At 38.2% G+C, this 72,089-nt stretch overlaps 1 protein-coding gene across 2 annotated transcripts; it reads left to right on the forward strand.

Annotated features, from left to right (window-relative positions):
* The first annotated feature begins 2,226 nt into the window (after window positions 1–2,226).
* LOC136835119 (fucose mutarotase-like) lies at window positions 2,227–57,832 on the forward strand. Of its 2 annotated transcripts, none has more exons than XM_067098283.1 (4): window positions 2,227–2,475; window positions 44,402–44,547; window positions 56,917–57,092; window positions 57,540–57,832. In XM_067098283.1, the coding sequence occupies exons 1-4, from the start codon at window positions 2,433–2,435 to the stop codon at window positions 57,586–57,588; spliced, it is 414 nt and encodes a 137-aa protein (XP_066954384.1). In that variant the 5' UTR covers window positions 2,227–2,432; the 3' UTR covers window positions 57,589–57,832. The 2 variants fall into 2 exon arrangements, with proteins under 2 accessions (XP_066954384.1, XP_066954385.1); XM_067098284.1 differs by lacking the exon at window positions 2,227–2,475 and adding an exon at window positions 44,282–44,309.
* Window positions 57,833–72,089: the final 14,257 nt, after the last annotated feature.

Genomic DNA, 72,089 nt, shown 5'->3' on the forward strand with positions numbered 1-72,089 from the left:
TCATGGTTTCTTCATGTAATTAGAAGCGTTTGGAATAATTTTCATTGTAGTTACTGAATCCAATTACAGTTACCCAGAGGAACTCCAGCATCTAGATCAAACTGGAAATAGCAACTTCTGAGTTGTCAGTAGCTGCTGCTTCATTCGTATCGTTTAGTTAATATTTTTAAAAAGAAAATTGTGGTATGACCGCGCATCGCGAGGCCCCAGACTTTTGGTAATTGTGTGGTGGTTGACGGAGCATTTGCCGTAACATGGATATTGTACTTTTTAGTTTTCTGTAAAAGAAAACTATTGAGATGGCTTTGTCTGTCCGTCCGCACTTTTTTTTCCACCCTCAGATCTTAAAACCTACTAAAGCTAGAGGGCTGCAAATTGTTATGTTGATCATCCATCCTCCAATCATCAAACATACCAAATTGCAGCCCTCTGGCATCAGTAGTTTTTATTTTATTTATGGTTAAAGTTATTCATGATCGTGCCTCTGGCACCACAACAACACAGGCCACCACGTCCGGCTGAGAGTTTCATGGGCGCGGCTCATACAGTATTATACGATGTACAGAAAACTCGATTTCGCCGAAGAAACTTCGGCGCATTTTTTACTACTTTTATGTTAGTTTTTGGTAGGTATTTTATGTTAGTTTGTGATAAGTAACACCAATATACTGGTGAATCCTCGAGATTTACCGTGTACGAAAGCCTTGAACCCCGATAAGCATATATCTCACGTTCACGTGTGTGCTTACTTAAAGTAGAAAGCCGTTTACAGAATGTGACTGTTCGTTTTTTACCCTTTCCTAAAGTCATTTAAATCTGTCTTCTTTTTTTCTAAGTTATAACACTTGAAGATTTTGAGGCCTTTTCTTAGCCCACTAACCTTGGTTGGTTTCTGTCCTCAGAGCTCAGACCCTTAAGGTTTATTTATTTTGTTATAATGGCCCGAAGTGCTCAGTCATCCCTTCGTGTGAATCAGATCAATCTCTTCATCTCTTGCAAAGCTAAGTACCACCTCCAGGTCCGAGGTTTCCTAATTTGGGAAATTTGCTATGCCATAATTCCGTGTATTTTAGCATAAGAGAGGCAAAATCCAAAGCAATATTATGTTGCAAACTGTTAGGCCTACGATCTGCAATCTACAGAGTTTACAATACTTACCGATAGGCGTACAGTCTTGAGTCTATATATTTAAAAAAAAAAAATGCTGTCTCATTCTTACGTGATCGGGATGTAAAGGCCATTTTCTCTCCTGTAATAACCTGAGAACTGCATTAGCCTTTCCCTGAGAGCTAAATTAGTCATAACTTCACTTTTAATGGAAAGTTACACTTCGTCAGGTTACTGTTTATCGATTTTACAAATTAGTCTTCTGATTGCTTTGTCGCGTAAAACTAGTATACTCAAAGTTGTGTTACAATTATTCATAACAAACATTTTTTTGCCGTTGGTGACCCCAGAAATTGAGGCGCCACTATATGGAAACCAATTAAAGAATGGCTTGGGTCTAAGAGTCATCAGTCAGCAGGTAGCAGGCAAAAGCAGACAAGATGACGGTGACACTTTTCTTCAGAAAGAAAAATCCTTTCAGAGGAATAAGCAGAGGAAGCACAAGTGAACTAGTCGGTTTGCTTACGTTGCAAAGGAGCCTGAATTTATGGCAGTCAGTAAGCTGGTCCAGTAGAATTAAATCGTCAGGGTTTTGGTAAATATGGACAATCTCTTAAGAGTCCCTAGAAGAGGGACCAAGCTCCCTAGGCCTAGTCGGGTTGCCATAGGTTAGGTTAATTCATATATTCTATGGTAGTCACATAGAACTGCTGCAGATTAGGATTCTTATTTTTTTTTACTTTTATGGCAAAACAACCCTTAATAAGAAGTGTACCATATGGACCCATGCATATATATATATATATATATATATATATATATATATATATATATATATATATATATATATATATATATATATATGTATATATGCATGTGTATATATATGAAAGATAGATATATATTTGCACGTGCAAACGCCTACCATTTTAACCGGTAGTACCCAGTACTCTCTTATACATTGTTTGCAATCCTAACAAAGAGCGGGCCAACTCTAAAAGGTGGTGCGTCTTTGGGTGTCCATGCATGCAAAGCATTGTAGAAGTTTCCAGCCGCGTTTCCACGGTCCTTGTTCCCTCTGTTCTACCGCCGGTAAACATCAGTCTGTGCGATGAAACAGACAACGGAAGACGTAAAGGCAAAGTGAATTTTCTTTGGTGTTGCGTCGCAAAAGTGATTGTATCAATTTTAAACTTGACTTTGTACTGTGTTATTGCGAATAAGGTGATACGTTAGGATACGTGTTCGCGGACGCTCACTGAAGGTAATTACCAGTTCGCGTATGAAAAAGTCGCCTAATTTGTAGAGCGTGATGACGTTTCTCTATGGCGTCAGAGGCGTCTGGAAATTTCCGGGAAATATCATCAGGTAAGTTCTGATTAGTGTTGGTGGAGTATTTACGTCATAAGATCTTCATTGTTGGCAATCAGCAGTGCAGGGATACTTAATGTTATGTTACATGTCTAGGGACCGTGCGAGCTAGATCGGGGAGATCAATAGAGGTTTGTGTGGTGCATTAGTTTGTATATGTATATATATATATATATACATAAATATATATATATATATATATATATATATATACATATATACATATATATATATAAATAATGTATAAAATATATATGTATATATAAATATACATATACATATATATACATATATTTTATATATATATATTATATATAATATATAACATATATAATATATATTTGCATATATAATATATATATATATATATATATATATATATATATATATATATATAATTATATATATATATATATATAATTTATGTATGTGTATAATAATTATATAATATATAACATATGTAATATATATATATATATGTATATATGTATAATAATATACATTTATATTGTGTGTATATATATATATATATATATATATATATATATATATATATATATATATATATATATATATATATATATATATATATATATATATATATATATATATAAATTTATATATATACTACTGCTCAATGTGCTGCAGACCTTGATATTTTGTGTTTTTAATGTGATTTCTGTTATGTAAATTTTGGTTTTAGTTTTTATTAGATTACAGTTTATAGCCATCTTTTGGAATTTTTTTATTTTTTACAGTAAATTCCTACCAAGTTTGTTGTATCATTAAGAAGTGTATTGTTAATATCTTGTGAACTGTAGGTTGATAACGAGTGATACTGTTACGCGAAACACGTCTCAGTGAAACATAAATATATAAATATATACATATATATTGTCCTAATAAATTGTAAAACACACAAAACATATATACAATATATATATATATATATATATATATATATATATATATATATATATATATATATATATATATATATATATATATATATAAATCCCAGTGTCCTCAATAGAGATATTTTAATTATACATACATATACATATATACACATAGTGTGTGTGTGGGGTGTGCGTATGGTAATATATGTAATGTAGACATATGTATGCAAAAATAATGCATATATGTTTATATAAAAATGTATATTTAAATATATATATACATATATGTATGTGTATATGTATACATGTATTTATGTGCGTATGTAAATATGTGTATTGTAAATATATACACATATATGAATTTGTCTCACATATACATGCGTGCCTTTTCTCGTTTACATTTATTAAGCCACTAATATCGTTTAATATCCAGTTCACTACACCAAAGGGGAACATTATGATATATAAATTCAACTCCGGGCGGATTCCAACGGTTGCCTTATTTAGAAGCAACAACAGACAGTGACTTTGACCACCCGGCTATCAAAGTCATTGTCTGTCGCTTCTAAATAGGCAACGGTCCATATATCCTGTCAGAGACGAAGCACTCATCAATTTCATTTCCTCCTTGGATGTAAGTTGTTACCTAGATATAGTAAGTAGAATATTAAACGATATTCTTGGCTTAATATTCTTGTGTGTGTATATATATATATATATATATATATATATATATATATATATATATATATATATATATATATATATATATATATATATATATATATAATACATATATAATACATATAGTGTATATAGTATATATATAATATATACTATATATATATTTAGTATATATATAGTATATATATGTGTATGTATATGTATGTATATGTATATAATGTATATGTATACATATGTGTATGTATGTATCTTATTTTATATTATATATATGTATATGTATAATGTATTTATATTACTTTTTTATTGGGTTTAAATCATCTTAATATGCAAAATACGAAAATCATAATAAAACCTTGAGCAAATTTATTGTCATCGAGATAATTCCCGATGAATCCTATCCACTTAAAGACTTGGTACAAATTCTGTATGGATTCGTTGGTCACGCAAGTTTTGCTCCCGATCGTAATTTGCTTGTCATTTTGTATAGCGAGGATATCTAGCGTATTTGGAACGCCTTTATTATGTTGGATTTGGTAATTAAGGCATTCCTTGAAAATATTTGTCATGGTTTCTTTAGTGCAGAAGTGTAATTCTTGTTACTTAAAATGCTTTGGCATATTTGTTTTTGCGGTGTGTATGTGTGTTTGTATGTTTGTGTTTTGAACGTTTTGAACGTTTCAAACGGTTGTTTGAGTGATAAACTAGTACTTGAAGGACATTCAAACCCCTTTATTGTGGGGTACCACAGCTTTTAAACTCGGGTTCTGGGTGGGGGAAATTACCGTGTGTTGAATGGCAAGGATGTATTCCAACAACCCAATGATGACCTACTTGTTCAAGTTCTGGTTCTGTTGAAAATATGATATTCTTTGGTTTTAGGGTGTCTTCTGAACGTGTCTGGTATTTTAGTAGCAAATTAGGTGGTCTAGTTTTACATATACTGGACCCCTCTTGTATTATGCAATTATGGGGTGGCCAGAGTGGAAAACCAGGGTTTTAGGAAGGGAGAATATGCAAGAGAGTGAAATAACAAAGCTAAATTCTAACATCCCCTGATAACCTTAAAAGTTTTGATTGTGAGTAAGGTAAGGTTTATTGAAAGTTTCTCAAGTGGCATCACACACTCGAATAAGGAGCCGGTGGCATAGGTTGTATTGGTGGGGGCCAGGTAAGGACGTGGCACCCCAGGTTAGGTTAGGTCACAACCATATTTTAATTTACAGTCTCCTGGGTTATGTTATGGGGTCAGTGATGGTGAGTCACCCCAGCTAGTTAAGGTTATGTTAAATAATTCCTTGAATCTCATTTATTGCGTTTTCCTTCAAAAACCCACTTTCCCACTGTGGTCCCCATAGTTATAGGATATAAGGGCGGGAGGTCCAGTATCTCTGAAACCACTCATTTGCAAGTGAAATTATTTTCAGAAACACTCAAAGCGCACATTAAAATAGGGAATTTTGTTCAACTCTGACATGCAGTTTTGGCTTTAAAGAAAAGTTTACCGTGTAATTTTAAATACAGTGTGTATATATGTATATATATATATATAAATAACAGATTAATAAAATTATTTTGCAATAGAAAAGAAGCTTGTGCTAGAGTTTGTGTAAAAATGGGTTTGAGGAAATGTAGCGTTGTATTATCATTGCTGTTGAATATATATACTTATATATGTAGTGTTGCGATACTTCAGCGAAGAAAGGACTGTAGATGCAGATGCCAAACTGAAAGAGGTTGGTCGTAAATGAAGTATAGAGTACTCGTTTGTTTGCAGATGATTATGTATAGCGAAGAGAAACTGCAGAGATTAATGAATTAGTTTTACAGTGTCTGCAAGAAGAGGACGTTAAAAGCAGTCCTGTGTGAAAAGTAAGGTTATGAGTGTAAAAGGAAACGAGAGAAGTGAATGTTGTTAAGGACGATGAGAGAACGGAAGCTGATCATTAAGTTCTTGGGATTAAGTATTTTGGATGATTGTTTTAGTGGCGAGTTGAATTGGTGAGTAGGTAAAGTAGGAAAGGTAGCAGAATGCCTGCACAAGAAACTTGGAGGGTCTGTGAAAGCAAAGGTTGAAATGTATGAAGGGATTGTTGAACCAGTTTTCCTTTTTGGAAGTGGAGTTTGGATGCTGAATGCAAATGAAAGAATATAAGTGAAATCAGTTGAGAGGAAGTACCTACATAGTATTTGTGAATATACATAGAGGGGATGATAAAGTTTTAGCATAGGTGAATGGTTGGATCAGTGTATTTTGAGATGGTTAGTCATGTAGAGGATGAATGGTCTGTGAAAAGAGTATACAGTAATTCAGAAGTGTAAGGAGGAAAGGAGAGAGGAAGACTATAAAGGCAGGAATAGATGAAGTAAAAGATACAGAAGGCAGCTCGATACCAAAGACGTGTGTGTGTGTGTATGTGTTTGTGTATGTGTGTTCAAGATAGAGTTGAATGTTGCAGTCTGTGAAAGGGAGTTCAGCAGGCTGCTGGTGAGCCTTCTAAGTAGGTGTTTGGTAACCCAAAGTTAACAGAACATATAGAATCCAGTGAAATAAGAAGTACATGTCATTGCAGTATACAGTTCATGAAATAAACTCACTTTACACAGAACTTCATCAAGGACAGCCCAACAAATTTTGTTTCTTTATAAAGATACAAACCGTCGTCATTTAATGAATGTCCTTCCTGCAAGCTGGCCTGGTCATTGAAGTCGGAAACAAGGTTTAAAAATTGGCAGTATTTGTGGTAATTGCTTGTGCACGCGTCTGTGCAGCTTCAGTTTTCCTTTGACTGGCGTTCTGTGGAGACATACTTGTCATTCACTACTATGGCTATTGTTGAAGCTTTCCTGTGAAGTGTTCCTGTGCGTGATTGGTTATTGATTGGGAAATGTATTTTTGCTATCGCTTATTGTGTTTGTGTGTGAAATGATGGTGCTTGATCATTTTTCTTCTTCTTAGAGTGATCAACATAGATGACCGGGACATGATAGCGTGCATGTGTCATGGGTATATCCACCATTGACCTTCATCCTTTGTATAAGCTGGGTAGAGACCAGCAGTTCTAGCTTGTGCTGAGAGTGCACCTGGATCTCCTTCCCAGTGGTAGAGATATGGGTTGAAGAGGAAGGTACTGCCAGTGTCTTCTGGGTGAATTCACCATCATTATTTCCTTTATATGTGCCTACCCCATCCCATACCCCTCCTCACAGATTTGGCATCTACCCTAACCCCCTCCACAGCAGAAGGTGAAGTGATAAGTCTGACGACCAAGTTGCTCTTTCTGTGTATAGCACTGAGATGGGCAGTCTTCCCCACTTGCCTTAGTACCCACTTCCCAGTCCTCAGTGTATCGCCAAGACAATCCTAAGAGAAAAGCTATATGTGGCCTTCCATTGGCATTCCAGGTAAACCCCTTTTACTTTTATAGTGCTCTTTATGAAGGCCAGAGTCTTGAATCAAATTGTCAAGTCACTGGCTATGGCTTTTCAGCGAGATGCAATTACTGAATCCACTGATGCTGCTGCTGTAGTCTCTGTGGTTGTTGCCTTCTCCATGAACATTGGTGAGGGTGAGGTGGAGACAATCCAGGTTCCTCCTCCTCCTCCTCCTCCTCAGCATCCTTTTCCTAGTCTTTCTCCTCTTCACCTTCTTCATTTTCTTCTCTCACAACTGCAGGAAGCATAAGAAGAAAGTTCAAAAAGCAGCCCTCTGCAAAAAGGCTAAGAAGTCTTCTCAAGGCCATGACTCCCCTATTGGGCATGCTTGTGATATCACAAATCATTTATGAGTTGGGTGCTTCAGTGCAAGGGGCTGTTAGTGACCGTTCTCCACTCATTCACCAATAGACGACTCTGGTCACTCCTTGTCACCTTCATTGCCTTATAGAGAAGTGAGACTGATTCTTTAATATGTAGACCAGAGAAATCATGTGCCTCTAGTCCCTTTTCCAAGTTGCTCCCCTGCCTTTGACATGGTAGTAGAGGTGGCTGAGACCTGCCCTTTACAGGTGGACCATTAGTCTGCAGTGTGATGAACAACCTAAGGTTGAAGGTACGTAGGGTGGAGGATATTTAAGTCATCTGGAGAAGTAGCCATAGAGTCAGTTGCCATGGCATCATTCCAGGCTACAACGTGGTAAAACTTATGACTAAGCATGATGTTGAACTTAATTTTTCTGGTGTTGCTTTAGAGGAAGAAAATGTGAAGTTCTGGATGGTGATTTTTCAAGCAAGTTTTCCATGTGAGTGTTCTGACACTACAAAATGGTTTAATCCAGCAGATCTTACTCTTTTATGAGGAGTTAGTTGCTCACACCAGTTTGCTAACAAGTAGACTAACATAATCCTAAAAAGATGAGCCGTGTTCCTGTCCTTTATTTGAGGCAGGTTTCCCATGAGACTGGTCTCACGCTATGCAGCGGTTAGATCTGGGTTACTTCTTTACTCTTTCCAAGAATAAGAACAAGCTGGCATTGAAGAGGAGAACTGACACTCAGAACTTCTTTATTCACCGTGGAGTGGCCTTTAAGGTTTCTTAAAGCCACTGCAGCCAAGCCTTCAGTGGTGCCTTTGTCATTTACATGATGATATGTAGGGCCAGTCCTCTATCAAAGCCAGGCTAAGTCCCCTGTATTGCTCTTACTCCAGAAGAGGTCAGGACTCTTCCTGGCTGTCAGCCACTCCCTTACAGTCTGTCATTAAACAGGAAGGGAAGGAAGTGGAAGAAAAAGGGTGGTCACTGAGCTCGGTGTTCGTTACTCATTGGCACAAGTTGGTGAATACTTGCAACAGTATTAGGCAATATGGGAATCACAAGGGGTTGATTTTGGGTCATCTACAGCCTTCAGGATAGTTACCCTCCCCTCACTAACTGATCAGTTTCATTTCCAGCTTCCTCTCCAGACTCTTCAGAATCTTTTGCTCTGCCAATGGAAGTACAAATAATTCTCGAGAAGGATACACTAGAAGTCATCGGTAACTAATCTCAAAGTTGTAGTCACACCTCTCATAAAAAAGGCTACCAGCGGCTGGAGGCCAGTCATCGATCTCTCTCCAATGAACAAGCTCATGTGTAGGACCCCTTTTAAGATGGAACCCGGAACCCAAATTGCACCAGAGATAATTACCCCTGTGGCCCTCTCGGCTTTATCAAATACAACTGGTCTGTCCATGTAGGCTCACGCACTTCACAGCTTGAGACTAACCAGCATTTCCTGCAAGAGAAGGGCTTTTCTTTAAGGTTGTGGAAGATATGGCCAGATCCATCAGTGTCTCTACGGCAGGTATTAACCAGCCAAAGTGTGCCACAGTTGAAGCAAACAAAAAGTTAATTTTGCTTAACTACACTAGAGCCATAACATTATGTGTAAACAGTCAATATCAGTAGCATATGTAATTCTGTTTAATATATAAAATTGGTTACAACCACAGAATAATCAATAAGTAAAATCGCAATATTCCCAGTGAACTTGGAAAAAATTATATCAATAAAATTAAATAATGTGTAACAAGCCCTATTTGCCTGTTGCATTGGTCAACTAACTGTAGGTCCGTGGTTCAGAACAGCTTGGGTCCATGGAATTATCTAAGTCTTTCCGACAGTTACAATACTGGTGAATTGTGTGCTGCATTTATGTAGCACCAGGGTGTAAATAAGTAGTGACTGTAGCCTGGGAAGTTTATCAGTGTTTATTAAACTTCCACCTAGACAGGTGTAAATATATTGTACCATAATTAAATTACCTCCTCTCTCTCTCTCTCTCTCTCTCTCTCTCTCTCTCTCTCTCTCTCTCTCTCTCTCTCTCTCTCTCTCTCTCTCTCTCTCTGTGCCAGTGGTGAGTTAATTATTGCAGAAAGGAAATATCTCACCAGAAGGTGTCCTGACGATGGGACAACCATTACCCAGTGCATTCTCCAATTATACAAATTTTGTTCGCGATGAATGAAGACGGAGGTGAGATTATATTCCTTTTCACTGTTGAAAAGGGAAATTCTGTGCCATTTGAAGGAATGCTGCTGTAAGGGTTTGCTGTGGTTTTACATATGAGGTACAGGCCCTAATTATCTAGTTAAAGAAACAAAACCTAAGAAGAGAGGGAATAGGAAAACTGTCAGTTTTCTGTAAGAAAGAAAGAGAATTGATCTGCACTGCAATTTGACGACTACCATTTATCTGGTGATGATACAGCAGACTTGTTCTTTCAGTCATGGAATTTTAAGTTCGTGCTTGTGTAGCATGTGTCGTGGGATCACGAAATGTTTCAGAATGTTACAGGTTTTATTTCATAGTACTGCTATTAACAAGTCGAGTGCGTAATCGAGGGTGCATTTTTCCATCTTTTAATGTTTCCGTCTTTCTTATGTTTTTTACATTTATTTCTGGCCATAACATTTAAAGCTTTGACTGTCACGTCTGTCAGTCTCAAAGTTCTTGAATAGGTTTCTAGGCAACTTCGAAAATTGCTGAATTGAAGTAACTTATTGTCATCTGAAAGGTGTCTGTGATGTTTTACTATGCTTTGATGGACTCTTTACTACGTAAAGAAATAGTGTACCTTATGTGATTGCGGTTAGTTTGGTCTTACAATAGAAAATCAATGTTTCATAAGGAAGAAATCATTTTTGTTGGATTTCAGACCCGTTTGTCCAGAGTATAAGGGTATATCCACACTACAGTAAAACATTTCATAAATGCTTGTCAGAAACTTACAAGCACACACATCACAAACAAGTTGAAAGGAAGTCAGAGACCGTGATTGGAGAACGAGTCTTTGGCAAGTGCTGGATAATCATAAGAGGCAGTTGTGATGAGTATGCGATAAGTTGCCAATTTGTGTCTTGAGTCGTTTTACTACAAATCGGATGCACCCTTGTACAAATTGTTTCCAGCAGGCGAAAATGACTTAGTTGTTAAGGGCCGTACACACGATCAGTATTACTGTCATTAAAAATACTGTCATCATTTTGGTACTGTCAGTACACTCAACACACGTTCAAAGACTGGCTTACAAAACGTAAGAATTACTCTCATTTAAACCTGCTAAATGAGATAAAAACTACAGATATGGAAGACTTTGTACATTATTTTCGGATAGACGAAATAAGTTACAACAAACTTTTAGAGATTTTGAGACCATATATAACCAAGAAGAATACAGTTATGAGGGAATGCATATCTGCCAATGAAAGACTGGCTATTACTCTCCGTTATCTGCCAACTGGACGAAGCTTTTCCGACCTACGTTATTCAGGAGTCATGGGAAAGTCAACAATCAGCGGAATAGTACATGAAACATGTGACGCTATAATTACTGTTCTCAAGGAATACATCAACGTAAAGTAAACATGAATAGGGTATTGATTCAGCATATTGTAGATATTTATTTAATGGTAATACATTTCATTATCATTGTCCCATTCACCTAGAAAGTCATGGAAATATTGAGTCAGTGGTTGTAATTGCGTCATGGAATTGTATTCTGCCATTGTAATTACCACAGCAGCTTGGATAATATAAGGCCCGCCCAAATACTGATGACTGGATTTTGAAGTCAGTAACCACCATTTTGTGGTACTGATGGTACTTCAGCATGACGCGCACACCGTCAGTATTACTGACAGTACACAGAATGATGACAGTTATACTGATCGTGTGTACGGCCCTTTAGACTACTATTGCTTGTATCACGGATGGGGAGAGAAAAGGGTGGCCCCCAAGAGAGGAATTCGCCCATTTTGTCAAGTAGCTTTGCCGTACGCATGGAATGTTACCTAGGCCTATTAACACACTCGCTGATAGAAGTATGTGACACTTTTCACTGCTTTGGCAGAGCCCTTCTTGCAACATTTGTGCACTAATCATTTATTGTGGTGGTTGCACTTTTTTTTTGGGGTGGGGGCCGGGTGGGGATGATGTTGATGTAAGCATTTCCTCCAGAGTTTAAAACCTGCTGTAGTTCCCATATTGATGAATCATATAGGACCCTTGAAACATTAGATTCCTCACTCTGCGATGAAAGCTGATTAAAACGCAGTTTAGAATTCCATGATAAGTGAAAACTCAGTTTTAATGCTTAAGTGTAGCGTGTCACAAGTACGTAAGCAAATGCCGCTCTCAAGTTACATCTCCCATAGGGGGGGTTGTGCTATCAGTGCACCTCATGAGGTGTACTGTAAGCATAGCTTAAGGTTCTTTGTAGCTTACCTTCTGCCCCTAGTTGCAGCCCCTTTCATTACTTTTACTGTACCTCCTCCATACTCCCTGCCTTCCATCAAACTTTCCACTCTCCAAGCAACTGGTTCTTAGTGGAACTGCGAGGTTTTCCTCTTTGTTACTCCTTTCAAACCTTTACTATCAATTTCCTTTTCAGCGCTGAATTACTCATAGGTTCTAGCTCTTGTCCTCTGGCCTAAATTCTACGTTCTGTTGTATCCTGCCAAGTTCCATCTGTTAACTGTTTAACCATTTTTTCAACGCGTGCGTTAAGTACGTACCAAACCTAATTTTTAGGCCTATGTTGACTGAATGAGATTAAAGGCCAACCTTTTCTGCCGACATGATTCTGTGCTGATTATTATAGGCCTTCCCGCGGGCCTACCTTTCACGCCTTCTTTCTCGGAATTCGCAGAGCAGCATCCGGTCCTTCTTCGTTTCGCAGGTGTCTTTGGCGTGCCTTTAAGAAGTTCATTGGCGTTTCCTTCGTAGCTTTTCACGCTGTTTTCCTGGATTTCAGTTAATTGCTGTCTTTTTATTATATCCTGTTCGTAACTTACTATAGGATTAGAACCTCCTCGCACATATATATATAGTATTATATACATATATATAAACATTATATATATATATACACAGATATTTATATATACGTATGTATATGTAAAATATATATTCACATACATACATATATATATATATATATATATATATATATATATATATATATATATATATATATATGTAATGTGTGTGTGTGTGTGTGCAAAACTCCTAAATGTTGTTACTTAACTTTTTGGGTTGAAAATCTTTGCTCTCAAACAGCAAGTGAACTAAGTTTTCCAGCATTTGAGTGGTTTAGGCACAATTTTTTTTATTTTACTATTAGATTTGAGACTTAAAGTTTTATTTATACATTGCCGTAGTTCAATTTCTCTCTATGCCATTTTCTTTATTGTCAAGGATAAGGAACAGTGCTGAAAAAGGAGAGCGTTGTCCCAGGATAAAGAGTAAATAATGGAAGGCGGTGAAAGTAAGGTACACATTAGAATAGTTAAAATCTTGAACGCCATAAATATGAAGTACCGGTAGCCGAGAGTTAGGCTTTTTTTTTTTAAGTCTTGGGGGCGGGGGTGGGATGGGGGAACCAGGGAACCCCTGCTGGAATAGAGAAATTAGAGGAATTTTGATGAATGTGAGTTAGTCAGTTTTCCATAGGATAGTTAAAGTGCACTCAGTCTTTTTTCTTTTTAAGTCAGTTTTCCATAGGATAGTTAAAGTGCACTCAGTCTTTTTTCTTTTTAACAACTTTTTGACGAAAATAAATTATGAAAGTCGGGGAAAATGCTGAAAGAGTTCAGTTGTAAAAAGATTAACGTTTGGGGCTGTAAAAAATTGGCTTAGATTAGAAAGTCATGCGTGACGGAGAAGAATGCATATTAATACGTGATCCTTTTAGAGTAAAATATGAGAAAAATCCTAAATGAGGAACCCTAGTTTATGAGGACGGAAAGGGGAGGAGAAACGGTTGTTGGGTACAGGGTATTGGACGGCGGGGTATGGGTGGGGTACCGAGAGACCACGGCATGAATAAACCATTATCGGCGAGCACTCCAGATAATCGCAACAGGTGCCTTTTGGAAATATAGCCTGAGCCACCGCTCACCGCCCCCCTCCCCCACCTCCGCCCCGTTGGTGCCTTTTCAACCTCCTTTCTCCTTGTCTCGGTTCGTCCTTTGCCTTTTTTAACTCCTTTGTTTTATTTTTCTTCATCAGTTTGTCTTCATTTGCACATTCTCTGCCTCTCTCTCTCTCTCTCTCTCCTTCCCCGTTTACCCCCAAAACTCTTCCCCATCTCCAACCCCCTTCTTCACAGATGTTCAAGCTTAATTACCAGGCATTTCCGAAGTCGCCTTTTATAACGGCGGAGTTCCTCTCTCTCTCTCTCTCTCTCTTCCATTTCCACGTGACCTGCAAAACAAGTCTGGCTCAAGCGCATTCTCTGGCGACTATAAACGCATGGGGTTGGGGGGAGGGGGCGTTAGTCTTTTCGGCCTATTGGCGGCGACATCTGATGGTCTCTTTTGCATGGCCTCTGGCTGTGCATTGCAGTTTCTTGACCCTAGTGGAACAGTGGGTATCCCTCGTCACCAAGGTTTTCTAAAAACTGACAGAGAAAATGTATATAAAAAAAATGCTGAATCCGGAGTGACATGCTTTGAAATTGACAAAATGACTCTCGTCAGTTAACAAAATATCATCAGCTTCTCCTCTACGTAAGCGGAACCAAGCGAAAATTAGTGGAAATTTAAGTCAGTTTCAAAGCATGTGACTGAATTCAGCGTGTTTCATACACATTTTCTTCGGCAGCTTTTCGAAAACAAACCAAGACGACATTTTTGTAAATGAAAAATAACAACTGAATGATTTCAGGTCGAGGTGGAAATTGGAAAGAGGTCCTAACCGCAATTGGAAATTAGCAGACGAAGATGCTCGATAGACTTATAAAGAAGAGAAAATTTATACCTTTATGCCGGCATCTCTGGGATTTTTTTTTTTTTTGCACACTTTAGTGTGACCGCGCGCACGCACACGCGTAATATTCAGAAAACTAGTGTTAGTTTTGTTGTTATAAAGAGTAACCATTTTCACAGAATGCTCCGTAAGTGATTTGAAGAAGTGGGGATCCCAAGAACTGGTAGTTTGTGGTTTAATAACCCTGGTCAATATTGCGATAAATTAGAAAATAAATAGATCCAACCCCATGTTTTTATCTGAAGTTATTTATCGCTTTAAGGCCATATCGGGTCGCGTTTCGTCTGGTGTAAAATCCATTAGGGTTTAATACCTAACTGTCAGTTTCCCTAAATGGGTACCGCAATTCCTCACCCTCCCCTTACTACTCCTAACCCCTTCCCCTCCTCCCACTACCACTCCCCCGCCCCACCTTCCCCTTCTTTCTGAGTCTCATGTTATGAGTCTGCTCCTGTTACCGTTGCCAAGACTATCCACAGGCTAATCGCTCTGGGCAAATTAGGCAGACGAGTACAGATGAAAGTGTCGCTTCACCAAATGGTTCTTAAGGGTTTTTGAAGCATTTTAAACCTTACCGACCCTTCATTTCATTTAGATTTGGATCCAGATAACCTTCGTGCGAATCTCTCTCTCTCTCTCAGTAAATTTTTTCTGCGATTCTGCTTTCTGTTAAACAAACCCACTCCCCAAAAAGGCATATAAAACCTAATCATTTATAGTTGAATTATAAGAGAACCATTATGCTTAGAAGTTTTTTTCAAATGTTACGAATTCCCTTATAGCCGGAGTTGGGGTACATACCGAGATTGGCCGATGTTATTCAAGACTACGTAAGTAAACTTAGTCTTCAGAGAAGGTACAAAACAAGAGGCTGTATCATGCAATCCAACCGAATTAATTACCGCACTTTGAATCAAGAACAAAATTGCGCTCAAGAAGACAGCGTCATGGGGTCACTTTGTAACGAGTCCCGAATTACAGTGCTGTTAGACGGTAAGAAGTTCCGATCGTTCAGCCTCGTTTACCGCTCTGGTAGGTCGACAGGAAGCATCAAACCACCCAGAGCTCTAATTTGTCACGTTGACTTGTTCGTTGTGGTGGAGACGCTGACTTCAGTCATAGTCTGTTTCTCTGTCAGTCGTCTTTCCTCTGCCCTTTCTCTCGTGTTGGTTTTAATTGAAGCATTTCCTTTGGTTAAGTTTACAGACAAGGTACTTCACGTTATGAATGATCTCAATCACTCAACCGTCAAATTTTACGCAAACAACTTTATGGTAGAGGAAATGCTCTATTGTGGTGTTTACTCAAGTGTGTTGGAGTGGTGTGAAATTTCTTATAGGTCTTGGTTGAATGCCTCTTTCTAAACCTTCACCTACTTTGTACAGTTTTGTATACAATATCGATTTTGCTTTGAACTCAAAGCGTAAATGGCAGAGATAAAGCTACCAGAATGAATTACAGTTTTTTTTAGAATATTAAATTTAAGTGGCATTTAGCATTGCATCACAGATTGGATGTTAAGTGCAAGGTTGCTTTTTTAATCCTCGAAATGTTCCAGTGTATTATCCTGGAATTATAAGATTTTCACTGTCTTGTTTGACCGAGACACCTGACCCTGCAATATTGATAATAAGTACAAATGCTGGACATTACTTTCGAATCATGAGCTGGAGGAGACGGCTGGGAATTTTCCCGTGGAATCCTCAAGACAAAAGCTTTATGAAAGCAAACGATGTCTGCAAAAAAAAAAAAAAGAGCAGGTCATGATTAATGTAGTTTAATCTGATTCTTTAATCAAGATTCACCGGGTCCCATTTTGCCCGCAGGACCCAATTGCCTCCAAATTATTGGGCGTCCCTACCCACCATCTGCCCATTGGTCCTGTGTCAGGTCGCAATTACGTGTGGTTATGAGAGAATGAAATTGAAACTTATAGGGAAGAGAGATCTCGCAGAATACTGATGCCCTTTGTGTGACCGACTGCGAAGAGCTGAGGGGAAAGACTAGCTTTAGTTAGAGCAGGTGAATTTGCAGTTAACTGACGGGATGGGTCTTTTAGTCATTCATATTTTTAGGGATTCAGACATATGATTATAAACCGACCTTATATTTATTTGTATATGAATATTTATATGTATATATATAGATGTATATATATAAATATATATATATATATATATATATATATATATATATATATATATATATATTTATATAAAGTACTTATATAAAATATTATATATACACTATACACACTTCGTCATACTTTTTCTCTTGAAGTGGGTGACTCAAGAAGGTGCCACCCATCCAACTTTCTCGACTCTTTGGAAGTGAGGTTGTGTGCCCCATGTCTTTTCCCACTCTTGCTTTAACCCTCAGCAGCTGAATAATCCGGGTACCAATGGGCATCAAATACTTTCCCTATCATTGAGACACTAGTTATGAGGCACAAGTTATTTATATCGGTTCTTGACTAACATTTTATGATGACATATTTCGCCCCATGTTATTGGACCGTGATCCACTACTGTCCATTAATTACTAGGTACATGAATTGTTTCCTCTTGCTGTAAAACTGAATCCATGCCTTTTTGCTGGCGTGACGTCCTAACTAGTGGACGATTAGGACCCATTTGCGATGTTTGTGTACTTATACTAATATGTAATATACTGTATATGTGTATATGTATATATATATACATATATATATATATATATATATATATATATATATATATATATATATATATATATATATATGTACATACATACATACAAATACACACACCATAAATGAGTAAACATTATATATATATATATATATATATATATATATATATATATATATATATATATATTTTTTTTATTTATACAGTATATATATATGAAATATATTTACGCTGGTGAAACATTTTTTATCTATCACTGAAGCAAAAGTTTAAGACTGCGTTTCTCCTCATATCTAGATTTATGGGCAAAAAGGGCATTTGAATTTATTAGAGGAATATTTTTTATAAGATGGTTGTGGTCTTGGTACCTAACCTTTCTTAGAATGTAATGTTATATTTTTTAAGTAACTTGAATTGGATACAACAAGAGTTTAACTAGGTCCCATTGTTAGCTCGGCCTTATAATCGCCATTGAATAAGATAAAAGATAAAGTTTGTCTTCTGAGAAAATGAAAGGTTGCGAGCTATCAAAAGTGGCCTGCTAATTGTCATCACTAAGAAGTCATACCCGTAGTGGGTTAGTGCCGTCAGTGTATCTCATGCGGGGCACTGTAGGCATTGCTCAAGATTCTTTGCAGCGTCACTTTGCCCCCTAGCTGCAACCCCTTTCATTCCTTTTTAGCTTTACCTCCGTTCATATTCTCTTTTTACCATCTTACTTTCCACCTTCTCCTAATAATTGTTTCATAGTGCAACTGCGAAGTTTTCCTCCAGTTACATCTTTCAGACTTTTTGCTCTCAATTTCCGTTTTGTCGCTGAATGACCTCATAGGTCCCAGCGCTTGGCCTTTGGCCTAAATTTCGTATTTATTCATTAAGAATTCATAATCCAGTGAGATTTTTCTTGATATAGAAAACTGTCAGGGCGGGTGCAAAACCTGACCAGACTTGAAAAGGCCTTTGAAAAGTGAGGAAGCAGTCATGCCTGAGAGTGGAGCTGTTATAATAGACTTGTCCTAGTGACATGAAATTGCACCATAGCCGGCATTTTTCCCTTATGACCATCATCTGCCTTGCAAAATTCGACGTGTCGAGTTAGAATTGGTTCAGCTGTATGTTTGATGACGTTGATTTGTCTCATTCATTGTATTTTATACCGTACTTTTCCAAGGTGTTCTTAGAACATCTATTTTCATGGAGATCATTTTCAAAGGTGGTCACCGTCTTTGGTAAAGATGTCTCAACTTTTGGTACTGCAAGATTAAAGAGATGTTCATATTTTTCATTTGTGTTACGCAGAAACGAATTTCTTTCAATGGGAGTATGATTTTTCACTGATACAAATTAGGCAGTATATTCGCACGTATAGGTAGGTCAGACCACGTATGGTGTATTAGATAGTAGTAGTATATGACAGTACATATTTGGAAAGTCCATCATTTCCCTCAAATGAACTATACCCACAAAGTTCCCCAGTACTCTAATATCTCTTACCTGTGGCTCGTACCAGCAAAGCAATGGGTTACAGGTAAAAATAATTCTGGGGAACGCGATAAGTTTCCTATGCTTCATGATGATAATCCAAGGCTTGTGTGCTTACAATGGGACCACATTAGGCAATTTTCATTTTAATCCTGGCTGGAATTATGCCATTTTCCGTTCTTTGATGCCTGTTGGTGATTGTGCCCATGGCGGTTCTACAGTTATCGTGCACGAGTCTTTACAGCATTCTGTCTCATAGTTGAATACTTAATTGCACGGTGTGGCTATTAACGCGATTTTAGGCGAGCGACCATTTTCTCCCTGCGCCTTCCTCTCGGGTGTGGCTTCAGTGAAAATAGTCAGAATGTAATCATTCAGTTTTCTTTTTTGTTCCTACTACTTGGCGATTTCAGTGGTCGTAAAATTCTGTGGGGTGATGTATTGAATTCAGAATGGAAAATACGAGGTACTGACAATAAGCCAGTGACTTAGGATCACGACTGGTCAGTTATCTTTCATAATACCTATGGTAATCACTTGTCTGCTGTAGACCTGACTGAGCTTTTGCTCTTGCAGCAAACATTTAGATTTTCGAAGGTCAGTCGATGGATATTTGAAGGGAAGTCGTCACTTCCCAATTCACTTAAAACATGCTACGAATAGCTCTAGTGGATTTCTTCCCAAATGGAAGGCTGAGCAGACTGATTGAAGCAAGTCCTCACAGGGTGTTGCCTGGACAGAGATTCTGGATCTTGAAACTCGCATGTTAAAGCCCCTTGTTTGTTTAGCCAAGCAATTATGAAAAGCAGTTATGATGCCATCCAAAAAAAAGCTATAGAGAAACTTCACTTCACCGATCTGCAGTTGCGTGGTGGAACAAAACACCAGGTATTCTGAGGAACTATTCTGTAAAAAGCTATTGAAGGTATGGAAATAGTGGCTCTTCTCAAAGACTGAAACAGTATTTATAAAGGAATCTCTTTGGATGGAATTACAGCCGTACTACACTGAAGGAATCAGTTCTGAGCCCCAGCGAGAGATTTCTGGAAAATGATCAGAAAGTTTAGCTGCTATAAAAAAAATAGTTTATTGAATTACCCCACGGGCTGGAAAGGAAGGCGTTAGGTGTGCGACATTTGTGTAGAATTAAATATGCTCCGGTAACCCTTCCTGTGATGTTTTAAAGAGAGACTGGTGACTGGGATATTTATACCCCAAGATCAGGGTCATAAACATCCGGAAGTTGGTAAATATTTCCCAACCGAAATCCCAAAAAAGCTCAAGAGAATCTTTTCGCATTTCTTATCGACACAAAACTGGTAATTTCTGCTGGGTTTTTTCCTCACGAGGAAATTCGTGGTAATGAGGCAGCAGACTGGGAAAACGGAAAAAAACCACTTTAAATACTGATCATTTATTTAAAAAAAAAAGTTTCCACAGAAATAATTAGGCCAGGTCAAACATATAAGGACGATGGCTGTTCCCTCTCTTTGCCAGTAATAAAAGATAGCAACCCATTATGCAACCATTATAGATAATATTAGCCCCTGACCCACATATTTTAATTGTAAGAGAAAGGGTCAAGTTGTTTTAACTCGATTGAGGATCTGGCATACCCGCCTTAAACGTTGGAGTAATTTAGATGGTAAGCAGTGCGTCAGCCAGTGTGTGCTGACTCGGACCGGTTACTGTCGGTCTACTGGGATGAGCACATTCCGGTGCGCTGCTTATGGTTTAAAAGTAGTTGGAGAAAGCATGGCCGTTTATTTTAAATACCCAAGCCCCTATTTGCGTTTTTAACACTGGGAAGTTTAAGTTTTAAGGTCAGTTATTTGTAATTTATTATTTTTAGTTTATTTTTTTACTGTACGAATGTGTGCATGTGCTTAATTATTATGCATATACAAATGTTTACGTGAATTAAAAACAAATGGTCTTTTTTTAAATTAAAATTCATTCATCTTTACAAAGCTATGATAGCTCTTAAAAGCATGTATATATAAATGTTTACGTAAATTAAAAACAAATGGTCCTCTTTTAAAATTAAAATTCATTCACCTTTACAAAGCTGTGATAGCACTCAATAGCCTTCCCACCCCCAAAGCCGAGCCCAGCGGCACAAATTTTACACATTCATTCATAAACACTCCTGCCTAGCTCATGTAATCTAACGCAACATAAGCCCTGTTCTATTCTGCTGCCAGCCTTTCTGAATGATGGTTGCCCTTACAAACGGCAGTTGTATGAATTGTATGTACGGTATGGTGTTGTAGGTGGGGCCATTATCCAGTACCTTCGGACCCATATGGGAAACATTCGACAGCTGTGATATTTCCGTTGGTTATTATACCTTCATGGTGTCGATGTCGAATAGTCGTGAGGTACTCGGAGAATTTCCGTATAGCCGAATGTGTCCTAATGGACTTCCTTCATTAATCCTTCATTAGCTCCATGGGGCATTATTATATAGTAGTGTGTTATTTTAGTTTATTATTAGTGGCTAACTCTTCCACGTTACAAGTTCCTTAAGTTTTTTTTTTTTTTTTTTTTTTTTTTAGTAACAGTTCATGTAATTTTCCGAATTATTACTTTATTTCATTTTTGTTCACTAGATCATCGGACAGTTTTCAGAGTTAGGGTTATTTTTTGCCTGGTTTTTTTTCAGCTTTTCATTTTTCTAAATTGTATTATCAAGTCTTCAGAGAATATTGGTTTAGTTTGATCATTCATTCATAACATTAACCTCTTGATAAGTTTTACACTTTTTCATAAGTTAGTCTTGACGTTAGCATTGAGCATTCTACTATATTCTCCCTGTCATCGGACATTTTATTACGAGCGCTTGTTCATTTTTTTTAAAACCATATTTAAATTTCCCTTTTATTTTGAAAGTTATTCAGTGCCAAATAACGGAGGAATAGTGAAAGTGTTGCGTTTCATTGTTCTCACAGGTTTCAAGATGTCTCCTGTCTCGAGGATTTCTACGTATGTCTTGCATTTGGAAATTATCTTTTAAATATCAGTATCTCTTATCGTTTATTTCGGTGTTCAAGTTGTTCAAATAACCTTTTATTGATCCTGTTCACTGCAGTGTTTTTAAATGTTAAGCTTTGTTGTCTTTCAGTGTTGTAAACTCTTCATTCCTAAGTTCCGATGTCATGGGACGTGACGCAGTCCAACTCTGTATAAAATGTCGGTGTTTGGGAACATAACATATACTGTATGTGAATATTGGTAGGTAAAATGTGAGTCCGATCTTTTTTTGACAACGAAGTGCAGGTGCTGCTGTTGCTTCTCAGCTTAATCCTTAGTCGGGGTCGCTGTTTTGAATGAATCCTTAGTCGGGGTCGCTCGTTTAAATGAGCACTTTCAGGTGTTTTTATCTTGACAAAGAAATACAGCAACTTGATAAATTATATTTAGATCGCAACAGTTTTTCTTGGCAATTTATGTATGTATATATAATGGGTGTTTTGTCTTTGATTATATTTTTTATACACCACCTTAACAGTAGTAGTTGAAAAAATTTAACGTTCAATACAATAAACTCCTAATTCCTCGATTACTAAGCGTTTTATTTTATTTTTTTACATTTTCTGCAGAAAAAATCAAGTTCTTAAATTAGAAATGAAGAAACTCTCGCTCTGTGGAATTCGAACTTCAGTTTCGAAGCTATAACGCCGAACCACTGGTAAGCGGATTATATCGAGGTCACTAACCTCGGTTCCATTTTTAGATGCAAGAGGAGACGTCATTTTAATCCTGATTCTGGATTTCAAGGTCTTCGGTGAACAGCGCATCCAAGATTTTTATGTTGAATAGTTAACAGTTTGCGGTGTACGTGTGAAGGCACCAGACCTTGCCGAATACTTTCTGATCTTAAATACTGCTATTGTATATTTCCCTTATTTCATGATGACGTAGATGTTTGCTTACAGAAAAGCTCCGTTATTCCCCAATATATATATATATTTTTTTTTCTCCAGCTGAGTTTTTCGGATTTACCGCTTGTCATTTTTCCGCTTTGATTTTGGAATTCCATCTCGTTATGCAGCCGTTCAACTTCAACTTGGAATTTCCCAACTTTTATGAAATGTTGAGGCTTTGTCGTCGTTTTTGACTTAGCAAATTTTTAAAAACACTTAATTGTGCTCTTCGTCAGCAAAAACATCCAAGAGCTGGGGCTCTTCTACGTCAAATATTGACTTTTTCTTTTTCTCTTTGCATTTTACGCCGCACGAGTGTTTTGTAGATCTGTCGAAAAATAGACAACTCCGGTATCGTATTATAGTGCCAGTGACCTTTAACGCCACGATATCAGAGAACCTTGAATCTATCAATCAGTCTTTTTCGTATTGCCATGCCATTACGTTCTGCTATCGGTCGAGTTGCTTTTTCATACCGTTAGTGTTCGTTTTGTTATTGCCTTGATATTGATTCTCTGTGGGACCATTGTATCGTCTGTAGTAAAAGGTATTGTTGTCTTTAATTAGAGCATTTTTGTTTCCGTTCGGTGATCGCGTGTATCTCTCACTAGGTAGAAGCCTGATTTTCATCTTTTAATCACGATTAGTTTTGTAACAGATTGGTTTATGAATATAAAAGCATTTCTCATGATTCCCTGTCCGGTAACATAAAATTATTAAAGTCATCCATGTGGATTTAGTTAATAGAAGTTTTTGGAAGAGCACTGACGTCTCTTCAGTCCTCTCCCGCTCATTTTGTCTGCTAACTTGACATTAGTCAGTCATTTCCAGTTTGAAGTGTTATATGGGCGTGTTCCCTTTGCAAGAAAGTTCTTATTTTCACTCAATATGTCTGTTTATTGTTCGGCTTTCTTTTCTCATAGTATTTCCTAGTTATCTTGAGTTTATGTGCATATATATATGTATGTACAGTATATACTGTATATGTATGTGTATATATATACGTGTGTATATGTACACATTATTTTGAGCTGTTCGAAAAAGCCACGGTGTATACGCTCTTTCTCACGTCAGTTTTAACACACTCATTCCAGTGTAAATTGAGTTTTTCCAGTAAAACTTCTCTTGAATCTGGAAAGGTGACAAGAAAGCCGCCCGACTTTCTTGCAAATGGGAAGAGGCCTAAGTTTAAAAGATACCGCCTACTGTTGTGTCCCTAGGCCTTCCAAATTTTTTTTAAAAAGACACCGTCTGTGAATTTTTTTTTTTTTTTCGTCGCGTGTCGTTATACATTTTCGTATCTGTATCGAGCGCACACTTCGTTAAATTGACGCAAGTCTTCGCGTTTATTTGAGGTCTCCTAATAATGCGGTTGAAGGGAGGCCGACTTTAGAGCTTTGTCCATTTGTAAATGAGAGGCTCAGTCTTTGTAGATGTGCTGAATAGATGCGGAACGATGAAAGGAGTGAGAAACGCCGAAAGGGATTCCCCACCTTTCAGTCATGTATAGCGACAACAAGCCTTGAAATCTTGACTTCCGGTGTTAATTGTGCATTTTTTTTCCAGCGTCTGTCGGCTCTCTCTCTCTCTCTGGCTCTCTCTCTCTCTCTCTCAAGTGCTAATAGAGGAATTATCTCTCTCTCTCTCTCTCTCTCTCTCTCTCTCTCTCTCAGTGCTTGGTTGATAGAGGAATTATGTGGGATTTCGAAGATGCGGATTGTAAAGTTATCACTTCTTTTTGTTATTTTCTTTATTTATTTTTTTAAGTGTTCTCCCTTGGAGTTTCCCGACGACTTAAATCAGGCAGGACGTGAGTGTTCAGATTGCCATATCCATTTCTCTGGCGCCGGGTGATCCCGGTGTCTTTCTAATTTTCATGGAAATCCAACCAGTCTGCTAATCTTTGTCTTTTTAAAGTGTCGGCACTCGTCTGAGAAAGTGCCTTAATATTTTTTGTACCGTCATTCATTTCTCAAAATAATTTAAATGGTTCCAGTGCTAGAATTTGATTCGACACGCGTTAGTTGTTTTAAAGAGTTTTTTTTTTTTTTTTTATTCCGATGTACCTTTGCGATTTGTGGTATGGCCGGTGGAAAGTGAAAAATATTTTAAAACAAATTAGTTGTTTGTCATTTGACTTTATTCTACTCGCTAAGATGATCATCTCGACATTCCTCAGCGCTGAAACTTGTGAATTATTTACTTATGTGCTTTATATTATTGTAAGAGACCGTAATTTAGATATCTATACCCAATGATACTCCTAAATTGCATCACATAAGGAGAAAAACGTCCCACAGCATATCGCAGAATTAATGTCCCCAGTAACGTCTGATTCTGTTAGAAATTGTTCCCTAAAACAGAGCTGCTTTGAGTAATAACAGAATTGTGTCTTTATAACTGAGATGAGTACTGAACTACACTGTTTCTGAAGAGGTATCAAGAGGTTCCATTAGATTTTCGTGAACTTGATAAACCACCAGAACCTTGCAATCGATGCTTATGAATCTGTATTTCTTTATATCGAACTAAACACGCTATCGAAACCGGTTTACAAATATCGAAAGCGTTCCGTCAGTTATCAAGTACAGTAATGACGAACACTGAAGGTAGAATAAGCTTGTCCCTCGATTTTTAATATGTATGAAACAATTACCGACGATAAGATTGTTTTTGGGGCAAAAGAAAATAGCGGAGTAGGTTGTGCTGAAATGGTGTAAACATTTCTTAAAACCAGCATTACAAAACGGAAATGAAACTGGAACCTGTATGTAACGTCTGAGACTTTTTGTTATCAATAAAAAAAAACTTTTAATAATAAGAAATACTCGTCCGTAGAGGGGTAGTGCCGTGAGTGCTCTCACTCAGTGCACTGTAGGCGTTACTTACGGTTCTTTCCAGCGTGCCTTCGGCCCCTAGCTACTGTACCTCTGTTCATCTTTCTTTCCACCCTCTCCAAAAAAAAAAATGTTTCATTGTGCAACTGCGAGGTTTTCCTCCTTTTACACCTTGAAAACCTTACTCTGTGTCCCTTTCAGAACTGATTGACCTCATATGTCCCAGTGCTTGGTCTTTGGCCTCTAATAGTTTATATTCCATTCCATTCCAATAAGAAACATTCATAGCAGGTATATGAGGGTATAAATGTCCTTGCATTAAATGTACAAAAGGACTAAATGAATGCAAAACATGTTTCATCCAATTTTTTAAAAAGAACATCCACAGTTACAAACATGATTAGGTACAATGTGACTTATTACTGACTCTCCACCATTTGTTAATTTTAAGAACTCTTGATTCCTACAGAACGAGCTGATGTTGCTGTTGTCCAATTTATTGCGTTTAAAAGGAACCTTGAAAAAGTGTTTCTGGAGACGTGATGAATCGAATTACCCAAATGTCAGAGGAGAAACAAATTAGTGGAAAGCCTTGCATAACTGATACTGCCTTTGACTAATTGGAATTAGTTCAAAATTCTTAGGTTTGCTTTGTACATCATCACAATCTTAGAATCGTATGAAACGATGCTTGAACATGTGAACGGGTAATGCTGCTGTTCCCTAGTCTTAAGAACAAGCTCCATAACATAACCAGAACAACAACCTGGATTTAACTATTGTGAGTTAGTATTTTGATGTTGAACTGGCAGTAGAACTTGTAAGCTCCAGGGCAGTTGTCGTGAAAATGAGTACTTCCCGATTGCCGAATAACTATTGTAGCCTTTGGGTGTGTGCGTGTGTGTGATTAGTCTTAATTATACAGTTGTATTTACTTAAACTGTTTCACTGCCGTGTTTAGGTAAAGATTAGTGTTTTCCAAAGATACAACACCAACTTATACCAAAGTTTTGCAAAGCGAAAGAAAAGAGTATTAATTGTATGTCACTTTACTTAGTTCACAGTATTGGCTGTAGTTTTACTGACTTAATGGCTTTTTAAAAAGGCATTTTTCGATATGTTCGGTTTTGGTTGGCATCAGTGATCGTCTTTTTAACCTGTCGTCAGCATTGCAGCTTGACCTAGGAGTTACAAATATCACATATGGGCTTCCACAATATAGGCTCGAAAACTTTCGATGTTGGATCTTTTTTCAAACATGATCATGTTCATTTGCATACTAACGAGCTGTTGCTGTGAGCTCGTAACACCTATCTGGCTACATGTTTCCCATAATTGTTCTGTAGAAATCGCTACGTACAAACGCATTTAACTTAAGAAGAACTGTATTCGTGCATTTGCTTATGTTAAGAACTTACCTTTGCCGTAACCAAAAATGGAAGTTCAGTGAGGCTTAAGTTGTTCTAGTCAGTTTCTGTCTATCTGTACATGAGAAGAATTACACCAGAAGTCTTGTGTATATTTACGAAAACTTTACGAAAAGGTGGGTTACGTGACTGACAACAGTTGATTAGATTTTAGGGAGTATAGGCACGTAACATGGGGTTAAGGGACCTTTGTAGAGGTTGGGGGTTGAAGGGGATCGGGTGTTTGGATTGCGTGAGGCAACAGTTATGGCCCAGAGCTGCTCAGAATAGCGAAAATGACCCAGGCCTACGTCTATGCCTCCCTCCCAGGTAGGACATCGCGCAGTTCTTCGTTGGGAGAGTGGGTTCCGTTCTCAGCTAGCACTCTGCTGGCCGCGAGTTCGAATCTCCGAGCGGCCAATGAAGAATAAGAGGAATTTATTTCTGGTGATAGAAATTCATTTCTCGTTATAATGTGGTTCGGATTCCACAATAAGCTGTAGGTCCCGTTGCTAGGTAACCAATTGGTTCTTAGCCACGTAAAATAAATCTAATCCTTCGGGCCAGCCCTAGGAGAGCTGTTAATCAGCTCAGTGGTCTGGTAAAACTAAGGCATACTTAACTTTAACATCGCGCACTAAGAAAGGCTAATTACCGCTGCTCAGTCTTTGTTGTTACAGGAATAGCCTGGTTTACTAATTCCCTAACCATTATTATTATTATTATTATTATTATTATTATTATTATTATTATTATTATTATTCTCTCCATATCGTTACAGAGGCTGTTTTTGAATGCGTTTGTCTTCACAAATATATGGTGTCTTTATAGGGCACATGAGGCACCCTTCACTATATTGTATGAGATCGAGCCATGAAAGTTATACAAAAATTAAACTGATATAAGTTGGGTTTAATATCCAAACCATTCTTACTGGTTTTTTTTTTTCAGAGAAACTTTGATCCCGTCTGAATTTTTAAAGAAAAGTGTGATAATTGTATCACAATTACAATTGATCTCTGGTTCGGACAACTGCATTTAAACGAGGTTTAACATTATAATGGTGTAATGTTTTTTGCTTGATTTTATATTATAATTTTATTTTTTTTTTTTTACCACAAGGAAACAATCTACACGTAAAATTTGTGTAGGCTTTATTCTGAAATATTCGTATTTCAAATACACCACAAATGTGTTTTGAAAATCTGTTATTGCGTGATCCATTTGCTGACGGTTTGCGTTTAGTAAATTATCAGTTGGCTATTAAGGTACCTAGGAAGATGTTTCTAACCCTCCCATTTTCAGTCAATTCTCCTTTTCTTTTTCAAACATTGTTACTATATCCTCTGTTATATCCGTTTCAATGAACATGTCAATTCCAGCTGGATTGCTCTAGTGATTTTGATTGTGAATTTAATTACTAATCTTCTTCAAAAGCGCTGAGTGACCTCGTAAGTCCGTGCTTGGTTTTTTACCTAAATTGTATATTCCATTCCTTTTATAATCATCTGCAAATGGTAACCTTTCAGCCTGACTTTCATTCAACTTTATCATGTAAATGATTGATGTATCATCATTCTTCTTACCTGTGCTTGTGTACCTGGAAGATAACCCCCAACCCTCATCCCACATCCCACCAACACCCCACCCACCCCCGGGCCTATAAAACAGTTTCTTTATGCTTATCATGAATAAGTTCAAGTGTCCGATTTAGGCTGGGTCGTGACAAATCACCGTAATTAGGTTTGGGATAAGCTGGTGAAAACGGCTGCATTCCTGGAGGCGCAGGTGTGGCGGAGAGCCGTGGGCGGGAAGAAGCCTTTTGATCGGTTACATCAAGGATGTGCTATTTTGGATTCCCCCTCCCCCCTTCCCTTTTTGTTTTGAAAGTCCGAGCGTGCTTCGTGAAGTAACGCCGTTCCTTACAGTGATAAGGGCTAAATGTTATGTTTGTCCAGAAATATACGTCTTTCGCAACGTTTTGTTTATTGTCGGTGCTTATATGTTTGCCCAGAAATTTTAACCTTTATTTTACTGCCAGAGTTTTTCGTGTTTTTAACTAAAAACAGAAATCTCTGGCATAGTGTAAATGCTCCGAACGCTTTGACCCTGGTACGTCATTGTTGTTGAGGTAAACGCCACGATTAAAGCTTCCTCTCTTCTCCTGTCAGTCCTTCGGTCTCATTATGTAAAATTCATAAAAACATGCCTGCTATATAGGTGTATGCAAGCACGTTCATACACTTCCCTGTGCAGGAAGTTTTCCAGTACACCATACCGTCATGATGTCGCATGTTGATGGGTTTTAGTGGAATCTGGAATGATTTGTTTGGGCTAACCCCATGCCAAATTCTAACGACAACTCCGTGGACTTCGTGACGTGTATTTCTGGAAGTCAAAAGTTCGTTTAGCTCAGGCCGCTGGGATTTCTCTCTCTCTCTCTCTCTCTCTCTCTCTCTCTCTCTCTCTCTCTCTCTCTCTCTCTGTGCGAGTGTATGATAAATCGTTCTGTGTCCGGGAGTTAAATCACCGAACAACATTAGGATTAATTAAATCACCGAACGACATTAGGATTAGTTAAATCATCGAACAACGTTTGGATTAGGTACGTCACCGAACAACATCAGGATTAGTTAAATCACCGAACAACGTTAGGATTAGTTAAATCACCCAACAACATTAGGGTTAGTTAAATCACCGAACATTAGGATTAGTTAAATCACCGAACAACATTAGGATTAGTTAAATCACCAAACAACATTTGGATTTGTCCCATAAACTCCTAGGCTCAAATAAAAAAAAATGAGCTTGACAGTTGAAAAAAGACAGTGATTGTACTGACACAACAAGTAAGGGATAGAAGAACGTGGGTCTGCTATGGAAATTGTTTACTTTTCCTTGCATTTTCATCATTTACTTAATTTTTATCGATTTATTAATTAATTTTTTTCATTTTTAATAAGTGATCTCTTCTTTCTGTATTTCCCTTTACCTGCGGTTACTTCTTGCTAATGAACACAATATTCTTAGGAGGCTTGAATTTCAAGTCAGTGGCCCCTGTGGGTTTGTTCCATAAGACTAGGGTTCATTTTCTAAATAAGAAGAATAATTATGTAGAGAAACTTTTGGACACTTCACTTTCGTCACTTCAGTTTCATAAAGAAAGCAATGTATAGTCATTTCATGCGTGCCGGCATGCCACACGTGCCGGATGCCAGATAGCTCCTGGAACTAGCGTCTCTATGCCACGGCTGACTTTAGGTCTATTGTTTTCAAGGATCATTCCAGTCCAAGGTCTGGTCCTGGGAAATGAAAGATTACAATCCAATCCAGGTTTGGATTTGATATTTAAGCTTGTGTCTGCATCAGCGGTGTTTTCTCGGCTAAATTTGTTCACGCATAAGGATGATTACATCTGCTGAAGCAGCAGATATCATTGCAACTAAAATGTCTGTTAAAATAGATTTGCAGTAGGTCTAATAGATTTGCTAGATTTGCAGTAGGTCTAAGTAAGTTTTTGTTCTTTTAATTCCTTTCTCGTTGTATCGAAAACATGTCTGAAAATAATTCTGTCTAGGTGTCAGAATGAATGCATATCAACTATATTCAATTTTGTAATTTTTGATAAGTAAAGCTGTAAAATGCAGGTTGGCTGTTATTCCTGTCTCTGGTAATAGACAGAAAAAATGTTGCATTAAGTAAATTCTCATTATGACTCAATCGATGAAGGAAAGAACGGCCGGGATTTCCATCAGATTTCCAGAGATTTCAACCGTGTTTTCTGGGAAATTTTTTTGTTGCAGCAAGAATATCTCTCTCTCTCTCTCTCTCTCTCTCTCTCTCTCTCTCTCTCTCTCTCTCTCTCTCTCTCTCTCTCTCTCTCTCATTGGCCTCTTAGCTGGGTGGTAGCACGTCCAGATTACACCGGGATGACCCATGTTCGAATCTCGAATCAGACGAAGGAGGACCCAAGCAGAATTATGTTTTAGCTGGTATTTGACTGTTGTGGGTCGCAGCTGAGAGAGAGAGAGAGAGAGAGAGAGAGAGAGAGACTAGTTGTAAAAGTTCTTTGTTCCTTCAGAATTTATATCATCAAAACATGAGGGCCCCAAAAGACACTCTCTCTCTCTCTCTCTCTCTCTCTCTCTCTCTCTCTCTCTCTCTCTCTCTCTCTCTCTCTCTCTCTCTCTTTAACGATTCAAGCCTCAGAAAAAATTATTTTCTCTTCCTTTATAATTTTTTTCTTTACCCAAATGCTTGCGGTATGTATGTGCACGGTATATATGCAGTATGTTTGCATGTTTACCTACGTACGTACATACATTGATCATGTGAGTAAATAGCTGGCAGTGGAAGAGACTAAACTATTTCTTCTAATACTTGAATCGCCATTCTTTGTAGCCTACATAGTTTCATCCACGGATGACTTAACTCCTCAGATGAAACGAGGCTTCAAAAGCGCCTTGCCTCCTGAAAATGTCTCGTCTTACTTCCTCTATGTCTGCCGGAGCCGGAGAGGCCGAAACAGGAACGTAGGAGGACCCATTGAAGCCTCAGTCACGATCCAGATGATTTCACAACTGGAGTTCCCGAGGGTCAACTCACCCACTTGAATTCCCACCCACCACCTGACGCCCATCCACCCACACCGTGACATTATACCTTCGTAACATTCCGCCCACCTGCTGCACGGGGCCCGGCCCAGGACGTGCTTTCTTCGGCTTGCATTGTTTCGCCTCTTCGCGACTTTCCTAATCTTCTCGTTGATTCATTTTGCTTTTTGCTCCTCGCGATTCTATTATAGCCTAGACCGAGCTCCTTGTATTCCGCGTTAATCTTCCATATTACTTCTGCTGTGTGTAATTCCCATTTATGTTCAATCCAATTATTACCTTCTCGTTTCTGATTCTTCTGCCTACTCTCTCTCTCTCTCTCTCTCTCTCTCTCTCTCTCTCCTCTCTCTCTCTCTCTCTCTCTCTCTCTCGTCCATCAAATCGTGTCCAGATAGAGGACACGAAGAATATGGGAGAGAGAGAAAAGAAAGAAAGAAGAAAGAAAGAAGAAGAGAAGAAAGAAGAAGAAGAAACCTCATCTTGCCTCATAAGCGTGATGTGACCTCTGCGAAGTCACCCTTTGCCCTCCGAGTTATCCTTGATGTCGTCGGAGAGAACGGCGTCTGCGTAGGTGTTCCTCCTGCCGCGCTTTTGGGCATGACACGATAATATGAGCTGCAGACTCAAAATTTGGAATGTCCCGGCATGCCTTGGCTCTAGAGATTTGGCTGAATTGGAGCAACTTATTGTGAAGGGTTTTACACTCTCTCTCTCTCTCTCTCTCTCTCTCTCTCTCTCTCTCTCTCTCTTCTCTACATATATATATTTGTATATATATGTATATTATATATATATATATATATATATATATATATATATATATATATATATATATATATATATATATATATATATATATAATGTATACATTTATAAGAAGAAACTTTGAAAAACTGTAATTATTTATTTTACCGTTAGCTGCATTTTGCGTTTAAGTATCTATATCCGGCTTATATAGACTATTAGGATTTACTTAATTTATCATTTTTCTTATTTCTACCATACGACTTAAATTTTTTAATATCACATAAGCTGTTTTATTATACTTGATGACCATTTTAACAAACAGAATTACGTGTTTATAAATGACTGAAGCTCATAAATATCAAAAGACTACGTATGTTCTCGTACGTCACTTGAGGATAAATACCTCTCCTGTATGATTTAACAATGAGAGTCAAGGACAGGACATAACTGTCCTGTCTAGTCCAAAGGAATCGTTTACCGTTCATATTATTCAACTCCCAATTGGCGTCTTTTTGTACAAGTTATGCTCGGCTCCACCCATGACCACTGAATGAGTTAAACAAGAAAACCGGAGAGAGAGAGAGAGAGAGAGAGAGACAGAGAGAGAGAGAGGAGAGAGAGAGAGAGAGAGAGAGAGAGAGAGAGAGAGAGAGAGAGAGAGAAAAGACTGGTCTTGAATTATTCATATTGGCCATTTCTCTCTCTCTCTCTCTCTCTCTCTCTCTCTCACACACACACACACAGCATCACGCCCTTCATGGTCTAATACATTTTGTTTCAGCAATTAACATGTTCAACCGTTACGTGTAACTAGCATATGAAACAGTCAAGTCTAGCCAATAATTTTGGCTAACAATAGGCCACTTTCCACGATATATCGCTGAGCTAGGGTTCACCTTTCTGGAATCTAGGACACCTGGATTATGCTAATTAGTTGGGGATAGTCTGAAGAGGAATTACATTTGGCCTTCCTTTCCCGTTGGAGAGAGAGAGAGAGAGAGAGAGAGAGAGAGAGAGAGAGAGAGAGAGAGAGAGAGAGAGAGAGAGAGAAACATTGCAACCCTTTAACGTCAGTTCATACTTCAGTGGAGAGCCAACATCGGATTTGCAAGCTTAAATTTTTTTCCAGAGTGAAAACATATATATGAGTGACGAGTATGGGTTGTCTTCATTTTGCACTTCAAGTCAATAAGTTGGGTTTGCTGACAGGTGATTTCTTAGGAGGCTACCTTAAAATTTGGATTTGATTCTTTAAGCAAATATAATATGATATAAGAATATGTAATATATAAATACTTTGATTTCCAATGGTAGAAAAGTTTAGAAGACCGCCCCTGCAGACGTGAACTTTTAAACATCCATTATCTGATGTTAAGAGGTCATAGTTTTTAGAATAGGTCGACAATGTATTTTTCGTGTAGTATTTTGAGTATTATTTTGTATATGCTGCACATGAAACGCGTAAATATTAATTGCGGTACGGGATTTGCTTCACTTAATCTGTTGGAAGTATTGAAAGATTACTGTTTTTTGATGGAGTATTCCTCTGAAAGTGTGGGTGGGTGATTTAAGCTACGGCGGAAAAAAGACCGACTTCATAGAAATTCGGAGAATTTTATACATTGTTTACGTACTGTGGTGAGGGGGCAGAGAAGTTCCATGAACGAGTTTTTTTTTTTTATATATACCCTAAGCCATAAATTTTCAGTATAAATTCCCCCCCCCTCCCCCTTGATTTTTTGTGGCATTTTTCGCGTAAAGTTCGTCCCTCTTAGAACACTTATTTCAGAATTTGCGGTTATTTTCACGTTTAGGATTAAATGGTTTTTCAAACAGTAAATTAAATTTCCTTGGTTAAAATTTTGGGGATAAAACTGTCATCCGGTCTGGCGGGGGCGTTTCCCAGTTATAAATTCCTCTGAAAATTCCACTCATTAAGCGAGAAATTACGACGTTTATTGCAGAACTTGAAATATTTCATTACATGTCAAAATATTTGTTTCCCAAAACTTGACTGCAATTGCTTTAGCTATAAATATTGAGGGTTAATGACTTACCCTGACTATTTATAACGTTTTCCATTAAAAATATTTACTCAAAATCTCATTCGTTATAAAAGAGTGCATTTATTCCATAATTTTGTTTGATTGTCATGATGTTTAAAATATTTTTCCCATACCTGTTATTTTTGTATAGAAAACATATTTACTTATAGATGGATTTTCTTCGCCGTTTTTTAAATGCCCGACTCTGTTCATATTAATCCCCGTGAGGGGGTAGTGCCGTCAGTGCACCTCATGCGGTGCACTGTAGGCATTACTTAAGGTTCTTTGCAGCGTGCTTTCGGCCCCTAGCTGCAACCCCTTTCGTTCCTTTTACTGTACATCCTTTCATGTTCTCTTTCTCCCATCTTACTTTCCACCTTCTCGTAACAGTTGATTCATAGTGCAACTGCGAGGTTTCCCTCCTGTTACACCTTTCAACCCTTTTACTGTCAATTTCCGCTTCAGGGCCGAGTGACCTCATAGGTCCCAGTGCTTGGCCTTTGGCCTAAATTTTATATTCAATTCAATTCTGTTCATCTCAAGGGAATTTCATTCTAGACAGGAATCTTAATTCCTAACCGTATTTCCTCGAGCTGAAAGCTGAAAATTCTTGGAGACTGCATTCTTTCTAATGAATTTACCCTTGAAATTCATCCCCTGAAGAGTCAGTTAGCAGCAGTTCTTGTTAAATGGCTTCATAAATAACGCTGGTTGCATCAGATTATAAAGATTAGCCCAGTGTGGATTATACATCAGGTAAAATTTCCCCCTTGTTACCTTCCGAATAGCTGTGGCCCACAGGTGTCGAGTGAAAGAGAGAGAAATGAAAAAGTTGCATTTGTGCATTTTTTAGTTAAGGTCGGGGGGAAGGGAAGGGAAGTAGCCGACTGGAATGTCGAAAAGAATTTCCATGAGGCGTTTTGGGGAGCCAATATTATTACAAATTAAAGGGATTTGCACAGCGAAGGGCTGGCCCTAAGGGGAGACTGCAGAAAAATAAAATCAGTACAAGCTGAACCTACGTGGGAATCTCATGAGATCGACCGATGAACCAGCTCAAGAATTTGTCCTTTTTCGAAGCCGCGTTTAGTAATGCAGTCGTTGTTCTGCCAATGAGAGGCGACTGGGAAGTGTCTGCGGACTGCAAGAATGAAGGAATGTGGATGAGTAGCAGCCAGCTTGATTTCGCAAGCGGTCCTTCGCTTAAATTGAAAGTTGACATTGATGCTGAAAGACCGGTCGATAATGATTTTGAAAATGAATTTCTCACTTCGCCTTGACAAGTCGACGTTGCTCATTTTTTCACAAATTCAACTCCTGATAATGCATATGCTAACGTTTGAATTTTTTTCTTTGTCATCAGGTAAAAAGAGCGTTCGTGTATAGATTTTGTAAATGAAAATAGTTTTGCACATTTTCTCATAACCACTTATTCAGACCAATGTTTTTGTCAGGTCTAGCTTGGAAGGACAAGAAGGAAACTATTTGATTAACTGCATCTCAAAAGTGCTACTTGTTAAAAACTAAGCAAGTTAGTTTGCAAAGCAAATCAGTAGACTATGGAAGATGTGAATCCTTCGTTGTGAGGAGTATAACCGATTTGACGGCATATATCATTTTGTAGCCATCTTCACTGGGGACAGGATTACTACGGAGTCGCCATCGTGGAATCCGATAAATACTGGTGGATTTTTCAATGCACTTTTTCTCTCCAAAATATTAGAATTAACGCAGAACTCAAAATTTTAATGTCTGTTATTGCTTTTAGAAGGTAACAGGACGAGGTTAGTAGGTCAGTGAAGCGTGCAAAGTATGTAGCATTGCAACCAGATGTTTTCTGCCTTATTGATAACAGAACAGGCAGTATCCGAAGTGACGTGCCAATGGTGATGATAGCATCGTACGATTTCCGCCTTTCATCTCCGCTATTGTAAAAGGGAATAGCCGAGATGGGGGATGGATTTACACCCCACCCACCCCAAACCATCCATTATGAATGGCCAAAATAGGGTATGGAACAGCCTGTTCGACTCTGTTGCCCTTGTGCCCACATCGGCCCATGTAGCAGCCCCACCCTGGCGGGCAATGCTGTGACCCCCTTCTCTCTCTCTGTGTGTGTGTGTGTGTGTGTGTGCGTTTTCACCTACGCCTAATATGGTGTACATTGCTGCACTGCTTCTTGTAAGTAGATGTCGTTTAAGTAGATGTGTACTCAAATTGGCAGGGACTACTGTCACTAATTTTATTACACATACTGCCAATGCTGTTGCTGAAGAGCAATTGACATATACTGTATATATATATAATATATATATATATATATATATATATATATATATATATATATTATATATATATATATATATATATATATATATATATATTATTATTACTGTGTATATTCTGTATACAGTATATATCTATATATATATCTATATATATATATTTATATATATATATATATATATATATATATATATATATATGTAACATATATATATACAGTATATATGTATTATTAAATATTTATTATGTGTGTTTGCACTAGCAATAAACCATTTTCCCTTAAAGAATATGACACCAGAGATATACAAGGCAATAATCATTTCCACATTCAGTCTTTTCAATTGTTGAATTGCTTCATAGACAGTGGAGAAATGAATGTTAAATGAGTTGTGAAGATCGGAAAGGGTTGAATGATTTAGTTTTTTGGGGATAAAATGTACGGGAAGAGTTGTAATGAGAGAAGGGGTGTAGGTGGAACAAAAAAGGTAGCAGATCTATGCAAGGGATTTAGAAGAAGAAAAATGCTTGGGGGAACCAATTTTTGTATGTATGAGGGGATTGTTGTGCTAACACTGTTATGGAGATGAAATATGGTAGTTGAAAGCAAATCAAAGGAAAAGGTAGCTTTGGGTGAACTCTGTCGTAAATATTTTGGAAGAAGGAAATAAAGATGAAAAGTGAAGATGAAATTATTGAGGAAAATTTTGCGGAGGTGAAAGGATAAAAAATTAGTGTGGATTAACTTTGAGTTGAAGGGCAAGAAGTTGGTGATAGGCTTTTATAACTTGAAAGTGTTGGTAGGGAGGAGGGGGAAAGGAAGTTCTGAAAACAGCTGGAATGTTCTTGAAAGATCGAGAATTGAGAGCTGCTTCACTATGTGTAGGAGTGTTTAGCAGCCTGCTGAGAGCTTGTTTTATAGGTCTATAAAATAGCCTAGTTAAGGAAGGTTTTGACACAAGGGTTCTTGGTTCAGAAGTTTAAGAATGATTGTATCCGTGACAGTAGTCATGGTATCCACTTGAGCCAGCCCTTGTGAGAGGAAATGGTTTATTTTTGACAGTGTCGAAAAATACGTATTTAATATGAAGCTGGATGTCTCCTGAGAATAGGCAAGATGACAATAGCTGCTACCTTCATACGACTAATCGCTTAACGCTGGATTGTGAATTAACCCTCTCTCTCACCCTGTCTATCCATCTAGCCTGCCACCTAACACTTCTAAATTGTTTATTTTTTTTACCAGGCTATCATCCTACATTCTTTCGATATGACCAAAACATCTCAAAACACACTGATCCGTTTACTTTTACTACCCTTTTACCACTCCTACGTATCTCTCTCGCAGTTCTTCCTAAACAACAGTTGCTGTAAATTATCGCTACAGCTTCCATCATTATTCCGTTTGCATTCAGCATCCATGCTTCTCTTCCATAGAGGAGAGTTGATTAAGAATATCCTTTCATGCTTTTCATCCTTTGCTACCATACGTAGATACTCCAAGTTTCCTCCCAATCCCTTGCCCACACGCTGCTACCTTCCTTGTTTCACTTTTTTTGTGATTCACTATTCTCACCCTACAGTCATCTGAAATATTTATTGTACTCCGAAGTACGTGTGTAAATCCACTTGATCTACTCTGCCACCAAACTTGGGGAAAAGGGTGTAAGTGGTGTTTAAACCTCACAGGGAAAGCGAGAGAGAGAGAGAGCGAATTGAAGTTAAATTGAAAAGACCCGTTTATTTCATTTTTCACCTCAAAGTATTCCCAAAAGCCTGTCTCCTCGTATAAACAGTGAGTCAGTCCATCCAGTACACAATGTGAGAATTTTAAATCAGTTGTCAATGATGTATTATATGTATTTATTATTCTGCATGTTGCTATAAATATGAACATCGACATTGTACAGGTACAAACTTGTACATATTGTTTTTGTGGCGTGACAAACATTTCTGCCCAGCTTGGATAAATAGTTTTTGTTGATTTCTGAAACTGGGACAGTTATTTTAATTTACAAAATGTTTAAGCTCTGGTTTCGTGTGCTTCAGGAGAACCTGGTGAGAATTTACTAGAACATTGTAATGGGAAGTTATGTAGGACATTCGGAACTGTGCTTTCAAAGAAAGAATTATTGAATGATAAAATCGGTCACAGCTAATTTGGAGAGATTAAATAGCCAAATGATTCTGCAATTAGCCTCATTTTGTGAAATTCAGTCTAACTCCAAAATTTTTAAATTACGTTACACTATCAATGTGACATATACGTGGTCTTTTAATTGTATAAATGTGTATTTACTGTACATCTGCCAAAATGCATCCCACAACTGTTTCTTACCTATGATGGGTCATAACGATTAAGAATTGCAATATTTAGAAGACGTGAAGAAATTTTTAACAGATTTTTATTGAATCAAAAGTACAGACTTAACAAAGGTTTTAAAACATCTGCTAATAGAGTTTCTTTTCCTCTCTCTCTCTCTCTCTCTCTCTCTCTCTCTCTCTCTCACCTTCCTCCGGATACCTTCAGCATTAGTTTCTGTTTGCACTACGTGAAATAATTCCTTGATAAACGGCGAAACTAAACTGAAACGAAACAGTATAACTCTGTGCTGTCTCCCCTCTGGTTTTGTTTGGTCTATCTGGACTGAGACAGGGGCTCCTTCCTCCTGAAGTTGCTGCATCCGTGACTTGTCACTGCCTGAAACAATGCGAGTCTTTACAGAAGTGTAAAGGGAAATACCCCCGCTGGCCTGCACGTTTCTCTGGCGTTGGTGATTCATTGACTGTGACGTCACCGTTGACACAGTGGCACTGTCAGCGATGGAGATGAATTGTTAATCAATGAATTGACGAATCATGTCGCCGCCGAGGGCTTTTAAAAGTATAGGATTCTGTGGAGCTATGCAGTCGCAGACGTCATTCAGGCTTCACATTCTCTCTCTCTCTCTCTCTCTCTCTCTCTCTCTCTCTCTCTCTCTCTCTCTCTCTCTCTTACCAGATTAGGAAAGAATAGCGATGTCATTGTTTGATCATTTACCTTTGTGGTTGTGTTGTGGGTGGAGGGGGGGGGTTATCTTTCGGAAAGTCCAGTTAAGACCTTTTAAGATCCTATTTACCGGCGGGATTGTTTTATTATAAAGTCCTGTTTGACTTCTCCAGCACGCGCATTCTATTGTAATCTTCTCGGCTTTCCCAGTCGCGTCTTGTTTCATGGTGAAATGCGTTTGACAACTCAAGGTTTCGTGATTCTATTAAGGACCTCTTAGAATTTTCCTGAAGTTAAATATTTGTCGCCCAAACTGGTATAGATCCAATCTTATTGATTACTCGTTTCAAGATGTTGAACTCTCTCTCTCTCTCTCTCTCTCTCTCTCTCTCTCTCTCTCTCTCTCTCTCTCTCTCTCTCTCTCTCTCTCTCTCTCTCGTGGCTCTGTGGTACAAATCCTGGTTCACAACCTTCCGATCTCAGGACCGGCCGAAGAAAGGAACGGTATGCGCTCATTTCTTAACAGTCCAGAATGTGTCGTTGACCCAAGCATTTAATTTAGTCTTGGTCGACTGTTATGGATCGCAGCCATAGGAAAGAGAAAAAAATGAGACTTGAGTGATCGTTGTTCCTTTGCAAAATCTTGGGAGTTTTGTAAAAGATTAAGAGTAAAACTGTGAGTGGGCTGGTCGTTGGAGCGTGAGGTTGAACTCCGCCCAAACCTGAAACTTACTTATTACCCAAACACTTACGCTCCAACGAATGCCTGATCATAGACAAAACTATAATGAATATGCTTAGAATAAGAAAAAAAAATTGTCTGAAAATTCTGTGGCGCTCGGAAAGTGTCTTCTATTTACAAAGATGATAATATTAGTGCCAAATGTTTCAGATCTTTAGTTTTTCGCTTACTCGGGTGTTATTTTCATGTCTTTGCACAGTTTTCCGTAAGCTTCCTTTTTCTCAGACAGTTGTTTACTCAATACTTTATATCATTGGAGAACTTCTTCCGCCCATCGCTTGCTGTGTCATTATTTTCCTTTAGTGCCGTCAGTGTGCCCCAAGCGGTGCACTGTGGACATTACGTAGGCCTTTGTAGCGTCCCGTCGGCCCCTGGCTGCAACCCCTTTCATTCCTTTTTCTGTACTACCGTGCATATTCTCTTTCTTCCATCTTACTTTCCACCCTCTCCTAACAGCTGTTCCATAGTGCAGCTGCGAGGTTTTCCTCCCGTTACACCTTTAAAACCTTTTTACTCTTTGGCGTAAATTTTATATTCTTTTCTACTCTTGTTATTTCATAATCATGTTTAACAGACGATCGCCTTCCATAGTTATTTCAACATTGCCACTCTCAAGTGTGCTACTTAATACATTTGTGGGGTTTTACCTTTGTATGAATGTGGGCTCATATCGAATAGGAAATAAATTATGGTAATCCTCAAAACCTCTGAAATGAATGATGGAACGAACTTCTCCAAAGAAACGCGTAAGAAACTAAACGCTAGATCAAGACATTACCATTAGTGAACATTTGCTTCAACTCTTGTTGCATAAATGCCTTTTCTGGAAAAGTCTCAAATGTTTTGTGTGCAAAACATAAGTTAGCCTGCATACTTGCTAGGTTAATATTCGAAGCTAAAACAAATAATTCTGTAATTCACGGCAACCAGGCATTCAGATAGGTGACGACATCCAAGGGTGTGGCAGATTAGTGTAAATTAACATTCAATATGAAAATCACCCTGAAAAGTACATGGAACTCTCGTTCGTCAGATTTTTTCATAAATCTTAGACCCTGAGAAAGAGAACTCTATCTTAAATCTATTGAGCACTTTCATGAGAGTATGTATATGTGTATATTGTATGTATGTATGTATATATATATATATATATATATATATATATATATATATATATATATATATATATATATATATATATATATATATATTATATATATATATATATATATATATATATATATATATATATATATATAGATAGATAGATAGATAGATAGATAATAGATAGAAATTATACTATAATAGGTTTTGGAGATTAATGTAGTATACGCCGAAACAAGTTCTCTTAAGTGATTACGCTTTGTGTACATAGAAAACTGTATATGTATGGGTAACATAAGAAATTGTGTTGGGAGGTTACAGAACGGACAGTCTTCTTCAAGAAACGACATCGTAAGTTATACAAAATGCTGTGACAATGAAGGTGGCCAGTGGAAAATTACATGCGATTTGGCAAGTGTTCTGGTAATTCTATATATTAGCTCCGCGCCTGTTTTTACCTTTTTAACTGTTTTTTTCTACACTTTTAGGGGTTCTGATACTGGCGGTGCATCTGTTTGTTCTCGGCCAAATGGAATATCCCTTCGCCGTGTTTAGTACTGGCCGGAGAACTTGGGGGTACCAACCGTTAAAAAGTTATTGCACTTGCCGGACGGGATATGAAACGTTCGAAACAGACGTACCCGCTCTGTCTTGTGAAGATCGCGTATGGAAAACCCTTGTTGGATGGGCTTCAGGAGTTAATTACAGGTTAATTACACTCGAGCGCCAAAAATTAAAGGTAAATTTATCATTAGCAACCAAAAAACTGTAGAAAAAGTTAAGTTAGAAGGCAGTCGCCGCCGCGGAGCTACTATATAGTTCTACCAGTGTTCCAAAAATTACAAAGTTGTCACATCTTGAAAACACAGTAGGATACATAATTATGCACTGGTGAGTATTGATTAACCGCAGTATCCCACGTACTACCATTAGAATACAGTAAAGGCCTTACTTCTCAGAAGGTGTTTAGGATATAAGTGCTTATTATTTATAAGAAAAGCATTCTCGCCGAAAGATCAGAGATGAAGCGCCCCAAACAGCTGGTCAGCAACACGAACAAATTCAAAACTAAATGCCATAGCCTACTTTTAGAAGTAAGTTTAGCAATTTGAACCAAATAGTCCATCACTCACACTTAAAGTAACCTGTACACACCCAAAATTCTGATAAAATCAGATTTTTAAAGGAGAAAGAGGGAAAGGTAGATGGTAGGAGGCGGCAAGTCAAGCTACAGCTCGTTCAAATATTCTCTCAAGATTAAGGTTGATGGAGAAACTGTTGCGAGAAAGATTACAGCCTAGTCGTAAAATAACAAATAACTGTCCAAAGAAAGAAAATAACAAATAAGTGTTCAGAGAAAGAATACAAAATTATGTTGAAAAATTTCCGACTTACCGAAGGTGACGAATGTAAATAGCTAATTTGTTCCTAGATGAAAAGACGTTACCTGTAGCATTTTTTCATGCAGGGTCAAACTGGATTTTCAGTTTTTTTTTTTTTTTTTTTTTGTTACAGTTCTTTTCTTAAGGAGAGCGTAGCAATGTAGTTTAGCTTTCTATCAGTCTTTGTAACTAAATTCTGTTGCATGTAGATTTTCCGTGAAAAACTTAAAAATCTTCAACCATTAGGCTGAATATGACTGTAGTGCACTGTTGAAAACTGCCGGTTATAGCTGATATTTATGGTTTACAGTATCTGCTTAAAAAACATAATTGTGAATTTCCTTTTACGATTTTTATTCAGCTTACATTTTACAATCATTATCAACATTATTGATTATAGGTTTCATACGGTTCTTGGTAAACTGGATGCACAGCTGCAAAGATCACTGGGAACAAAAAGAGTAGGCCACTTGTTAGCCGAAAAATGTTGCCGTGTAAAAGGTTGTCTTGACTCGCAACACCTACTGAACTTAAGAGAGGAGCAGCCAAAGTTCACCACACACCAGTTGACTGCCAAACACCACATACTGAGGGTAACAAGACGTAAAAAGAATACAATATAGGATTTCTCCCAAGAAAGCTGAAAAAAAATTCCTTTTAAGATTTAAAAGATTACCGCAAACAAGTATATGGGTATATCAATGGTACTAATTATATCTTTATGTTAAAACCGAGATGCTTAATGATAAATGGCATTCCTTTAGCCATCAGAAAATGTTTCGTTGTCCCTAGTTGGTCACAGTTCATTATGTATTCCATCAGTGAATTTTTATTATGAATTATCATTCAATGTAAGCAAGAGAGGAGGTAGGATATTCCAAAAGGGCTGGTGAGTTCTGAGAGTCGATGCGTTTTAAGAATCTCACTCGGCCGCGCTGGCACCATATATAATGCATGACATTATCGTACCCACTCCGACGATATCAGTTGCTGCTTGGCTATGACACTGGTAACATCGCAAGGTCGTTCATTCAATAACTAAAGGAGCCTCTAGAACCTGTAAATTGGTACTTATTTTTGTACAACAACCTTTCTGTCAACATACCTTTGAAAGTTTCCTCTTCACGACAACATAATTAGAATTCTCTGTCTCTCTCTATGTGCAACTTGCTCATCCCAGGTAGAGAGTAGTAGCCCTTTAGAGGGAAGCAACGCCCATCCGGAGATGGGCAGAAGAGTCCGGCTCACAACAAGGACAGCGCTGGGATGGCAGGGTTGGGTAGGGATGGTGTGGGCATGCCCGAAACTAATTTTATTTTCTTTGGCAGCTCTTGACTACCTGTTAATGACCGGACTTTTTTTTTTCAACAGTGCTGGCTGACATCAATTTCCCAACGCATTCCATATGCAGTTCACCTGGAGGCCCCAAGGAATACAGAGCAGATGGCGTGAGCATCCCTGTCCTGCTGGATGCCATACTCACTCTCATGCCTCTGGACTCGTATGCCCCCAATCCTGTGAGTACTCCTTGTAGAGCTTTTTGAATTTAGGTCAATGTTATTTGAGGATTACTTTTCATCTCGTGCCTTTCTTTGATGTCGAAAGTGTGCAAATCGTTAACCTGTTGATCTGTCGAAGTGTCAGAAGTGGGTTTTCCTTTAGGTTTAGAAAAAATTGTTCACCCAAAAACTTGTCTGGATATACTGTATAGTATAGGTCACAGTGTGTTTGTTCCTTTGTTTGTTTGTCTGTCTGTCCATCTGTCACACTGTTTATTCAGTAATTTGTGCAGTATTACTGTAGTTGGATTTCAGTTACATTTATCTCATTGTTTTTAATTACAGTGATATTAGACTAGGTTAAAAAAGGTCTTGGTTTCAAAAATTTGGCTTCAAAAATTTTCTGAGAGATTGTGTCATCCTTGCATGAAGGGATTTTAATGAAATAACTAAGATTCCGAAAGTATTTGGCTCATACACTTGGGTTTTGATGTGGTCTTAGATGTGGTATGGGGTGCAGTAGATTTACATATTATGTCTTAGGTATAAACAAAGGCAATTAGACTGGTGAGGTCCAAGATGTAAATAGAGTGCGATATGAAAAAACAAAATTTCCAGCACTACCATCTCCCTCAAATGAGGGGAGGGTGATAGTCGCCAGTGTAAAAGGATTTTCCGCACATTCCTGCCCCAGGCAGTTTTAGTAACGTGCAATAGGCCTGATAAAAAAATCCATCCTACCTAAGTTAGGGAATACCGTAAACTAACCGTGCTAGGATAAGGTAATTGCTTGCCTTTCCCGGTTGATTTTGTTTCTTAAGATTCTTAAACAAAAATATCTTATATATATATATATAAAGTGGATGTGTGTATGTTTGTCCTCTATAGAAATCCAAACAACTCGACAGACCCAGACAGAGTTTGGCACGCACCCCCTATGGGATCCCAGAAGATTGTAACTCAAAATCAAACCCCTACCCCCATGACAGATATGAAACACAGACAAGTTGAATGAAATTTTCGTTGTTACCAATTCCGTCAGGTTTTCCTTCTGGTGAATTATGGGTTAATGGTCACTTTTCGCCTGAACACTCCAGTGTTTCTTCCAGGCGCTGTCAGACGTAAGATTAACCTGCAACAATAAGTCCCCTATAACATCAATTTTTGATAAGAATTTACGTTAATTTTAATCATAATTTATAATAATGATTAATATAATTGGGCATTACCTCGGTGAAGTCAACATTGAAAACCTATATCGATAAGTGAGGTGAGTGTAGACGGGGTGGAGGTTTTGAGAACTCCACACACACAATGGTTTTGAGTTTTGCGTTTTCTGTTAGCCTGGTCGCCTCTTGGGTGGCGGGTTTGGTAGGGGATCGGGAGGGCAGGGGAGACTGCTGTCAAGAGGATGAGGAACAGTTCTAGAAAATATCCCGCATGGACGTAATGCAGCCACGAGGAATATGGGAAATTTTGGGGAGAATGAAGTAGTAACAGGTAAAGTAAACGTAGAATCTTGGAGAAGAAAATGAAGGGAATGGGAGAAGAAAAATTAATGTTTAGTGATGTTTTTCTACTACAGTATATCGAATGTTTCTTAATGGGTGCAGCCACCTTTCGCAATGCTGGCTAATCGCTTGTGATCTCTAGAGCCTACCTGGACCATCTTCAGAGAATCTTGGGACAAACGTCACTTTTTACATGTTTATCGAACATAATGCGATGAATTCTCACAAAAACTAACAGGAAAACACACAAACACTTAGATGATCACACACTATCAAAATAAGTCCACCATTCTGATTTCTACTACCAGGCCTACTGATCACACTTCTATTTCTTCCTTGAGTTTCTGAAGTTACGTACGGTGACGAGTTAGTAATACATTCATGTAAATTGAAGCCCACTACGAATTCGTGCAATTTGCTGAAGTCAGATACGTGCACGACTCTCCTCCGTTTTGTCGTGCAGTGCATTTCACGTAATCGATAAAAGTTCAGTCTATTGTTGCACACACAAGCACGTATTTTAGAAATACAATATTTTTTTTATTTATTGTCTTTGTTCAGTGGAGATGCCATTATTCTCTAAAAATAGAGGAACGTAACTTCACTTCCCCATATCTCCCCCTTCCTTTCCTCTCCCGATTCGCCCTCTCCCTCCCCTCCCATCCCATTCCCCTTTCCATCCCTCCTCCCTTTCCTCCCTCTTTCCCTTCCCTCCCCCTTTCCCTCCCCTTCCACCTTTCTCCTCCCCCTCTCCCTCCCATCCCCTTTCCCTCTTCCCCACCCCTCCCCTTTCCTCTTCCCTCCCCTTTCCTCTTCTCTCCCCTTTCCTCTTCTCTCCCCTTTCCTCTTCCCTCCCCTTTCCTCTTCCCCCCCCTTTCCCTCTTCCCTCCCTTACCCATAGACTGTCACGCAGAGCTTTCCCAGGCAGTGCCAGGTTTGTCAGCTAGTGTATTATATGAATATATGTATATATATGTGTAGCCTATATATGTATATATATTTGCATATAATTAATATATATATATACAAATATGTATATTATATTTGCATATATAATATATATATATATATATATATACATATATATATATATATATATATATATATATATATATATATATATATATATATATATATAATACATACTATATATGTGTGTGTGTGTAATTACCAAATGTACACAATGGTTGTGTAGGACACACCCAGACAAGTAGAATACACCCAAATCATAGGACACGCCTAAAACGTAGAACACATTGGATATTTATGTATCCCAACCTTTATTAGACAGGAAAGAAATCAAATCTATCTATAGTGTAATATCAAAGAATTTTTTAAATGTTTTTAAAAAAATATAAATACAGCATACAACTTATAAAGTAAAATCTTTCACAAAATCACTATAATACTGCTTTAACACAAAATTTTATTGTAAACAACATTTTTAGTTTCACCATCAGGAGCAAGCATAAATAAATTCTTGGGTGAACCCACCCATGAGCAAGCAACATTAAGTTGGCCGTGGGAAAAATATGATGTTCTCAGATCCACTCCACAGTACTTAATAGCCTGTCCCTGTGCCTAGTTGATCGTGATCGAGAACGCAAGTCTCACTGGAAATTGCTATCTCTTAAAGTTAAAAGGGATATCCATTGGAGTGAGTGGTATCCATGGGATAAAAACTGTTTCACCTTCTCCTTTTCCTGTTAAGATAGTTGCTTCAATTACACTGCCCAATATTTTTGACATTTTATATTTCACCCCTTCTCACCCCCCATTCCTATCAGGGCTGAACTATTCATCTCAGCGACCTCGAAAACTACGGGTTAGACACTAACACTTGTTTTCAGTTATTTTTACATGTTGCCCCCTTCCACCCCCACCCTTTGGTGCCAGTTATGTCTTTACCCCCACAGTATTCTTTTCCAGATAGTAAGTCCTATATATACCGAAATGAGGTATGGAAATCCGTGAAGTTTGTGTTACTAAGGTACTGGCAGAACCAACCCGTTTCAGGGGAAGCTGTATACAAGTTTGCTTGAAATTGCTCAGAGTTATGCTGGAACACACACACACACATGCACATATACATACGTACATTTTTTTTTTATATATATATATATATATATATATATATATGCTATATATATATATATATATATATATATATGTATATATATATATATATATATATATATATGTATATATATATATATATATATATGTATATATATATATATATATATATAATATGTATATATATATATATATATATGTATATATATATATATATGTATATATATATATATATATATATATATATATATATATATATATATATATATATATATATATATATATATATATATATATATATATATATATATATATACATATATGTATAGTTAGCTGATTTCACTAACATTGAAGAAAATCGCATTGTTCTCTTGTGCATGTCATACATTTTTTATGCTCTTCCCTTCTCTTTTCCAGCAATTTATTACTTTGACTAATATAGAGATTATGGAAATTATCACATGCAAGTAATATTATCCTGTCTTTGATTTGGTTGTAGTCACTTGACTCATGGAATGAATAACCAATATGGCCCAGTTCCAAAATTCAAAACATTCAAAAGAACGATTACAGTTATATGCATTTCATGTGACTGTCTAATTTACAACTAACAGCGAACATGAAATACTGGGAACAAATCTTTGGAAGAAAGTTTGTCAGCCTTAAAAATATTTAATTTATTCAGTTGTTAAAGTTTTAAGTTTTAATTTGAGAAAGATCTAATTTATTTACTCAACACAAACTGACTGGTCAAGCCAGAGTGAGTTCAGAATGTTAATGCACTGGCTTGGGCAATCTGTTTATTAATAAACAAATCCGTGTATCTTGCATTCACTTCTGCTTCTTGGATACTAAGACCCCTATCATTCAAGGACTTACGGAAGCATATTATTGTCCCAGTATTTATTCAGTCATCCTCCATGCTCTCCATGTGTCAACCACCTCAGAACATGCACCATCCTTTCTCATATGCTAACTTTTCACAAAATTTCTCATCTCCTTTTCTCGCACATTCAGACCCCATTATGCCACGTGTCTTATGCAAACAATTCATCTCGTCGTTTCTCCCTTTATATCTCTCAGTTTAGTTATTACGTTCACTTCACGCCCATAAAGGGAGTTGGTGCAACAGTTCTTTCATACTTAATTTTTCCTTTCATAGAATTCTTCTATTTAAGTCTTCTGCAGAAATGCTATTTCCTTGCTTATTCTAATTCCATGGCTCACTTTTCCCCATATCCTAATGTCATACAGTATATTTACTTCCAAATGCCTATGTGAATCAGCCACTTTATTCTTCTACCATCCTCATTAACATTTTCTTCATGTTTCCCTTCTTTCAAATTCTTCAATTCATGTACCAGTCTTTGTGCTTCTCTTAATTATTATCGGCTGACTTTCGTCAGCAAGCACCAGCCACTTGACATAATATCAATCATGACCCCTTTTCTAATCCCATGACTGCATTTACATTTCACACATAGTAGCTCGCTTTAACATTTTCATTACTCCAGTTATATAGGTAATGAATAGATATCGAGACATAACACACCACTGGCTTATGCTTAGACCTACTTTTACACCAAACTAGTCATTCTCATGTGTAGATATTTTAGCGAAATTTTCATCTTTATTAGGACTTCTAACCTATCCCAACAGATTATCTCATGCAGCATAGATATTCAACGCTCTAATTGCATCTCCACGAAGTTAAGCATGAACTTGAATTACATGTATGCTATATATGGATTTTGTTCACAATAGGTTCAACATATATAGTACCAAGTGTCCATCCTTAGTTTTAAAGCTGGGGGGGAGGGGTTAACCACATCTTGTGATGCTACCATTTTATGCTTTGATTATCTTATTTGAATGCTTCTTAGTCATGTCTCCATCTCTCAAATGAAGATCAGCTGTCTTCATCAGTATCCCTGAATTTGGTGAAAAGCTTATTTGATGAGTCAGTTTGTTTTTTTACTAATATCTGTGCTCTTTTCTCTCTCAGTAACTATCTGTTGAACTTAATTGCATAAAATATTCCCCACACCTATGGTCCCCATAATAAGCTATGCCCAATATTGCAGTTGTCCTCTTTCTTTTTAATCATATTTAAGCATTTGACCGCTCAGTGAGCGTTTAGGGTGTGAGGGAGTTGTTGGTTAATGTTACTCCGGCCATAACAATTTTGGATCACATTCACTTGAATTACGGTGGTGGCTACTGAACCTCATTTTTGAGGACTGGGATTTATTAGCAGCTATTCACAGGTATGGTATGGTACCGTGAATTTGAAAAGATAAATCGTGATACATCCTTTAGCAGGGTGTAATTCATGATAGAAGTGTATCATTTGCAATAGGACTGTGACCTTGGCATCTTGTAGGGTAAACACTATCACCCAACCCACTCCCACAAAAATAAGCCGGAGCAAGATCTTTTTTCGAATAGCAGAGAAAAATTAGAGAAAGTGGGGTATACGTGTTCCTCTTTCTAAGGAAATGGTGAGTGTGGGAACAATCTAAGCAAAATATTTTATAACTCTGTCTTAGACAGAAAGACACATTAGTACTTCCTGGTGAGGAGCTGTTGTCCTTCCTGACCATCAGTCAGACACCACCAGCCAAACAATTCAGTTCAGCTTTCCCAATCCTGTATTTGGTTTCCTGCAATTTTGGGGAAGAGGCTGAACAGCAGGATGTTACTCCGACACTTATCAACAGGTGAGTCGTGGGGATGGAGGGATATTTACAATATTTTGAAATGGCCAAACAGTCTGATTCCTGTTGGATTAAGTTCTGGTACCATTGTTGTAAAATAAATATTTTTGTAGACATCCCCACTTTTTACTGCTTAAATGGCTTATCCTTTCATCCATCATTTGCAGACATTGTCTAAAATGGCATTGAAGATCGGTAAGCCACAGTTTTTTAATGTTTTAAAAGGACAGAACAGCAGTAAGAAAATTTATTTTTAAGAATCAGTGCACCAGCCTTAAAACTTAAAGTTTTTGAGGTTCATGCTAGACCATGAGTTGTTCTTGTATGAGAATAGGAAGGAATCATCCACTCCAGAAAACTGACACCTTGGATCATACATGAAGCAAACTAAATCTAGGGCCATTGTTAGGGACATAGAGATCCAAAAAAGATTTAGTAGGTTGAATAATTTTCATCAGCTAAAGAAATTCAGCATGTTATGACAGGACTACCAAATTAAACTACACTACTAAATCATCAGATATCGGATACTGTACGATTTATTACACATCTACTGGTTGCATTTTTCAAAAGGATAAAACTTAAGTCACTGACTTGTCGTTAATGAATGTTTGAGACACCTTCCGTACTCATACTAATTGCATTCCTATGTCAGCTCTCAGAAATATGTAGAGAAAAGGGTAACTGATAACAAGGACCCAGCTACTTTGATTGAGAACAATTAGTGCGGCCAGAATGCTACAAAATATACAATAGTTGATAAAAATTTTATATTCTGACAGCATTAATTTTTGTAAATCAAATATCTAATTTTGAAAAATGCAACTAGTAGATGTGTAAAGGTAGTTATACAAGAATGGCTTCTTTTCTCTCTTAACCAACCTTTTCTAGCTTCAGTAGTATACAGTACAGCCTTTTTTCCTTTCGGTGCTCAAAATGTTAGCTGGAAATCATCTTTGCTTGCTTTATTTACGGAACACCGAGGAATTATGTACAATTTTTTAATATACCACCCCATTTATTAAAATGCCACCTCAGATAGTGTAAACATGAATAAATGGTATAGAGTTAAGAAGTTGGTACCTGTCATGGGTAGATGCAATAATGATGAAATGTCTTGGAAAAGAATATTTCTTTTCAAGAGGTGGCTGCTTCCTGTGTTTGCTAACCAGTCAGTTACTGTTGTCAACATGTCGCGGACAATTAGTGATTCGATGAAAACCCTTTCTTGTGGAAATGACACCATATGTATCTGGTGCCATGCCTTTGTAACATGGCACATTATTCGATCCACATTGCATCAGAAAATTTTATCTGGAAACTTCCATGGTGTGACAGGAAAGGGGCGGTTATTAGGAACCAGTCATTGTGCAGAAAATCAAAAAACTCCTTATATGGGAATGACGATTGTCTGTCGTCATTAGGGGTATATAAGCTTCCGGAAGAGACTTCCCAAGACAGATATAGACAGACAGAGACAGAGAGGGCACTCAGAGGTCGGGCAAAGCAAGGTTCCGACGGGAGTATCCCTTTCAGACGACCCTCACTCTTCTCCACAAAATCTTGTCGTGCCTGAAACGAAGAGAAGCAGCCAGCCCTTCCTGCTTGTGATGAGAAGTCCCTAAGCCCTCCATGTTCGAGACGAGGTGAAGCAGCGAGCCTACACACCAGTGATGAAGAAACGTAGTCAACCCTTCCTGCTTGTGTGGAGGAGTAGTTGCTAAGCCCTTCCTGCCTGTGACAAGCTGAAGTAGTCAGCCCTTCCTGCCTGTAGCGAGGACGAATCTCCAGCCCTTCCTGCCCTCCATTTGCACAATCTCCTGATGCTTGGAAAAACATAATTTTCTGCTTCATCCTAAAGACATCCCTTTTTGTGACGTCTATGAGCCCGTGGTCATCGTACTTGCAACATCTCTGCTGAGTTCCCAGCCACCCTTCTGTGACGTCTTCAAGCCCAAGGTCATCATGCCAGCATCATCATCTTCAGCTGAAACCCTAGCCACGAAAGGATAACTCACCAACTCACCATTTAAGTATTAAGATTGCTCTACCTTGCAACGTGTTTCCCCTTTCTATAACTGCTTAATTTATTTTGTTTAGTGTTACGTTGAATGAGAGCAAAGGAGAAACAACAATTCATTTTCTTTGTAAATGTTGTAGTGTTGTGAGAGTTTCTTTTTTCATTCATTTCCCATATTTCAATTCTTGGTGTTGAAATGTTGTTGTTTAGAGTTTAAAAGAACCTGGAACGATTCTTGGATCGTGACAGTACCTAAAGATTAAGTAGTTTATTTTGGTAGTGCAAATATCCTTAGTAATTGGTAGAAGTACGATCTTGGCTGAATATCAAATACAAATTTTAATTTGCCATTTTTTTTTTTTTTAATTTTCAGAACAAAAAAAATTTAAAATTGTTATAACCTAAAATATCATAACCAAATTGGATTTTCTGTACTATTGGCCAGAGCTTGCTCTTCTGGATGTACATACCTATACCGAGATACAGGGCAGGCAATTCTTTTATGTTTCAAACAAAAGACCAAGGGACACTCCATAAATGAGGGCATTTGAAGCTCCTTCCTTGCAAGGATGTTTAGGAACAGAAAGGGTCTCGGGAGACTTCAGTTTGTATCCATCGTAGATGGCAGGCAAAAAACTGTAGGAACAGCTTATAATCCTCAAGAAAGGGATCCAGTCTTCCTTTCTTTTAATCTTGCTTCAAGAGAGATCTCAAATATTTCATTTGTAGACATCTCTTGACCTCCATATTGAAAATTCAGTGGAGGGTCAGATCAATAGTCAGTGCTCAGATTCAATCAGATAAGCTCCCTAAAACTTCTGGTAACTCTTTTAGCTTGACAATCTGACAGTTGTGAACTACCTCAGCAAGGAAGCTTTAGCCAGGATGAAACTACTGAATAACTCTCAGAATGTGGTGAAATTTTTGATATGCAATACTGTAAGGCAGTGGTCGCATCGCAGGTCCATCTGTCTATTCCCCCCAGATCCGAATGATTCTTAAGACCCTGAAAAAACTGGAGTGTTTATAGAGAATTGCTTGTCCAGTCATGTGCTTCATTCTTTCTCAGCCAGAACACTAGATTTGTTAGAAATAAGAGAAAGTGACAACTTGATTCACTTTTTCAGCTTTCCCAGATGTTGATATTTTATTGTTGGGAGTGTACACATCTGCACTGGCTTGGGCAGATAGAAACCCATCTATGTATTCCCCCCCCCCCTCCCCAGTTCCGAAAATTCTCAAGCCTCAGAACAAACTGGGGTATTTGAAGAGCATTGCTTTTTCAGACAAGTTCATCACCCTATCCATTCCTAAAAAACATACTGTAGTTCTTTATTTCAGTGAGACGGCTACCACTGTCGCAACTCTGCTTTCAGTTTTCCAGTGCCTTCAACTTTTTAAACCATTGCTGGGGTCATTGTCAAGCATGCTAATATCCTCTGGTCACCAGAACAAATAAGCACAAGATATTTGCAGCACTTCCAAGAAAGTTACCGTTCCAGCACATGTTAGATAACTGTCCTTAGCAAAACACTTTTTAAGCATAAACATAATCTGGTTCAGACAAACATATCTGCATATCTACAGACACCTTTAACCAGCCCATTCAAAAAGTAAAGAAAAATGTTTTTACTGAACTTAATTTGTAAATGTGTAAGAGCAAAAAATAAGGGAGAGGCAGAGGGAACAAAAATTTAAGGTAAAAGGGCAGGCTTTAGAAAAGGTAGAATGTTTGTTACCTTGGGGCACACTGAACTGTGTAGCAGGAATCAAGAGGGCAGTAAAAAAGTGTAACAACACCGTGGATAAAGTGAAAAAAGATTGGTAAGCTACTGGTAAATGAGCAGTGTATTCCATTAGTAAACAAATCAAGAAGAGAGAGAGAGAGTGTGTGTGTGTGTGTGTGTGTGTTGCTAAACAACAGAGACAGTGACATTTTAAGAAAATTAAAAGTTTTATGAAGTGTGACAGCAAATTGTTAGGATTATGACTGGATTGCAGTGGGAAGATCATATTACAAATTAAGTTGCATAGAAATGAGTTTGCTGGCTTGAAAATAAGACATGAGATATTAAAGACTAAGAAGGATGGAACATGTGATAGAAAGGGCTGAGTGAGAAGCGGGTAGAAAACCGATGTGGAAATAACAAGATGAAGAGGACTAGGAAGGCCCAGAACATCTTGGAAAAAGTACATTGATGAAAACCTAGGTTAGTTGAGAATTCACCCATAGTGTACAAGACAGATGACGACAGAGAGAACTAATTGTGCATCTAACTTCAAGGACAAATATGAGACATGACGACAATGGTTAGCAACAATCAGATGAAAGTTTGTAGTACCAGTTTAGTTTACTACGACGTTAAAGTGCTTGTCTCTTTAATGACATGTCATCTTCCTGATTTTCTTGGCTGCACTTGGAAAAATAAATGAGGTACCAGTACTCCAAATGATTCTCTCCTCACTCTGCCAAGGTCTGCCTTAGATTTATAAGAATGGGAGCTGTGTGATCAGGCGCAAGTTAACAATTTGAAACTAACCTGACGTGTGTGTGGGCAGTCTCTATCTTATAAGAGCTGGTATCTAACAGGGGGATGAGTCATAAATCCTGCATTTCAAGAATCTCTTTTGTGGTAAGGTGTGATGAATGGCTTCCCCCAGGCCCAGCACTGGGCCAACACGGCCCAAATTTCATACATTCGTTCATTCATTCATTTTGTGGTAAAGTGTGCCACAAACAAATTTTCTTCAGAAAGACAGATTAATGAAGAAAACACCACTAGAATCAACATTTAATTTTCCCTTAAGTAAGTAAGATAGATGTAATAGAAGTTTTGTGGTGGCTGGAGAGGTATCCATCATTACACTGAATGAACTTCAGATAATTTCTTTGAGGCATTACAGTACTTACTTTTCATCTTTCTTGCCATTGAACACTGCTTCTTGTGCTTGTTTTATGCCCCTTTAACTTGCGCATTCAGTTTTCATTCTTTTTCATCCAACTTCATTGGTCGAATTCTGAGGGAAGTCCATTTTCCTTTTCTTTTATAGGTTGACTCATAGATTATATGGTGAAATTTTAGAAGTAAGCCTTTTACCAGTAGGTTTCACTTTTCATGACTGGTAACGAATGATAATTCACTAACACTGGTGTACATGGTACCTAGTTAGAAATCATTCAAAGCAATGATCTGGTGAATTGTAGAGGCACCTTGTTGGCCAGTCCTCTCAGAGGGACAGCAAGATTGATTGGATTCAAAGCATGTTAATTTTTCTGGATCCTGTGTGTGTGCAGCCCGAAAGTTGCCTGATACATGGAGAAAATACAATGTGAAAGAGACTGTAGTCCAACATTAAGTTACTGATAGGTACTTACCAACATATGGCACTGAAAGTCATTTTATTTTATTTTATTAGGCATACTGTATTAGAAATGAGTGATAAGAGGACATTATCATCATCATCATCATCATCATTAATTTTTGTACATCAAAATTCCCCTTGATAAGATTAGAAGTAAAATAAATTCTCTCCACGCACTTCTATCTTGTGGGTAGAACTCAAGAAAAGATGAGAAATAACTAGATGCATGGGTGTTTAGAGATTTGTTTGTTTCTGCCAACATAGTTAATATGAAAAGAAAACAGGTCTCGAAAAGGGTCTCTTTTAAAGTAGTCCATGAATGTGTACTTGTAAACTGAACACCTTACACATGCAGTCATATAAATATTTGTTTGTATATACATACTGTACAATGTTTACTTAATATTATAGTAAAAAAAAAAAAATTTTGTTTTTTCAAACCCATGGCCTGGTTTATGATGAAAGGTAGATGGCAGAGTCTGAGTCTCAGTACGGTAATGTACTGAATTGTGATTTTATTATAATAAAAGCTTACATTTAGTCTGAGGAATTTCATACAATTCACATTTTTTGAGACATCAATCATTTTGTCTTTTTTCGTTGTGGATAATACTGAGCCAGCTCATCAGATTATGTATATGGTTGGTTTGAAATTATCCACGAAGGTGGTACCGTAGTTAGATTCATTCTTAACTTTCAGGTACAGCTAATGGACAGAACCATTTCTGACAGGGCTAAAGGTATGTCTGTTCCAATATGGGACAAGTATCGTGAGATTGTTGACAAGCACGATCAATGTTCTGCCACATTTGAAATGGTGGAAAGGTTCGAGTTCTATGAGAGGGCCAAGGCAGCCTATGCCATCATTCATACAGGGTAAGAATATTTTGTTTCACACTACTTATATATATTATATATATGAATATCAGTACAAATATAAACATAAATATATATTATATATATGAATATCAGTACGAATATAAACATAAATATAAAAGTAAAAATAATACAAAGGATTATAAAGTTGTAACTGTTAAGTAGCTCTAAGCATGTGTAAGATCTATTTAATAAGGCCCTGTCAACCTATCAATACCAGTCCTTATTTGTGATTGATGGGTTGGGTATTAATTTTCATTGTCTGCAGACGCTACTATAATTCTATGTTTTTCTCATTCTGTAGAACAGCATTTTGAAGTGTAATGCTTTCACTTGTTAAGATTAATTTTCTTAGCACATAAGTATACTACTGTACTCCAGTTTTTTTTCATAAATTGCTTCTTACTTTAACCTTTTTCTTAATATTTTTTTTTTTTTTTTTTTCAGAGAAACTGCTGCCTATGCCAACATTCTTCTGAAGCGTGGTGTTTGCTAGGATATCAAGTTATTCCAGTTAATTTTGTCAGTTTTCACTTTGATTATGAATTTTAATTTTCATTTTAATAATTTGTGCTTACTGCAACTTAACACTTTTTGTGATTAAATATTTGGTGTCCTTGATTTGGAAATACATGAGGTTCATTTAAAATCAGTGTTATATTTTCTTAAGCAATTTTTAATATTTGATTAGGAAAAAAAATTAGGTTATAGGCTCATTTTGAATAAATGAATTGCAGATATTTGTAGCTTTGATTCTTCCTTAATTTTAAGCCGTACTGAGAACACCAGCTTCGTCGTGAGATGCACTTAGGTCAATTAAAACATCTAGGACCCAAACCCAGATCAATTTTGGTCGTTGTTGTATCCTTTGAATTTGAATCCTTGGTATTAGTGATTAATAATAGACTTTTATTAATGTAAGGCAAAAATTATCAGTAGATTCTGAAGGGGTAACAGACACACTACTAAATGAGTCATAGTTGAATTTTGGTGTATGACAAATGACTTAATATGCCACCTTAATGCAACTAGTATGCTCATCCATAGGAAATGACTGAAACACAAGAACTACTTGCTTGTGTCATGACAGTGGATGTTGCCTGCTCTTAAAATTTTTCTAATGTGGTGTAGCTCAAAGGGTTGTCTTTTTGGGAAGTCAGAATATCGTACAGTGTCAGATCACCTATTGGCTTAATTTATGTGATACCGTAATACAGTAGTAGTTGTGTTAGGACTAGGAAGTACTATGGAGGCCATTAAAAAATCCTCTGTTATTAGAGGTATAGATATTTCAGTAAGTCACAGGAATAAAGGATGTTTGCTGGTTGGGACATGCACTGTTAACATTCTCGTTTTTACTGCTTAGAGTTATACAGGCCTTGTGCAACCACCATATGTCTTTGTGCTGTCTATTAACGGGATTTTTTTTATTCCCTAACGATCTAGCTCTGTCTCCATTTCATTTGTGCTGCAGTTAATCTCTTTGATACTACTATCTCATCTCTGCTGTCTGCAATGTGTCCCTAAGATAACATCCAAAGTAGAATAAAATTCCAGTTGTGAAAAACTAAAAATCCAAAATATGGGCATTAATGCTATCACTGTGTATACAGTAAAATTTACAAACATTGGTGTACGTAGTTTTGCAACAGTGTTAGATGACACATTTATGTGGTTAGGAAAAAAAAGAAGTTTGGAGATGAAGATATGGCCAAGTACTGTATTGTCAAATATTCGAACTCATTAAGTACTGTTATTTATCTGAAACAAATCTTGAAAAAAGAAACGAGTTTTAAATAGTGCAGTGAATAAAAACTTAGTTTTTTTTTGTTGAAGTTTAGGTAAATGCTTCACTGAAATTTACACCACTTAAAGATCCTTTCCAGTATCTAGTATCTTGTTAATAACTGAAGTAAAAGTATTTCCTGTATGCAGCACTCTTATTTTCTAGACTATCAATCCTGTTGCTATAAAAGAATAAAATCAGTAAGGTCTCAAAATATTAACCCCACTAAAAGCATATCAAGAACTGATTTTCTTAATTTAAATGTTCTCCTGAAAACCCTTATAGACAGTCAACAGACTATAAACCCCAAAGGACTCTAAAGGGAAATCAGGTTCTCGGAAACCTTAGATAACGCAGGAGTAATTGAAATCAGCCAATATTCCTAGGGGCATGAGGACTCACTCAGTTCCTTAGGTAATGCAGCAATGTTTCTCTTCCTCCCAGCAGAAGGGAAACTTGCGAGTCCAACTAATCCTCGCAAAGTAGCAGTAATCTTAAAAGCAATGAAATTTTAGCAGGATTTTTAAAAAAGATGGGAAAGATGCCATTAGGGCTTATGCCACCAAATCTGTCAGGGCCCAGAAGCAAAGGTATGAAGGCAGTTGAACACAACTTAAGCTCTTGGAACCATGACTGAGGCAACACCACAGACCCGCCACACACTTTGCTCATAAAGCCTTGAGCCACAAGTTGTCTTCTTTTAAGGGCAATATACAGTACAGCAGTTTCATCAGCTCCTATAAGAGGAGGCATGCTTGAATTAACTACAAGGAGTGGTGCCTTGAGGGTAGACCCAATTATGGTCATCACCACTGGAGAGCAAAGATCTCTTTCACGCCGTCATTTTAAGCTTTCTCATAGACCATCTGAGCTTGACTTCTAATCCTAATGAAATTAAACCACATAAAGTCCGATAGATTGCTCCTCCATAGATGATAAGCTCCTTGTTTTTCATAATCAGCAGGCTTACATGCAGCATTAAACCATTGTTCATGTTCAAGATAAACTTGAGGTTTTCAAAAGGAATTCTTCTCAAGGTGATTATTTAGGCATTCAGTAATATTTTGGCTTCAATAGATATCACTCTACCTGACCTCAATAAGGTCATGGTGAATACCATTCCACTTGGCCTGGGATTGCACGTACTGTATACCTTTACTGAAAAGCTAACATCATGAGCAATCTGATCCAGCTCCACATTAACCTTAGGCAAACAGTGATCAGATGAACCCATGGGGAAACCTATTCTATGAGAACCCATGTAACATCTGTGAATACTAGGTCAAGACAGTTGCCAGACTGGTGTGTGGGGGTTTATTTATTAACTGCTCACAGCCAGAAATAATGGAGAAATCTAGGGCAACAACACAATTTTTGTCTATGGCTGAAACTGAGCTGAGTCATTCAGTGTGATGAACATTAAAAAATCACCAACAAAAGTTAAACGCCTTGGAGCCAGCTCCCTGGACTGCTGCCATCTCGATAAGCAAGCACCTATAAATAGTCATCCAAATCTGGGTTCCCATGTCTACCAAAAACAAAGATTAATAAATCTTTCACATCTTGAACCACTTGTGTTTCGTGACAAACAACTCATACAATGGTCTATGTAATGCAGAGCCTGCCTTGCACACCTTTTGAAACACAAGAGGAAGAGGGAAATGGCAGAAAAGTGTGCTTGAATGTACCTTCGAGCTAGGGAACTCCAATCCAAGACAGTGAAAGACCCTGGTACAAAGGCTATGACACTGTCCAAAATTGAAGAACAGTTTATTTCGGAGTGGCCTTTTCCTAGAAGAGATGCCTACCAGACTAGTGAGTGTTCTACACAAGAAAGGAAGGATCGAAAAAGGTAATAAGTGTAGGGTGTTCAGTGTTGTCAAGTGTGGGTCATCATTAAAAGATATACAATACTGTATAGTGAATATGCCATAATATTCTGAGTTGATGGAGGCATAGAAAAAGTCTGTGACCAGAGAGGGACCCAACAAGAGAATGAACTGGCCAGCCCTAGAAAGGACCTTAGTCTCTCTGTTAGTCTAGTGGTAGTATCTCATTGGGTGGCTGGTGCCTTGGCTAGCACACTAACAATTATCAGTGCCAGTGGAAAAAGTGAGAGAATGTGGCCTCCGACACCTAAATTGAAATGAAATAATAGGAATCCCTATGTGTGTGCTAATACCTCCAGTTACATCTTTTAGTGTTTCAGCATTGCTGATGTTGCAGCGGCTTTTGTTAAGAATTGGGAAAAAAGAAAAGACTAATGTCGGTTTTTGCATCTTTATGTCGGTCAGCAACAAAGTTAAAATACCATAAAAATACATAAATCAATAAAACAGATGGCCAAATCACATAAAAATAAGTTAGAAGGTAGATGAAATAATAGACAGTAATGTAATATTCAGTACAAATTCATTTAAAATCTTGATCGTTAAGCTGTACGTTAGTTCCATTGTAAAGACGTCAGACCTCTCTTCATTTCACATCAATCACGGTTGTGCATCACACTTATAACATGTTAAGAGTCTCATGTGAATATTCATGTGTAGAATTTTCTGGCCTTTCCACCGATATATGTTTTATCATTGTACGTATGTTATGTCTCTTAAAATTGCCATTTGTTTGACTGTCAACAAACACAAATTGCTCAGAGTGCGGGTCATGGCAATCGGAGGTCGGGCACTACATTTCCGTCCGCACTCTGCCACGTGTACCTGAGCCCAGGTGAATAAATCTGTTAATACCCAGTTCGACCTTTTTGTCCTCACAACTGGTGACCCAAGGAGTGACGGTAAATACAGCGGTTTTAGCTTCGCCATTAATGAACTCACTACGGCCACTTTACCTTCAGAGAGCCTTTAATGGAACCATACAGAGATAAAAGTCTAGGCCTCTGAAAGCTCCTTCCTCGGAGAACACCGACACCACTAACGGACTAATTATGGCATACCCCTCCAGGTACGTTCTGGCGTGCTGGAACGTTTGGCCCCGCCATTTATGATTCATGTCGACTGTACTTGGAAGTCATTAACAGAACCACACAGCATATAGTTTTGACTTCTGACGAGCCCCAAACACCATTAATGGACTAAATACGGCTCGTATTTAACGTTTTGGTGTGAGGGAAAAATGTCAGACACTGAGGTAGAAAGTCATTCCGAGGACGCACAGATCCTCTGCATCCCCCTCTCGCCTTCGAAGGCAGCAATAAGCCAGGTGATAAAACTCCTTCTGTTCTCGCGACAAAACACCGCATCGTGGTTTCTGCAGGCAGATGTCCATTTCCGAATGGCGAAAATTATGAGGAGACCAAGGCGGACATAACCATGACAATGCTACCAGAGGTCATCTTTAACAAAATCACCCCATGGTTGGACTCTCAGCTGGGCAAAGTCAAGTACAGAGACCTGCGAGATAAGCTCATTGACACATACTCCATGCCCGTCCCAGAGAAAGCCCAACACACCCTCGACCTGATGACCTAGCCCCTGGGGGACGTATCACCCAGGGACACCTGGGACGAACTACGAGGTCTCCTGATACTGCCAGGCGTCGACACAGACGGTTGGAGGAAGGAGATCAGCTTGTCACGAGAAATATTACTGCGGTGCCTTCCGCATGAGGTGAGGGGGCAAATCGTGGATGCGGACGCCCTTTCGATGGACGAATTGGTGAACATCGCACACAAACTCCACGAGGCCACCAAGGCCTCCAAACACGCCGCAACACCCGCAGCCTGTAACCTGGTAACAGAAGAAGACGAGGCAGAGGACACGAACGCGGTATACAGGAAGAAGGCACCGCCGCAGCAGCAGAGGACGTGGAGAAACCCAGATATTGCAGAGCCCCCTGTTCTTTCACAAAAAACGAGAAAGGCGGCCACAAATAACAGCAGTGGCCGCAAACCTTACGGAGCCCCGGCCAGTAGGATTCTTCATCCACGATGCCATATTGAAACGACGGATGCTGGTAGACACCAGGGCTATGCAATCAGTGTTTCCGCCGTCGAAGGAGGACCATGACCGCACTTCCAGCGCCGCAACTGCACTGGTGGTCGCAAATGGAAGCCCCATCCGCTGTTGCGGAACTTTGACCCACAGAATATCCATCCTGGGCTGTAAATATGATTGGCCCTTCGTCATTGCGGACATCAAGTTTCCTCTCCTAGGTACCAATTTCCTCTCACACCATGGACTTCTGGTAGACGTCAGCCAAAAACGCCTGCTGGATACCGGAACCTGCTGCTCCCGACCACTCTCCACCAGGCCGGGGATGCCTGCCATCTGCTCCATCTCTTCAAACAGATACAGCGCCCTCCTCCACGAGTTCCCAGACGTCTTCAAGCCAGTTGCCGGGAGCCTAGGCCAAGCACAGCATCCATCACCATATCACCACAACAGGCCCACCAACACACACCAAATTCCGCCGCTTGCCACCCAAAATACTCCAAGACACTAAACGAGCCTTCGCCTAGATGGAATGGATGGGAATCTGCAGGAAGGCATTGAGTCCCCCCTCCACATGGTAAGGAAACCAGACGGTTCCTGGAGGCCCTGTGGGGACTCATCAGCTGAACCTAATAATGACACCGGACCACTATCTCGGGACCTCATCAGATTTGCTCAAGTCTTATTTTCAGGTACCAGTGCACTAATGACGTGTCCTCTGAAAACATATACCTTCTCGGACATACCTTCTTCTACTCCACCTCGGCTTCAGGAACGCCGACATTCCAACTCCTTAGGGACACCATCTTGGACCTACCTTTCTGCGTTTGCCCATAGACGACATCTTGATCTTCTCCAGGTCCCGGAGGAAATGCCGCCCAGGCTGTGCTGAAGCGCCTGCAGGAGAACGCAGTGGCTGTCAGGTTCGACAAGTGTACCGGAGTGGAAAAGGTAGACTTCTGGGCACGATCTCTCCAGCCCTATGGTTCCAAAGGACGCATGAAGAAGTTTCCAACACTTCCAGGACCCTGCAGGAGTTCCCGGCATGGTTAACTACTACCATCGCTTGCACCGACATCCCGCATCACACCTCCCCAAACCGGAGTACTGAAGGAAGCCAAACCTCTGACGTGGGCAGCTCCGCAGCAGCAGGCGCTTGAACAGACAAGCTCTCGCCAGAGCCCCACTCCAGCACATCACAACCCCACCACCGATGCTTGGAGGAGCTGTGCTGGACCTTTCTCCCACCCTCTGGCCTTTGCTTCATCTGCACGCCGGAGACCCACTCAGTGCATCTTCAGGAGCTCACCTCAGGTCCACTTCAAGTACCTCTTGGAGGCAGCCCTTTCACCATCCTGACAGACCATTAAGCCATTGGTGCATGCATTCACGAGGGCGGGAGATGCATGGGTCGGAGACAGCAGCGACACTCCCCGCTTATCTCCGAAGTTTGGCTGCACCATTAGCTGCCCCGGCAAGTCTTACAACGCCTCAAGAGTCCGATAAATTCACCAAGACTATGAGGCAAATGCCGCGGATGGGAAACAGCAGCTCTGCACGGCACTCACCGCACTGAGGTGGAAGATGTACCAATAGGTGGGTCCAGTTCAACACTTCTCTGCAACACCAGCACTGGCCGCCCACGCCCTGGATACCCGGCGGGGCTGAGAAAGCAGACGTTTGACTCATCCACCGCCGTCCCATCCATCAGATGAACAACAGCGCGCCTGATAACAAAATGTCCCTGGGATCAGGAAGGATGTTCAAGAGTGGGCGAAGAACTGCATACCATGCCAGACGTTTTGCACCCTGCACTTGAATCAGGCATCGATTTCCCAACCACGCCAGCCGACATCCACGAACCCAACCAGGGGCCGCCAGATACCTCCTGATGGTCATAGACTGTCAAAAGATGGCATGAAGCAACCCCACGACAGAAGCATCAACGAGCCCCCTGTCTTGGATCAGCCGATTTGGTGTGCCCTGACAACATAACAGACAGGGGCCCGCATTCTTATCGGAGCTCTGGGTCTTGGCACGGCTGATGGGGGACCAGTACAAGGGCCCATCCAACGCATGGTGGAAAGGACCCACCATTCATTGAAGGCAGTCTGATGGCACATTGCACTGACGATCTTGAAGGCGAGCCCTGGGTCCCATCTTTGCACCGCACTCCAAATGGCGATGAATCTCCCACAGAGAAAGACTGGGAAACACTGGCTTCTAGTGAGAGTTCTTCACGGCCATATGTCCAACCCTTCCAAGGCTGGGAGGGAAATGGAGGTTTGCACCTGGAAAAGACTTTCAGGACAGAACCTATGTCTACAGCCCAAAAAGTCTGGATTCCTGCACGATGTATTCATCAGGGATCGACACCACCGCCCACCTTGACCAGACCACAAGGCCCATACCATGTCGCCAGTAGGGCATCCAAGGCCACCTTGTCAACATCCATGGGCGGGAAGACGAAACAGGCTGGCCAACCTCCTGATGGACAGTGGGAACTTGGGAGGAAACTGCAGGGCAGAATTCCTCCACAAAACAAGGCTCAGATGAAACCCATCGGCATCCCGAACATGGTCGAGGATGTCCCCAAGGGCATCACTAAGGAACCGCCGCAAAACCGGCGATTCAGCAGTCAAAGCCGCCTCTATGTCCGCAGGTATCAAGAACCCGGTGCCAGCTCCTGCTCCCAAAGAGGTTCCGTGATTGATTTTCAAGAAGTCTTCCAATCATTATTTCATAATAATTGTCTTGTGGGGGGAGTACTTGTAAAGACGTCAGATGTCTCTTCATTTTGCATCAATCACGTTCATGCATCACACTTATTAACATGTCAAGAATCTCGTGTAAATATTTGTATGTAGAATTTCCTGGCCTTTCTGCCGATATATATTTTATCATTGTATGTATGTTATGTCTCTTAAAATTGCCATTTGTTTGACTGTCAACAAACACAAATTGCTCAGAGTGTGGGTCATGGCAATCGGAGGTCGGACACTACGTTTCCGTCCGCACTCTGCCATGTATACCTGAGCCCAGGTGAATAAATCAATCTCTTACGGGCTGCTCTCAGAGCAAGAGCCCGTGCTGGCACAAGGCCAGCTAAATCTGAAACAACAACAACAAACAATGAATAAATCAGTTAATACCCAGTTTGACCTTTTTGTCCTCACACCATCATTCAGCCATTAGGTATGTCATAGAAATACAAAAGTGAATGACAAAGTGCCAGCTCACACTACAAAAAATATTAAAATATATTATACCCATACATTAATATAATAAAATGTATTCAGAATAAAACCACTTAAAAGCTTAATACAGAAAGAAAAAAAACCACCATAGGACATGTTCAGCTGTTGTATCCAGCAAGGTATAGAGAGAGTATACTCTCTAGACCTTGGTGTCCAGTGTTTGGCCACATGACATAACTATACTTATTTGTAGTCGTGTCTGCGTTGAATGTGTTATCAATGATGATCCCATGGCTTCTAAGAAAGTTCCTAGTGCTAGTAGTACTGAGCGTAATGCTATTCCCCTGGAAAATAGGGTAGCTAAGGTAAAATGCAACGAAAATTGTGAAAAGGTTGCTACCATGGTTCGTTCTCTTGGCTCTTGTCGGAAGCAGGATTAATCCTGGTCGGATGGTATCGTCAGTCGTTCATGATAACATGTCAAGTATGATGCTCAGGGGATGAAGAGCACAATTATCATAAAGAGGCAAGGTCTATGAAGAAATGGAACAACTTATCGTACATTTGTTAGCACTGTTATGGACATTTTTTATAGGGCTTATTTGACTTGGGTAATTTTTTTCTACCCATTTCGTGTGTTTTGGAAAGTAGTCCTGATGTTCTGAAACTACCCACGGGAACAGGTGTAAATCGACAGGACAGGTTCCACCCCATTGAGGGCTCCCCCCCTTCCCGGTAACACTAAACATCGGAGACAATGGACTTAGCTTCCGTTCAGAAGTAGTCCCATCGTTCTGCAAACTTATTTTATGCACATATATATTAGATAAATTTTTAACCAAAATATAGGACAAATGATATTTTTATTATTTTCCATTATTTTCTTCTTAATATAATCATTTGTATGGCTTTTGGAGTGATCTGCTTACAGTGCTGTAGTTTGCTGTTATTTGTATGGAATGCAGAAATTTACACGTAACTGTCAGATTTTTCATAGGAAACTGCTTCTTAACAGTTTCCAAATTTGTTGCTTAGGAAATTATTATTGCTTAAGAAATTAATAAATAAATAAATTTGCTCCGACACGTATACGAACCTGCACTTTCATATATGGAGTAATCCACGCTTAAAGAATAAATAATGTGGGTTGTAGGAAAGAAGGAAAAGCTCAGCAATAATCAAAGATAGTTATAAGGAACAGAGAAAAAATAATAACAAGAATAATAGAGAAGAAAAATATCAGGCAGAAGAATAGAGCAACATTCAGCAAAGTAATTTAATTAACATTTAATTATGCAGTACTACAGATTTTGCATTAACATGAGCAAAGGACAAGATTGACGAAAATATTCTGTTGAATGGGGTAGTGAAGGTGAGCTCAGTGAAGGACTTAAGCCACTGCAGTACCTGGCTGAGTCGAAGCCCCTTGTAATGAATGTACAGTATTTGTCAGCCTTGCCCTTTACTCATGTTAATGTCTACTTTTTACTGGATATGATTAAATGTTACTTTTTTACTGGATATTATTAAATGTTACTTTTTTACTGGATATTATTAAGTGTTACTTTTTTACTGGATATTATTGTGTTGATTGTTTTGTCTTACTCTTATTATTACTCAATCAACTCACTCATTATTCTTGATCCCCCCTTTTGTAATTGTTTAGGGTGGCTTACTTTTCTTTCTTATATCTTACAGTATTTCTTGTGGGGCCAAAGCTCAAAAGAAGTAAAACTTGTTCTGGTCTAGTTTATTTTTAATCACATAAGGTTGGTTTTGATACTTGTCTGAGGGTAATACAGTGAGTACTTATGTTTTTCCACCTTAATTATGTTTTGGTACCTTGAAAAAGTATGATAAATTGTTTCCCCATGATATAAATGTTATTGCACATAAAAACTTGAAAGAAAAATAAGCAGTTTTTAAAAATCACTCTTTGGATTTAGTTTAGTGACAAGGGAGATGGAGTTGAACCATCCCCAAATACCTTTAGATGTCATCCCAGTGTAAGAATGTGCAATGGTTTTTCTGTTCTATTTTCTATGAATGATGTCTTTAATCTCAAGGGATGAAATTGCAAGCCATTTGACATCACCAGTCTCTCAAAGGGTTAAGCAAGTACAGTAATTTATTTTACTTAAAATAAGTTCTGAATAGTTTTTTTCAGGTTATTTGGGATAAAAGTATTTTGCTAATCATTGTACCTTTTCTGATTTCCAGTGTCCATTGTGATGGCTGATGAAGAATTTGTAAATAATCTCTTTCTGTAGATACTGTCATTATTATCCCTGCTTTATCACTATCTGTATTAGTCTTAATAAAATAAATTGGCAAAGAATGATGACAGCATGTGGCAGAAAGCTTGACTGCTCAGAAAGTCTCAATAAATCTGTAAACCACTACCTGGTTTTAAGTCTGGGTCTTCATGCATTCAAGAGTTCTTTGGCTATTCATCATTCTTCTTTGTCATACGTGATGAGTGTACAGTATAGTGTTCTCGCCTATAAGTGTAATATTTTCTAGTTAATTTCTTTTCCTATCACTGTGTTTCTCCTCTACGAATTTATCAAAATTAGTCTATTTTTAAATTTACATTGTTTTTTTGTAACACAATGTAATGTCTACAATATACAATGCATTTACTTTATATGTTTTTGAAAAAGTCTGGATTCATATCCATATTGATCTCCTTTGGCATCAGTAGTACCTAAATGTCTCCTGTATGCATACTGACTGTCAGGAAGCATCTAGATACAGGGTATTTGCATTCTGGTAAGGGTTTAAGATCTACTTGTTTACCTAGAGTACTGTGAGGATGGAGACTGGATTGTAATTGTTACAACCAGCATGTGTACAATCCTTTGGAACAGGTAGTACTGCACAATTTTGGTTCAGTGATATGGAGTTTGGGAGATGGGATCTTGGGTATCTTTTAGAAAAACTGTGGGAAAACTGCATTTGGCCTTTTGCCCTTTAACTCTCTATGCTTCCAGGATCTTTAAAAAAAAATGCAAACTTACTAAGAATTCCACAAGATGACAGGCATCAGGAAGAATAGTATCAGTGTAGACTTAATTTTTGTTCTGTTGATTCCAAGTCAGCAAAAGACCAACCTTATCCAATTTTTATTTTTACGCACAATCTGAACACATTGGTTATGGTGTACATTGCCATAGCACAATATTCAAGGGTGCCAATTATCTTGAATAACCAAATTTGGCCTCAACAGTAGCCATTCATTAGAACCAAATCCAATAAATCCTTTAACAGCTAAATAAAATTCAGTTATTGACATACTAGAGGGGATCAGCCCTGGTAATCAGTAAAACTTTAGCACATTAGTCACTGGGATCAGCTCTGATATTTAACCTTAAAAGTGTTCCTTAATTCCTGCGCCAAATTATTTAAGTTTCTCTGAAAATTTCCTAGTTGCCAAGATAGGTAGTAAATTCCAGGATAAAGTTGATGTGTAGCATCAACTAATATATAATCTTGTTAGTTTTATTTTTTTTGGAAAATCTGCTATGTCATACTTTAAAGCCTGTTGGCATCATTACAGTTTACTGGTAGCTTTTGCTGGTGCCAGTAAACAGACTCGGCAAATTTCCAAGTTTACACTAGGATACCTTGGCTGTAAAGTACCTGCAACAACCAAGATATCCAGTAACATATGATGTGTACCATCTCTTCATGCAAGAGTTTTAGAAATTGTAAAAAAAAAAAAAAAATGCATAAAATGATTTACTGTGGTGGGTCCTACGAAGTGAAATATCAAATTTCTCTGTAATTATTGTAACCTAAAGGGAATAAATAAATGAACATATCCTTTGAAAATACTTTATTCTTCTGCTGCTATCATTGTACATTTCATTACAAAATTACAGGTTGGCTGCTTGGAAGTAGAAAATTACAACTACTCACATGACAGGTATTGTCCCCTCGCACAACAATACATCCAAACAGAATTAGCTTCAACAGGCACGTTCTTGTATAAGTAAAATGGAAGTAATTCATACCAGATACTTGCTTGGAAATTTACTAAAAAATCTTTTTATATACAAACTATCAAGTCTCAAGATGAAGATCTCATATCTGTTGTCAAAACTTCCACTTTTAACACAAGATCATGATTTTAGTTCAAGCCTTAGTAACTGGCTTCTAAAAGGAAACACTTAAGGAAAAACACATAGTATTCTCTCAATAAGTTGTTTTACATAGGCCACAACTGTCATATTACACTCAATGTATGTGCAAGCAGACAATACACTTCTATTGTTTCCCCAAACAGGCACTGAACATATATATATATCAAAGCCCTACACAACCAATTCACAACATGAGGAGTTAGAAAAGGTAAACAAAAATCAAATCCCTTTAGCTCAATTTATTTACCCTGAAAATGAGACGTTAGGTAGTTCATACAATGTTTAATATTTTTTGTAAATTTTGCTCTGCAACACTTCTGCATCTTGATGCTCTAAAACCAAACTTCCAATATACTTTATTAGGTTTCCTTTACATTCATACAAAGCAAAACATCTACACAATATGCACATTCAATGGTCTTGAATCACAGTATATTATCAGAGCCTGAAATGGGGTGGGGGAGGGGCCATGCTTTTGGCATCCAGCATGAAGTTTCATATAAGATGTAAGCAAAGTTTCCACTGACAAAATTTCACAATGGAAGAACTTTGCATGACATGAACAAATACACATATTGGTGTGGCAATGACTTAATAATCACATATCTCCTCTGAATGTTAGTCCTCTGGTTAATAGGGACAGGACAACGACTGTATTAGTCTCTTCCTGAGTACAGGTAGCTTAACGGTAACCACTGCAAAAATGGTCATGAGTTAACACTGTTTCTCTTGAAGGGGAAGCATTACACAGCATTTTCAAAACAAAATAAAAATCCATCACTACTGTATTTGTGCAATGCACTAGTGCTTCATCACTTATGAAGTACTCAAAATATTAAAGTATCAAAGAATACTTTATTTTTAGGATCCATGAACCTTGCAAAATTTCAAAGGCAAAACTCTGAAGTTAACTCAGCCATTTGATTCCTTACTTAAAGGTATTTAAGTACATATACAAACGTAACCTACACATAACACTAAATGTAAATCACTTCCCCTTCTTCAAAATCTTGTAAACATGCGGCAAGTTAACAAAAGCAGAAGAATATGACACACAAAAGAAATAGGACCATACATAGTAAGACACCTAACCATGTAAGTGGGATAGGAAACATATTCACCAGAAAACTCATATACAAGTAACTTAAAAGTGCAAAATAAAATGTTTTTGGCAATTGTTAAAATGTCTTAGGTAAACTCCAATAACCCCAAATCTCACATAAATCAATAATGGTGAGGCACACCAGAAAAACACAAACCACAATACTGGAGTTTACAAAGGTAACAGGTTTACAATGACAACAAAGATCAATTGACAAAACCTGTGAACTCACTGAAAAATAAAGAAACCAAACGACTAATGACTACATGCATACATACTGATTCTTAGTAACAAACCCAACAGAACACATTTGATACACTAAATATATATGTTTATATATCAATATATTTTACCATATTTACTGCTGAATACAACACTAATGAAAAAAATAAACAATCAAAAAAATCAATAACTTCCCTCTATACCTACCTCTATATATATATCTTTTAACACAACTACATATTAAATAGCACATCCACCAACACATGAAAGCTCTCCTATAATGTAACATGGCATCAACTAGTGTCTCTTAAAAAGACTGATACGGAACTGAAGTGACTTCTTTTCATAGCTGCAATATAAGTATTAAAAGCAATGAAAAATAAAGGCACAGAGATGGCATTGACCTTTTGGCGAGTGAATAATTAGGTTTACATTAAATATAGAATATCCCCCCCCTTTCCCAAAATATAACTGAAATAATGACAGGAGACACTGAATAACATTAACATACTCAAGTTTTCTTTTTTTAATAAATAACATGTATAACTCCATTTTCAGCAAACAGACGTAGCAGTGACAAAGTTTACTGGGCTTGCAG

The sequence above is a fragment of the Macrobrachium rosenbergii genome, chromosome 55 (genome assembly GCF_040412425.1).
Source record: "Macrobrachium rosenbergii isolate ZJJX-2024 chromosome 55, ASM4041242v1, whole genome shotgun sequence".
Classification (NCBI taxonomy): Eukaryota; Metazoa; Arthropoda; class Malacostraca; order Decapoda; family Palaemonidae; genus Macrobrachium; species Macrobrachium rosenbergii.

Bases quoted from the DNA above. Each gene is read 5' to 3' on its own strand.
- LOC136835119 (XM_067098283.1), top strand. From the start codon at position 2,433: ATGGCGTCAGAGGCGTCTGGAAATTTCCGGGAAATATCATCAG. The intron at 2,476-44,401 runs GTAAGTTCTGAT...TTTTTTCAACAG, and splicing joins TTTCCGGGAAATATCATCAG to TGCTGGCTGACATCAATTTC. The intron at 57,093-57,539 runs GTAAGAATATTT...TTTTTTTTTCAG, and splicing joins TATGCCATCATTCATACAGG to AGAAACTGCTGCCTATGCCA.